Raw genomic sequence first — 52,771 nt, 5'->3', positions numbered from 1 at the left:
ATTTCCATATGTATGAAGGTTTAATTTGGGACTTTGTGTTCTATTCATAAATCTGCCTATTTATGTGCTAGTACCAGACTAATTATAAGAAAAGAAAAGAAAGAAAAGAAAAGAAAAGAAAAGAAAAGAAAAGAAAAGAAAAGAAAAGAAAAGAAAGAAAAAAGAAAAGAAAAGAAAAGAAAAGAAAGAAAAGAAAAGAAAGAAACAGTCTGGTACATTTTTGTGAGTAGTTCTTTCACAACTTTATTTTTTTAGTTATGGACATTGGTCTAAGCTTTTTATCTCTACTGGAGTCAATTTTTTTTTGGAGTCAGTTTTGATAGACTGTATTTTAGAAAATTATCCATTTCATCCAGCTTTTCAAATGTATTTGCATAGTGAGGCTCAAAATATTAGCTTATGATTTAAAAAATATTTTATGTTTTAATGGTTATTATCCTTTTGGTACTTATTATTTTTATGATTTTTTAAAATTTTTATTTTATTTTTTTATTTTTTTTTTTATGATAGTCACACAGAAAGAGAGAGAGAGAGGCAGAGACATAGGCAGAGGGAGAAGCAGGCTCCATGCACTGGGAGCCCAATGTGGGATTCGATCCCGGGTCTCCAGGACCGCGCCTGGGGCCAAAGGCAGGCGCTAAGCCGCTGCACCACCCAGGGATCCCTATTTTTATGATTTTAAAATTTTTTTCAGAGAACCAGAACTTTGATTTATTAATTTTGCAATGTTTTTGTTCTTAACTCATTAATTTTGGCTTTTAGATTTATTAGTTCCTTCCTTATCCTTTCTTTTGGTTACTGTTTTTATTTTTCTAGCTTTTTGAGCTGTGAATTTAACTCATTTATTTTCATTCTTAATTTTAATTGCTGTAAATGTTTATGAATTTTATGAACTATGAATTTTCCTCAGATCACAAAAGTGGATCCCATAGATTCTAATATGTAGTGTTTCTGTCTCATTATTTTTTTGCAAACTAAGTAATTTTAGGGAAAACTATTAATATTTTTCTTTTCCTCCAAAAGGTATTTAATGGAAAGTTTCTTTTCTTTTTCCAAACATATGGTATTATATTAGTTTCAGGTACGCAATATAATTGTGTGCATAACTTAGTGCTCATCAAGATAAATGTACTCTTTTTTTTTTTTTGATAAATGTACTCTTAATGTCCTCCTTTATCTACTTCATTCTTCTCGCCACCCACCTTCCCTCTAGCCACCACCAGTTTGTCTTCTGTATTTAAGAGTTTTTTGTTTGTATCCTTTTTCTTTGACCATTTGTTTCTTAAATTCCACAATGAGTGAAATCATATGGTATTTGTCTTTCAGGAGTTATTTCACTTGGCATTATACTCTCTAGCTCCATCCATGGTGTTGCAAATGGCAACACCACCATTCTTATGGCTGAGGATATATATAACACATCATCTTCATCCATTCATCTATGAATGGACACTTGGGTTGCTTACATATCTTGGCTATTGTACATAATTCTTCAGTAAACATAGGGGTGCATATCTTTTCAAATTAGTGTTTTCATTTTCTTTGGGTAAATATCCAGTAGTGAAATTATTGGATTATATGGTAATTCTATTTTTAATTTTTTGAGGAAACTCCGTACTGTTTTCACAGTGGCAGTACCAGTTTGTATTCCTACCAACAGTGCACAAAAGTTTCTTTTTCTCCACCTCTTCACCAATATTTCTTATTTCTTGTGTTTCTGATTTTAGCTACTCTCACAGATGTAAGATATCTCACTGTGATTTTGATTTGCATTTCCCTGATGATAAGTGATGCTGAGCACCTTTTCATGTGGCTGTTGGCCATCTGTATGTCTTCTTTGGGGAAGTGTTTATTCATGTTCTCTTCTCCTTTATCAGATTTAACATTTGCAAGTATCTTCTCCCATTTTGTTTTCTTATGGTTACTTTGCTGTGCAAAAGCTTTTTATTTTGTGTAGTTCCAATAGTTTAATTTTGCTTTTGTTTCCTTTGCCCAACGAGACATAATTAGAAAAATGTTTCTATGGCCAATATCAAAGAAATGATTGCCTGTGTTTTCTTCTGAACATTTTATGGCTTCAGGTCTTGCATCTAGGTATTTAATTCATTTTTAGTGTATTTTTGTGTATGGTATAAGAAAGTAGTCCAGTTTCATTCTTTTGCATGTAGCTATTCAGTTTTCCCAGCACCATTTGTTGAAGAGACCATCTTTTCCCTATCGTATAGCCTTGCCCCATTTGTCATAGATATATTGACCATGATGTGGGTTTATTTCTGGGCTCTCTGTTCTGTTTTATTGATTGTTCTATTGACCTGTTGTGCCAGTACCATGATGTTTTGGTCATTACAGCTTTGTAGTACATCTTGAGATCTGGGATTGTGATACATTCAGGATTGTTCTTCTTTCTCAAGATTGCTTTGGCAGTCTGGGGTCTTTTGTGGTTCTATACAAATTTTATTATTTTTTGTTCTAGTTCTGTTAAAAATTGTTGCATTAAATCTGTAGATTGCTTTAGGTAGTATGGACATTTAAACAATATTGGTTCTTCCAATTAGCGAGCATGGTCTATCTTTCCATTTGTTTGTGTCCATCTTCATTTTCCTTCGTCAGTGTTTTATGATTTTCAGAGCACAGGTCTTTCACTTCCTTGGTTAAGTTTATTCCTAAGTATTTTATTATTTTTGGTACAATTGTAAATGGGTTTGTTTCTTAATTTCTTTTTCTGCTATGATTAACAGAAGGCTTCTTAACCTTAAGGTGGAATTGCCTTTTTGGTTTTGGTTTTGGCATTAATGTCTAGTTTTATTACATTGTGATTATCTTAAGTCTCTTTTTAAATAGTACGCATCTGTTTTTCCACTGATTTATTGAAGAAACTAGATCATTTATCTCATGTTGTTACATATCTTGGATTTGGCTGCTTGCTTCCTCATATTGTCATTTAACCTTTTTTTTTTTTTTATATTCTATGTTTTCTGTAAATTGCTAGTTACACCCCAGGCTTGATTAGATTTAGGTGTAATGTTTTATGCAGTAATACTCATGGGGATGCTACATACTTCCCATTGTGATAGATCATGAAACATGTAATGTTGTTCCACTTCAGTGATACAGATAATTATTCACTGGGTTTAGGTGAGTAAGCCTGATCCTCCATTGTAAACTTGACTGTCAGCCTTTCGTGTAATAGATTTAGTATCCACTGATGTTGTATCCTTGACCTATTATTTTGTTAGATGTAGCAAAACAATGATTTTCCTTTTCACTCCTTTTGCTATTTTTGGTTGTTGTGTTTTTGTTTATTTTTTAATAGCTTTATTAAGGTATAATTGGTGGGGGATCCCTGGGTAGCGCAGCGGTTTGGCGCCTGCCTTTGGCCCAGGGCGCGATCCTGGAGACCCCGGATCGAATCCCACATCAGGCTCCCCGTGCATGGAGCCTGCTTCTCCCTCTGCCTGTGTCTCTGCCTCTCTCTCTCTCTCTGTGACTATCATAAATAAATAAAAACTTAAAAAAAAAAAAGGTATAATTGGTGGATAATAAAATATGTATATTTTAAGCATACAGTTTAATTAGTTTGACATATTTATACACTTACACTATTATATAATGGATTATTAAATATTATATATTAATAACTAAATTTTTCTATAAAGAAGAATTTTTCATCATCAATTATTAGCTTACCCTAAAATTCAGTTAGTTCATATAGGGAAAGTCAAGCTAACTGTTGATTCTTTCACTTAATTTATCAGTTAACAGTTATAATAATTTGATGCTGTGGAAACTTCCTGTAGTAAAAATTTTTTTTCTAACACTTTCTTGGAAGAGGTGGATTGGAAGGGTATTATTATGAAGCATGCATTTTTATATATTTGAAATGTTTCAGTCAATTATAGTCACTGTCTTCTTATTGGTGCTTATGTTGTCCCATAACATGGGAGCCCCTTTGAATTGGCTCTTATATCTTTAAAATAGAATTTCAATAGTCTTTGATAGCTTCTTTGCTTTTTTTGGCACAAAAATGTTATAGATTCATCTTGTATATTTTCTGCTACAAACCTGGCATCAACCATTTTTCTAAGGATTCTTAGAAAGGATCAAGTTAGTGGGGATTGGTAATTAGAGCTATGAGCCTTTATGTTTTCATTCTTAATCCTTCTAAAATGATATATTGGTTCATTACTGACATACTTTAATGATATACATTATTGAATTAATGTCCCTTATATTGTTTAAGCTAATGGTGTTTAGGTTTGTTTTTTAAATATCAAGGCTAAGTAATAATCTATGGGTATTTAAAGTAACATTATTATATCTTGCCTGTTATCTTTACTCATGTAGTCAGATTTTTAAAAAAATATTTATTTATTTATTTATTTATTTATTTATTTATTTATTTATAGTCAACGGGGGTGGGGGCGGTGGAGGAGTAGAAGGAGAGGGAGAGAGAGAATCCCAAGCAGACTGCATGTTGAGTGTGGAACCTGACAAGGGGCTTGATTTCAAGACCTTGAGATCATGACCTGAGACAAAATCTAGAGTCAGATGCTTTACTGACTGAGTCACCTAGGGTGCCCCTGTAGTCAGATTTTACTTTCCACAAAAACTACTTAGAAAGGGAAGGGCACTGGTACCAACAAGTTGGGAGACCAGGGATCTCAGGCTCACTCTACGGGGGGTATGAACTTGAGTGAACCACCAGCTCTGTTTTAAATTTTAGACTCCTCTCTACTTAGGCAGGGGTAAAGACAATGACCTATCTTTGAGGACAGCTGATGGCTGTATATGCTATTGGTATGTAGTACCCGTGTACTGGACATTGACAATCAGTCTAGCCAGATAAATAAAGACAGACAAGAGAGGTGATAAGAGTGGCCAGATAAGTTAGAGATAGTTGTTCCTTTTTACCTTTCAGCCCAAGAAGAGGGAGAGGGGTAGGAGTGAAAGAATAGACCATAGCCATTTCTCATTGTGAGTCTCTCAAGCCAAAATTGGCCTGTTGATGGGATGAGGAGAAGGTGTCATCATCAAATTGGATCTTAAATTCAAATTTTACTAATACTAGGATATTTAATAAATAAAAGTATCTGGAAAGACATAGATTTTGCCCAAAATGTTGTTAAGGGATGGGAAAAAAAGATTCAGCAAAGACAGTGAGGGATGGGAGAAAAGTAAAACTATTTGAGTACGTAGCCCGTTGTGTTCAGAATGTGCAATAAACTAGGTGTATTTTGTAACCATAATGGGAAAGGTTACATTTTTTGTGCATCAATATAAGAAACCGAGATTCTGGAATAGAAAATTTAGGATTTTCTGTACTTTATTTTTTTTTTTTTTTAAAGATTTTATTTATTTATTCACGATAGTCACAGAGAGAGAGAGAGGCAGAGACACAGGCAGAGGGAGAAGCAGGCTCCATGCAGGGAGCCCGACGTGGGATTCGATCCCGGGTCTCCAGGATCGCGCCCTGGGCCAAAGGCAGGCGCCAAACCACTGCGCCACCCAGGGATCCCCGATTTTCTGTACTTTAAACTAGAGATTGATTGATAATCTCCCCTACCTACTCATTTCAGGCTTTTCCTGTAATTCAGTTATTATCCACTAGGTGGCAGAAGATATCTTGGTTATGTTATCCACAAGCTCAAATTCTAATTTTATTCTCAGCTTTCTTTTTTTTTTTTTTAATTTTTTATTGGTGTTCAATTTACTAACATACAGAATAACCCCCAGTGCCCGTCACCCATTCACTCCCACCCCCCGCCCTCCTCCCCTTCTACCACCCCTAGTTCGTTTCCCAGAGTTAGCAGTCTTTACGTTCTGTCTCCCTTTCTGATATTTCCCACACATTTCTTCTCCCTTCCCTTATATTCCCTTTCACTATTATTTATATTCCCCAAATGAATGAGAACATATAATGTTTGTCCTTCACCGACTGACTTACTTCACTTAGCATAATACCCTCCAGTTCCATCCACGTTGAAGCAAATGGTGGGTATTTGTCATTTCTAATAGCTATTCTCAGCTTTCATTGTAGATTTTAGCTGTATGTTTTTCAAATAAAACAACTTTATTAAGTATTTTAATAGAAGCTTTAAGTATGCTTTAATACAAATAGGAAATATTGATCAGGGATGCCTGGGGCGGGGGGGGGGTGGGGCTCAGCGGTTGAGCGTCTGCCTTCCACGGGCCGCATGATTCCGGGGTCTTGGGATTGAATCGCATGTCAAGCTCCCTGCATGGAGCCTGCTTCTCCCTCTACTTGTGTCTCTGCCTCTCTCTGTGTCTCTCATGAATAAATAAATAAAATCTTTTTTTAAAAAAAGGAAATGTTGATCAGTCAAAAAAAAAAGTCTAAAAGGCAAAGTACATAGAAGTCTTTTTCATTATATTGCTAACTAATTCTGTTCTTATCTCTAGACTGACTAGAATATTTTTTAATCCCCTCTGATGTCGTTTTAGAGTAATATGTCAATGGGAAATGGCTGGCACAGTTCTGAGACGTCAGTTAAATTGGATAACACAAATTTATTGCAGTTTCCCTCTGCTACTGGTTCTAGGATGTTGGGGTTTAGGGAATAATTTTTGTGTCTGTCTTTTTTTTTTTTTTTTTTTTTTTTTTACTTGTCCATAAGTTTCCATTTCTTATTTTCAGAGTTTCATTTTTATCCCTTCTATTGGCAAAACCAAGAAATGAAAATCTCTGACTTGCTGAGACCAAAAATCCCCATTCCACCAGGTTACTTTCTTCAATCAGAGAGCAGTAATTTTCCACTGATTCACAGAATGACATCACTTTTTTCCCATCAGCTTTCTAACTGGAAACTCATTTAAACTACTTCACATATAATAGTACTTATCTTGCCATATCCTAGCCACAACTCTGAGTTCATACAAATGATTTTAGAAAGTTCTGTACACAAAGGGCATTTTAAACCAAAATGTAAAATTTCTGAGCAATAGTTCAACAAACATGTATAAATGGTTCTAGAAAATAAATTCCATGTATAAATGGTTCTAGAAAATAAATTCCCTGCTTTTTATTACAAAGTTTCTAAACATTAAAAAAATAGTGCAATAAATACCCCTACACCAGTACTCAAATAATTAGTATTTTCCACATATTTAAATATATATATTTTTGGTGAAACACTTTAAAATTGCAGATACTGTGACTATTTATCCCTGAAGAGTAGAGGCATGTCCCCTAAAATGAGGACATTCTCTTACATAACTGTATTATTACTCCTAATAAAAAATTTTAAAAAGATTTAATTTATTTATTTGAGAGAGATCTAGAGAGGGAGACAGAGCACAGAGGAAGAGGGAGAAGCAGACTCCCCACCGAGCAGGGAGCCTGATGCGGGGCTCCATCCCAGGACCCTGGGATCATAACCAGAGCCAAAGGCAGATGCTTAACCTTCTGAACCACCCAGGTGCCCCACCCCTAAGAAAATTAATACTTCCTTAATTTTATCTTATAACCAGTCTATATTTACATTACCCCAACTTTCCTCGTTTAAATTTAACACATTACTTTTGGTTACTATTCAGAATATTATAATCTAGAAAGGTTAAAAAATTTTTAAAAATAATGGTACTTTTTTTTTCAAAGACTTTATTTATTTATTCATGAGAGACACAGAAAGAGAGAGGCAGAGACACAGGAAGAGGGAGAAGCAGGCTCCATGCAGGGAGCCCGATGTGGGACTCGATCCTGGGACTCCAGGATCACGCCCTGAGCCAAAGGCAGACACTTAACCACTGAGCCACCCAGGCATCCCATGGTACTGACTTTTTGAAGAGACCAGTATGGTTGTCTTATAGAATGTCCAATATTTTGGATTTGTCTGACTTCTCCTTATAGTGTCACTTGACTCTAAGAGTATATAGTCAAATTAATTTGATGACAATCAATTCCTTATTATCATGTGAAAGTTTCAGAAGTTGCAGTGGTTTGAAGCCACCAAATGTTTTTACTCCCTCTTTTATAGTTCTGGAAGACTTGCAACCAGAGAGTGCCAGAGCAGGAAAGCCCACCCCAACCGACACATTAGGAAGGGTATAATAGATTTCTATTGCTGCTGTTACAAGTTGCCACAAATATGGTGGCTTAAAAGGGTGCAGATTTGTTATAGTTCTGGAGATCAGAAGTCCAAAAGGGTCTTGGTTAAAATCAAGGTGTTGGCAGCAGGGCTGTATTCCTTTCTGAAGACTAAGGGAAACTTTGTTCCTCACTTTTTCCAGCTTCTCTAGGCGATGCCTTGGCTTATGGCCACTTCCTTAATCTTCAAAGTCAGCAGTGTAACATCTTTAGGTCTCTCTCTGACCCTAACCATGACTTTCCTGCTTCCCTCTTCCACTTAAAAAACTACTGTGATTACACTGGGCCCACCTGAACATAATCTAGGATATTCTTCCTATTTCAGCTAATCAGAATCTTAGTTCCATATAGCCTAATTCGTTCTTGCCATGTACATAACATTCAGAGGTTCCAGGGTGTAGGTTGAAACATTGTTTGGGACCACTCTGCTGCCTATGATAGGAGGTGACTCAACAAGGATTTATAAGTTACTCTCAAGAATCTTTTCAATACCCTGCAAACTTATATGTTTATTTTGCATTGGAATTCAGTAAAAGGTGGCCCTTTGATGAACTCTGGTATAACTGAAGTCAGATAGTTTCATTTGCTAGTTTTATTTTGATAAGGAAGTAAGTGTTTTCCTTGACTATAATTGAAGCATCTAAATGGCTCCAATCTTGTAATTCACTTCGACTCAACCTCTTAAATTCTAGGTTTCTTCTCCTGTCACTTCCAGTTATGGTGAACAAATCCATAAATGTAGGTGGGTCACACATACCTCCTTCTGGGTTATCTGTTCAAGTCAGAACTGATGCTATTGACATCCAGGCTCATGTTGTGTCAAGACTTAATACTTGACCAAGAGGTGAAGTTCTGGTGTGTGGTCTAGGGCCACTTAGCATCCACAGGGCCTTCTGGGTGCTGACCTCTTGTTATGATAATTTTTATAACTGCTAATACAATAGAAGTTTTGTTTCTGGCTCAAATATTTTTCTCAGACTTAAGAAAAACGAGACAAATTGATGCCTCATTAAATGCAATAAAATCTGTCCCACTAATGTTAATGGGGTTTTTCTGAAATGGCAAATAAAAATTGTTGGATATTATTGGTCAGGTAGGGAAATCTAGGGAAAGGAAAATGATAAGGTTTTTAGTTAGTAGAGTGCAATGTTTTAAGGTCGTGGATTTTGGGGGCAGGAAGGCAAAATAAGAAGGAAGAAACTAGAATCTTGGGTAGACAACAGTTTGTCGAGCTGAGAAAATATCTGGAGTTGAACCAGAGGCTTCAATTTAAGTTAAAATCTCTACTTTTGGGTGCCCTGATTATGAGGGCTACTCTGCAAGTTAATGATATTATAATGGGAAAATCCACAACCTCCACCTTGAGAAATATCTGGAAGAAGTTTGGGAGGGGTTTGTGCAGTAAACCAAGGAAGTGATTTTGAGGACATGGTCTTGGATTCCAAATAACAGTGATTATATAAACCTGTGAGCTCAAGAACATCTCGGGAACCTCAGCTATGTTGAAAGTCCCATGAAAGTGGTTGTGTCAGGGGGAGTAAACTAGTGTTTTTGTGTATCCACATTATGTTATTTGCCCTGCCCAGTGGCCATTGCTACTTGGGTGGGAACCTCAGGGCGATGGGAACTTGGAGCTTATTCTTCAGCGTGTTCTTAGACCCTGACTAAGCGGGCCTCCTGCATGAGCAAACAGAGAAAGTAGAGATACTGCAGAATGTGCATCACCCACATTAAGGAACCTGCTGGAAATAGGTCCCCAGCAATGGAGGGGGTCTCAAAGGAACACATGGAAATACTCATGAGCAAGAGTAATCTGTAAGCACCTGCTGGTACCAGTCAGTATGGGGACTTTCAGGCCCAGTTTCCTTTTTCTTTCCCTCTGTGCCCCGTGAGGAGTTTAGCCAGATGTGTAAGGAGGAGAGGGCATAGCACCTGTGTGAAAAATAGAGAAATGGCTGACCATAGCCCCTTTCCTGACTAATGGCTCCCCTCTTCGACAGGAGGCCTGAGCTGAGGGAAAGGGAGGGGGACTAAATTAAACCAAGAGTTTGTAACAAGAAACCAGACATTTGAATTACTGATTAGGAACTCGTTATCACTTAACAGTTACCAGAAAAATCGTACCTAAGTTTTTACTTAGGGAAAAGAGAACTAACCCCATGGAACAGATTTAGGTGGAAGGGAAACAAAAATAAAGTTCCTTTAGGATTATATCCCATGAGTTTGCTTTTTTATTTTTTATATTTTTTAATTTTTATTTATTTATGATAGTCACAGAGAGAGAGAGAGAGAGAGAGAGGCAGAGACACAGGCAGAGGGAGAAGCAGGCCCCATGCACCGGGAGCCTGACGTGGGATTCGATCCCGGGTCTCCAGGATCGCGCCCTGGGCCAAAGGCAGGCGCCAAACCGCTGCGCCACCCAGGGATCCCCGAGTTTGCTTTTTTTAATATGATTATTGCAGTTGTGAAAGTTTAGGACATAGATGTCTGGTGCCTTAGTAGGCTAGGGGAGAGGGGAAAGGTCAAAAGAGATTGGGGGACACTAATAATACTCTATTTGTTTTATATTTTGGTTAAAGTTTACTTACCACACCTGTATAACAAAGGAAGTGTGTTTTAAAATTATTCAAATTATTCTTTGAATGTTTTACCTTCCACCTTATTTTTTAAGTTTTTTTCTTTTCTTTTCTTTTCTTTTTAAAGATTTATTTATTTGTCTTTAGAGAGAGAGGACATAAGCAGGAGGTGCAGGAGAAAGAGAATCCCCAGCAGACTCCTTGAGGCTCCATCCCAGGCTCCACTCAGGGCTCAACCCCACAACCCTGAGATCATGACCTGAGCCAAAATCAAGAGTCTGATGCTTAACTGACCTAGCCAGGCAGGCGCCCCAACCTTCTACCTCATTTAAGGTCACGTAATATTGGCCAGGGTATAGGGAAATGGATTAACACTCTCCATATCTTATCCAAAATGATGGATTTAGCTCAAGAGCCCATAAGTGATTTCTTCTAACCTACTGTCCACTATAGTCTTGGCTTTATTAGCCCTTACATCGTAGCTAAAATACCACAGAGAAGGCTGTTTCTTTGTCTGTTCCTCCTTCCCTCTCTTCCACCCTCCCTTATTTCAACGATATTTTATAACATTGCAAAAGAAAGAAGCAAACAGACAATATTTTCCTTTCCTGTATTTTCTCTTCTTCCTTTTCAATGAAACTTCATTTGTATTATTCTGTGCAGTATTCTGTGTCCTGCTCTCCCCCTTAACGTTACTTCTAAACTTGATGACATGTCTTGATATAGTGCACACGCTTGTCATAGCTGTTGTTCATGGGCCCTCCTGCAATGGGATTATAGTATAATTTCCTTAACCATGGCCTGGATGTGGGGCATCTGGATTCTTTCCTGTTTGTACCACAGAACATCAGCAGTGTGTGAGTGCTCTCTTGGGTGCAGGCTTCGGGCATGTGGCTCAGGTGGGTTCTCACGTAGCTGGAACATGTTGCTGCTAATTCACTGTTTCCTGTTGGATTATTTCCTTGGGAATATATACATAAAAGAGAAATTACTGGCACAGAGGCTGAGAAGGATCTCTTAAAAGACTTTTAAACTTTTTGCCAAAGGACAATCCAGAAAATGAACCAGCCTGAAGTTAGTGTATCTAAGAGAGGACCTCAGAAGATCCAGGGGATTGGCCAACATCCAAGAAGGCCTTGCTGATATGCTTTAAGGAATTACTTTTTGAACTTTGTTGTAAAGGTCTGAATTTTATTTAAATATTTTTGCTTTTTACTAAAATTTTGGCTGCTTGGCAGACTTTCAGGTTCTCTTTGTTTGAGTGTTTGATGGACTGACTTCTTTTATGACAACTTGGGGCCAGTCAAATCACCGAAATTCTATTGTGTGATTTTTTTTTTTTTTTTTTTAGCTGATCAATTCTTTCTTATTTTCTTGGCTAATTTTTAAACATTTTCTATTATGGAAAATTTAAAAAACTTACAAAAATAGAAGGAGTAGAAATATGGAGCCCCATGTACTCATTATCTGCTTCACCAACCATTAACTTTCTGTTGCTCTTTCTTTTCTTATCTCCCTATATACTTATTTTCCCCCCACATTGTGATATTTTATTTTATTTATTTATTTTTAAAGATTTATTTATTTGCTTTGGAGAGACAGAGCACGCACGAGTATGGGGGGCGGGTGGGCAGAGGAGGACGGGAAGAGAGAGAGTTTTGAGCAGACTTTGTGCTGAGTGCCGAGCCCTGTGCAGGGGCTTGATCTAATGACCCCTGAGATCACAACCTGAGCCGAATCCAAGAGTCAGATGCTTAACGGACTGCACCACCCCGGCGCCCCAACACATTGTAACATTTTTTTTATTTTTTATTTTTTATTTTTTTAATTTTATTTATGATAGTCACAGAGAGAGAGAGAGAGAGAGGCAGAGACACAGGCAGAGGGAGAAGCAGGCTCCATGCACCGGGAGCCCGACGTGGGATTCGATCCCGGGTCTCCAGGATCGCGCCCTGGGCCAAAGGCAGGCGCTAAACCGCTGCGCCACCCAGGGATCCCACATTGTAACATTTTAAAGCAAATCCCAGACATCATATGATTTCACTCATAAATACTTCACTCTACATCACATCTTATTAGATGATCACAGTGCATATGGCAAAGCCAATAGAATAAAATGTTGACCGTCAGCGAATTTGGGTAGAAGGGATATATGTGGTCTTTGTATGACTTATTTTTACAAATTTTCTATAAGTTTGAAATTATTTCTTTTTTTTTTAAGATTTTATTTATTTATTTATGAGAATGCACAGAGAGGAGAGAGAGAGAGAGGCAGAGACACAGGCAGAGGGAGAAGCTGGCTCCATGCACCAGGAGCCCGACGTGGGATTTGATCCCGGGTCTCCAGGATCGCGCCCTGGGCCAAAGGCAGGCGCCAAACCGCTGCGCCACCCAGGGATCCCCTGAAATTATTTCTAAATAAAAACTAAAAAAACAAAAATGAAAACACCCCATCCAACCAAACAAAAAATATGACCATAAGACATGACCATTATCACATCTGATAATCCAAGAACAGTTTTTTTCTTGTTTTACTATAAACCATGCCCTTGGAAAGAAATTACGGGGAAAACTCAGATAAATATTAAACAGAAAATAAAATCACTCACGATTCTAACACTCAGACACAATCACTATTTAATGATCATGTATTTTTCTCCAGGCTATTGAACAGACACAGATACACACAAAATATGCCTGTCATTTAAAAAACCAAGTAGTACTAATGGGCTTATAATCAGGCACATAATTCCCATCATCCCATCCCCTCCAGTTTCACTGCCTGAAGTCCCTGCTCCTGTGTGCTCTCTCTTATCTCTTGCAGGCTCTAATGGCAGCTCTGTTTTCAGGATGGTACTTTCTTATCTATTACAGCTGTTAAGATGAAAGGGAATTCTACTTTTCTTACCTTTTGTTAGGAGAATGTGTTTTTCATTCTGTGTTTGATCTTTAAAATGTTTTGATTGTGGGCATTGTGTACTGCAGATTGGCTTGTCCATCATCCACTGTGACCTCTTTTTTTTTTTAAGATTTTATTTATTTATTAATGAGAGACACAGAGAGAGAGAGAGACAGAGAGAGAGAGAGAGAGAGAGAGAGAGAGGCAGAGACACAGGCAGAGGGAGAAGCAGGCTCCCTGTAGGAGACTCCATCTGGGGAATCCAGGATCACGCCCTGGGCCGAAGGCAGGCGCCAAACCTCTGAGCCACCCAGGGATCCCTATTCGGTGATTCCTCCCCACCCCCCACCCCAGACCTCTTTCTACCACGTCTCCCTATACCGTAGAGGCTGAACAGCAAAAGCCACATTACCACACTCCCTTGCAGCTTGGGGTTGCACGCAGCCAGTGGGAGGCCTGGAAGGTTGGTGTGAATGGGGCCTAGCACAGTGGCAGAAGGGTTTGGTTCCTCCAGTTACAGTGAAGGGTCCTGTGTTCAGTTCCCTGTGCCATGGGTATAAATGGAAGGCAGGGGAAGTAGTGAAGTTTCTGCCAGAAGAACCCCAGGGAGGGATTGGATATTTCTCCTAGCTGCCTTGTTCCTGATTATAGCATCCTGGCTTGGGTTATCATATATTTATATGCATCTCAACACCCTATAACAAATCTGTTGTTGTTTAAACCAGCTAGAATGAATTTTTTGGTCTTCAAATAGGAAACTGGATAGAATTATTGAATTCTATGATACTTCTTGAGATTCTAAAAGCAAAACCTCCAAACTTTTAGTCATCTGTGGTTTTAGTTATTTATTTTTTAAATTAATTTATTTATTCATAGGCAGGCACTAAACTGCTGAGCCACCTGGGCTGCCCTGATCTGTGGTTTTAATGATTTTCTATATCTTCCCCATACTCTCGAAGGAGGATACTTTTACATCCGTTATTTTATTTGCCAAATAACTAATTATGGCAGGTAATATGTACCTCTTTACATCAGAAACGGAGACAAATGAGTTTGGACACTAACTACCTCACCTAAGGACATATAGTTTATCTGTTATTCATGACTAACAGTAAAAAATAGACCCTAAGATTCCTGGAACCAATTATAGCTCTAGCAAAACTTTAAAGGAGTGGCAACTGACCTAACTGGGTGATTCCCAACTAATATAGTTTGCTTGTCTGTTTAAAACTTCACTCATGGCAATTCAAAATTCTTTTCTTAATTTTTCTGATATAATTTTGTGCTTAATGTACAAAATTTGGGAACTATAGATAATTCTAAGGAGGTAAAAATGATTAGTCCACCACCAAGCAGCAATGTCTATTATTGGAATTTTTCACTGGTCAGATAGAAATAAAACATTTAAAGAAAATTGGGAGGTTTTGAGCAATAACCACATCTTTGGGTTGATGTGAAGAAGAGCAACACATTCTTCCAAAAACATCGCCTGACACTTTAGTCAGGGATCAAGTCCTGTACTGACCCTGAGGGTTATTCTTGGGCTTTGATCTCTTACCTATTTCCATTACACCCACAAACATTTGCACTTCAAGTGTTGGGAACTCTGTCCTAGGGTTAATTGTTTTATGGTTTCTAGCCTCCTGCTCTAGCTAGTTATTCACATAGCTAGTGCCCCAATTTCAGAGGGAACAGCTGGTGATAATTTCTATGGCTTCCCCACCCACTTCCTCTAATCCAGCTTTTGGCATAAACAGGTAGGCCTACCTCTACTCCAAACTCCCCCCATTCTTGTGCAGGATTCAGGGAGGGGACAGATGTGGTGGTCATTCCAAGCAGAGGAGGTGGTCCTCCTTGTCGACTTGATGCCCGGGTCACAGTTGTCCTGCTAGTCCCTAAATACACCTTCATGCTGGTTCTGCACAGTCTCTTGCCCCCACTTGGCTTCTTCTAGTAGGTCTCTACTTCTTATATACTCGCTGAGCAGCTCCCCTCAAGGCTAAAACTCTTCTCCCTGTCTTTGAAACGCACCTTTGTTCCCATGACTCATCCTCCCCTATACTTGTTGTATCCCTGACCCCTACCTCACTCCTTGCATGATAGCAAAGTTCTCACTCAACTGCTAGAATTTCCCCATGATCCAGGACAGGAAAGCCAGGGTTTCCTGGACACCGATGATCTCATTACAACAACTTTCTTCCACCTACCCCAATTCCACCACCTTCAAGATACACCTTTGTCTCCAGTGGACGCCTGAAGTGACCATCCAGGCTCAGAGCAGGGGTTAATCAGCTCCCCTCCCTAACGTTCTGTTGCTCTGCTAGCCCAGATGTGTTCAAATGCAGGAGACAGCAGAGGAAAACTGGCTCCGTGCAAGGCTAGCCCACAGCTTTTATGACTTTAGCCGGGCCCGAAGGAGAAATTACGCTGCCGATAAGTGGACCTTTAAGGAGAAAAATGGAGGGAACCCTGATTTCCCCAGAATTGAAACTAATGCAGTTAGACAACCTTTAGTGATCACAGGGACTTTCAGAATGATAATGTTACATGCTTTTCGTTACCTGTAAAGTTCTAATGTAAATTCTTAAAATTTTCTGGCAAACTTTTTCATTTGGGTGAAAATCCTTCATAACTATATAATTCATTTTTATTTTCAAAAGAAAGATAAACAGTTTCCCATTGCCATTGGATTCTAAAAATCTTAAAAATAAAAACCTCCTGACTATCTTACACAAGAAAGAAAATAAACCCTCATTTGTTGAAGCTTGTGTTTTTTTTTTTTTTAGATTTCTGCTACTAACAGATAATAGATTGAGAGCAAATGGCTGTTATCTAAAACTGAAACCCAGAAAGACTAAGAACACAAAGTTTATACTTCCCCAAATAGATTTGAAGGAATAGAATATAGGTCAGAACTTTCTTTTGGGAGGAGAGAGACAGAGCTAGTTGGTGGCGAGAGCAGTAGAGTAAGAGCAGATGGATCTCTGAGAAAGGGGCTGGCCTGTCCCTGAGCTGAAAAAGCTCAGCAAAGGGAAGATAGTAAAAATGTATTAGTTTCCCATTTTTTCTGAAACAGTACCATAAACTCAGTGGCTTAAAACAACATAAATTTATTAGAGTTCTGGAGACCAATGCTCCAAAAAAGCTCTCAGTGGGCTAAAATCAAAGTTTTGATAGAGTTGGTTCCTTCTGGAAGTTGTGGGGAGAATTGGTTTTCTTGCCTCCTCTGGCTTCTAGAAGCTGCCTGTGTCTCTTGGCTCCTGGTTCCCTTCCATATGCAAAAGCAGCAATGATCTGTGGAGCCTTTCTCACATCACAATATTCTGACACTGATTCTCTGCCTTCTTCCTCTTCCACTTTCCAGGAGCTGGTGATTACCTTAGGCCCAAATGGATAGTTCAAAATAATCCTCCCTGTCAACATCAGCTAATTAATCCCTTAATCCCATCCGCAACCTTAATTCACTCTTGCCACATAATTTATCATCATAGGTTCTGGAGATTAGGATGCGGGCATCTTTGGGGGACTGTTACTCAGCCCTCAACAAATGTCTATGCAGATTGGGAGACTCGTGCTCTGTTTTCCCTCTGGCGCCTGTGAAACCTAGTCTCCGTGAACTCTCCATACCAGCATGGGGAGGCAGCAATGAGGTGGAGGCCAGGAGGGAGGGAGGGGCCTGTTCCAGCAATTTCCAGGCCCCAGTGTCCTCCACTCATGAGAAAGATGGCAGGCCTGGGAAGAGCCTAGCAGTTGGGACAAAGCAATGCAGCTGTGAAAATCACTGAAAATGCAGCACTGAAAATCACTGTGGATCCCATGATTGGAGACCATGTGGGGATGCGAAGCCTCAGAGGGTGCCAGTGTGGAGGCATAAAAGTTACTGAGGGCCGGATAAGGATGTTCTCAGAGACGAGAGTAGGGGTTGTTGATATTTGAGGAACGTCACCTCCGTTTTCACTAAAAGTCCTCATGGAAGAGGGGGAGGGAAGAAACCTCTGAGCTGACCCCCAGAAATCTGAATCAGTTCAGAAAACTCTGAAGTTACTGGGAAAACCCCAATTTAATGAAGATGAATTTTCTGTCACTAGGCTGAATGGGAATTTGAGATAGAAACTAGGTGGTTACAGAAAAATAAAGTTCGTGTATTACACCCCTGATTTTGTCTGAGAGTTGTGCCTGCAACATGTAGATGAGGGCAATGATGTTGAGCTCACCGTTCTGACAAGAATATTGGGAAATGCTACTTTATTTGTAAGCACTTGGCGAAATGGGGCTTAGTGTAATGTTGCATGTTTTCCTTGAGGAGCCTCCTCTGGATCAGCAACTGGGTGAGCTGCATGTTGAAGGACGAGCGAGCGTGTAACATGGTACACAGCAAAGTAACTGTCTTGCTACGTGGCTATTTTGACACATAAAAACCAAGCTGTCAAACTTTTCAACTTCCAATTCTTTTCTTTTTTTTTTTTTTTTTTTGTTTTAAGGTGAAGTAAAATGTTAAATATAATTCTTCATTCAGCTCTGAGCCTTGCTCAGAGGCATGACCAGGGCAAGAGCAGCAGGCAGGGCCCGCGGCTGGTACCCTTCTTGGCTTGAGGAGCGGAGGCCTTACCAGTGACTTCCTGTGTGAGGCCTCCTCTGTGTCTCGCAGTAACGTACCCAGCTAATTAGCAACCTTAGGTGTCCTTGAATGCCTCTTCCTCCAGATTAACAACAATCACGTCAACAAATTGCTTAAAAAAAAAAATCACGGAAGGGGAGGCAGCTCTTTGGAAGAAAGTGGTCAGAGGAAGAAGTCATCAAGAGCTGGAAAGTTGAGGCCTCACACAGATTTAATTGCTATATTTTGACTTTGCTTAAGAGCGGCATTTAGAGTGACACGAGAAATTATTGCCAGACTGGTGACATTCTTTCCTTGGTGCTGGAACCATAGAAGCAGAGCATGGGGACTCCGGGGGTCTGATTGACTTTTTGGCTTTGTCACCAAGAGCCAGCCTTACTGGGACTGACCTCTTGAACCGGGTCCCAGAGTTCTTGGGGTTATTATGAAGCAAGTTTTTGTCATCAGTGGGCTTATCGTTAAAATCTGAATGGCAAACACGGAAGCTTTGTTTTATATTCTAAGCAAGTGAAAAAAATGGCAATATCAGTAATAATATTAACTAATATTTATTGTTTTCTATGTGCTAGGCACCACGCTAAAGTACTCTACATACATCGTCTTGTTTAATTCACATAAGCGCTCTGAGGGGAAAGAGTGATTATTACCTCTTAGAGACAAACAAGCTGGGGCTTAGCAATCAATGCTAAGGTTCCCGGCCTGTGGTCACCCACCTTGTTAGAGACTGGCTGGAACCCGGGTCTCTCTGGCTCCAGAGCCTGAATGCTCAGAAGTACGCCATTCAACCACTTTAACCTCCATGGGCAGACTCCCACCGCTGGAGGGACTACAGGTGTGGCATTTGGTGAGGGCAGTGGGGCGATGCCAGGCTGGGGTCCTGTGAGAGCTCTCTTGGAATCATACTTTCCTACCCCAGCGATTGGTAGGGGCTAATGATTGGGAGCTTATTCTCCACAGGGTCAGGTGGGGATCTGGCTTCAGAAGAACCTGGGGGCAGGGACGGGGGGCAACTTCCGGATCCCTGGAACTCACCTGGGCTTGGCTCATGGAGGTGAGGGTGGTAGGGTGGGCAAGGGCGGGCAAGGAGCTCAATAATACTGCCTTATATTAACCAGACTGTGACATTTTTTTCCAGTTTATATTGTCCATGAACTATTATAACAGAAGCACTTTCTTAAAGATAAAACTACATATAGCAATATTAATTACAGATACAGCTCATTGGATTCATGCAGTCCCTTCCCAACAATTTGAGGTGATTCTTGTGATCCTGGAATCTAAACATGGCATAATTATTACATTCTTGACCAAATGCGTTGGTACAGGAGGGATGCTAACCTTCTAGATGTCACATGATAGCAGCAGCAAGTAGGAGACCAAGTATCTTGTGGTTTTCATAAATAGGAGGGGACATGTTCGCCTTACGGCTTCGAACATTTGAAGTTCTTCCCATTGTCAAGGTGCTGGGCAGCACTGCGGACGTTCTGTCTCTCAGACTCTTCAACCTAGTGGTGGCCAGTCTGATGCTTTGTCACTCGGCACACTTTGGTCTCTGGGCCAGGCTTTCGGCAATGTTCAGAGCAGTCATTTCGGTGTTACGAAAAGGAGGAGGGAATCGGTGGGTGGCACACAGCCTTGGTTTCACCTCTGGGCTATGGGCGGGATGGAACAGAGGAAGAGAACAGGGCAGGGACACGAATGGAAAATCTGGTTATGGTGATCTCATACTCTGATATATCCAACCGCAGAGTCACATGGCGGAGGAGGAGGCGGAGGAGGGGAGGGCGGAGGAGGAGGAGGAGGAGGAGGAGGACGGGAGGAGGAGGGGAGGAGGAGGAGGAGGAGGAGCGAGGGGAGGGAGGAGGAGGAGGGCGGAGGGAGGAGGGGAGGAGGAGGAAGGAGGAGGAGGGGAGGAGGGTAGGAGGAGGAGGGGACGGATGACGGAGGGGAGGGGTGAGGAGGGGAGTGGGAGGCTTGATCTTTAAAGTCTTGTGTTTTATTATCTTCTTGTTTTTTTTTCTTTCTTTTGTTCTTTCTTGTCTTTCTTCTTCTTTCTTTCTTCTCTTCTTCTTCTTCTTCTTCTTCTTCTTCTTCTTCTTCTTCTTCTTCTTTTCTTCTTCCTTCTCTTTTAAATTTTAAAGGGAACTTTAGTCAATTCATTGTTATTTAAAACAGTGCAACCAAGAGTGAGGTGTTTGGTGTGTCTAATTCCCCCCTTCCTCAGAAGAAGGGAGTCTGGGGCAATTCCTCATCCCTGTCAGAGAACATGACCCCAGGAAACCGCTCCGGATCCTCCCTGGACTGGCCACCTGCTTCCCTTTTACGAATGCAGTATGTTTTCCGTGACCGTGCTGCCTCCGCCGCTGATGACAAAGCTTTGTGAGCTGGACACCACCAGGGCTGGGGACAGCTCTTCGGGGTCTCGCATCTCCGGGCGGCGGTCCGCACCCCCGGGGCCCTGCAGGCCCGGCTCCTGGGCCGGCAGCTCCGCGTCTGTGTCTCCGCCCTGCGGCGGCAGTAACGCCTGGGGTCTGGCGGGGGGCTCGGGGCTCCGCTGGGCCTCCAGGGAGTGCTGCAGCGTGGAATTCCGGGGGGCCGCGGCGCTCTTCTGCGGCTCGTCAAAGCTCAGCGAGAAGGTGACGGTGCCACTGCCGAAGATGACCTTCTGCTTGCACCTGGGCTGCGGCTGCGGCGGCAAGGTCAAGGGCTGCGGCGGCTGCTGCTCCCGCTGGGTCAGGGCCAGGGGCTGCTGCTGCTTCTGCCTCTCGGGCTGCGGGAAGGGGTCTTCACTGTTGCTCTTGCTGCTGATGGAGGAGGAGGGCGTGGAGCCCGTGGAGCCCCCCAGGCTGCCGGACCGCTTGCGGGAGACGTTGCTGCGGCGCAGCGTGGCGCGGGCCGCGACCTTGAAAGCGTGAGCCGCGGTGCTGCAGCGCACCTCCTCGATGGTGTTGCGGGACGGCTTGAAGAGGATGATGTAGACCTTGTTGAAGAAGATGCAGGCCAGCAGGCCAAAGCTGGCGGCCAGGATGGCGATCACTTCCACGGCAGAGACAAACTTGCCGTAGGTGCTGGCGTAGGCTGGAATGAAGGAGATCCAGACGATGAAGAAGATGAGCATGCTGAAGGTGATGAACTTGGCCTCGTTGAAGTTCTCCGGCAGCTTCCGGGACTTGAAGGCAAAGAAGAAGCAGATGGCAGCCAGCAGGCAGGTGTAGCCAATCAGGAAGCCCAGGGCCATCAGGGAGCCCTCGTGGCATGTGATGAAGATGATCTCGTCCTCCAGCTCATGGTTGCGGTAGCTGGAGGGAGGCGCCGTGTAGAGCCAGATCACACAGATGACAATCTGCATGAAGGTGCAGAGGAAGACCAGCAGGAACTGCAGGTTGAGCCCCCACCACTTGCGGTGGAAGCTTGTGGGGATCTTGGCCTCAAACACCAGGAGGACACGGTTGGTTTTCACCAGGATGCATGATATGCAGAGCACGAAGCTGATGCCAAAGGCCGGCTGGCGCAGGCGGCAGGTCCAGTCCTGGGGCTCGCCAATGAAGAACAGGGAGCTGGAGAAGCAGCACAGCAAGGAGAAGAGGAGGAGGTACGAGAGCTCTCGGTTGGTGGCCTTGACGATGGGTGTGTTACGGAACTTGATGAAGACCCCCAGCACGAAAGCTGTCAGGAAAATGCCCAGCACAGCAAAGAGGGTGAGTGCAATCCCAAAGGGCTCTGTCCAGGACAGAAACTCAATCTCTTTGGCAATGCACGAAGTGTGGTTTTCATTGGACCAGAAGTCATCGGGGCACTTGTCACAGGCACTTGCATCTGTAAATTATTCCAGGGAACAGTTAGTCACTGTGAGGCACAGACTCTAATTTGTGTGTGTGAATATGGTGGCAACGGTATACAGGTTATTGGATGCAGCCACTTTAAACTGTCTTTGTTGATGAAATAATTTGTGATTTTTACATTAGAAACACATTGAATTCTGATTTATGTTTAATAATATATTTATTTAATTCCATGTATTTTTAATAGTTCTGTTATTTTTTTTCCTTTGCAAATGGTTGGGGTGGTGCTACATGTTTCCTTTGACACTACTTGCTGATGGTTTATAGCAGAGGATGATCAATCGTGCTGGACAGGTGGCTGCCTACACAGCAGGGTTCTAGCATAGCTCATCAACTTTCCATAGTGATTCACACTCAGCCTGACTCATTTTGGATGTAGGGATGGCCTTTGTGGACATGTCAGAGCAGACTTCCTCTTAGATCAAGGCGGACTATCCCACACAAATGACCTCTGCCTTCCTTACTTCCCCATCCATGGCTTTCCAGTGAGGGAGGCTGCTGACTCATTCGGTCAATGGACATGTATCGAGTCTCTGCTTTGTCCCAAAAAGCATGCAGTTTTGGGGAGTGAAAGGAGCATGGGCTTTTAGTCAGATATTTGGATGGCTAGCCTGGCTTGGCCATTTACTAGCTGTGTGACTTTGGTCAGCTCCTTAACCTCTCTGAGCCTCAGTTTCAATCATCTGTGTAATGGAAGCCAATAATCCCATTGTGGTGAGAATGAAGTGAGATACTAGCAATAGTAACAATTATAGTTAATATTTACAGAGTGCCTCCAATATGTCAGGTAAGGTTTTTATTTAACATTCATCTAGAACTTACCATGTGCTATACCAATATTAAGTCATTTAATTCCCCAAACTCTATAAAATAGGTTTATTATTCCCACTTTATAGGTGAAGAAACTGAGGCACAGGAAAAGCATAAGAAAGACAGTAATACGATGCTAGGCACCCAGCAGACCTATTAACTCTGCAGTCTAGCAGACAGAACTTGGTCTGTTCAGGGCTACTTGGTCTGTTCAGGAAAGGAATACAATATCGGAGAATGGTATCAAAATAAAAGAAAGATGTCTAAGCTTTTATAGTATTACAAGACATCTAATATTTCTTTTCTGTCTCCCTCAGTGCTCTGCCCAGTGTGACTCTCAGACATACCTGGTTAAATGAGAAATTGTGCAAGGTACCTTCTCAGCCTAGCCCTTCCAGGGACTTTGCTGACCCCAGAGCCCCTAAAGTGGACAAGCCTTGCGTGGTGTCCATGAGGGCATGTTCCCTTACCTGTTTCATCACTGTACTCCCCGTCGGGGCACTCCACACACTCAAAGCAGCAGGTAGGCTCCCCCTCAATGATTCCTTTCCTGGTCCCTGCCAGGCAGTCTCGGCTGCAGTTGGAAAATGGCATCTAGAGAACCGAGAGCAGAAAATGAGGGGCTGCAGCTACGGGATCAGTTTTACAGCAACTCTGACACCAAGTACAGGGCAGGAGTTTGTGCTCAAGGACCAGCACAACGGACTTTCAGGCCATTCCAGAGAGAGGCAGCTCCAGAGATCCTTGTTCCTGTTATCTATGAAAGGGAGAGATGTCACGAGCAAGTGCCCACACATGTGCATGCACACACACACACACACACACATACACATTCACAGGATTCTGGGAATATTCATTGTTGCAACCAAAATCTTCCTTAAATAATCCCCCATTCCGTTCCCTCCAAGTCCCAGAATGCGATGCCTATTTATCTGTTTACTTTCCAAGGGAAACAGAGATTTAAGACAAACTAAAAGATACAGGGACATGGACCTACACACAGAAGGACAATTACAAGGGGAGATGCTGAGATGAGGAGAAATATGTTTGAAAACGAGACTTTGAGCTTTGCAGTGAATTGCAATTCCTGCTTTAGGCTTTATAGGGTGACTTCTGAGATCCCTGCAGCCATTCAGCAAGGCAGGCAGGGCAGACATTGAGGGGTCAAAAGCAAATGGATCAGAAAGATAGGTCAGGCAATTACTACTCAAAAGAAATCTGCAATAGCTACATTAATTTCAGATAACAGATATTTTAATTAATTAATTAATTAATTTCCTCAGTGGACTTCAGGTGCTTGGAAGTTGATTAATCGTAATCCTTGTTTTTCCCCCATGATTATTTGTCTATGTTTCAATCACTTTTACTCACTGTTAGTGATTACCACCCAAAACAAAACCTGGACCAGAACAATAACTTATACCTAACTGTACGCTTTCCCCACCCCTTGCTTCCTCCCCGACCACGTATTCATGCCTGAGATGACCACTATTCTGTGTTTACCACAATGCAGATAACATTAATCTTTCAAGCAACAGATGAATCTAATTTTATCTGAATTCTATCAGAGGTTTAAAAGAAGAAGAAAAAAAAGGAACACCCTCCAACTCATTCTTATAAGGCCAGCATAACCCTGGTTCCAAAACCAGACAAGAGCAGTATGAAAAAGAAAAATAAAAGTACAGGCCCATCTCACTACTCTAAGTCGTCTTCAGAAGGAAGCCTGAGTTGAGGATCTGTGTACAAGTGGTTTTATAAAGAAAGTTCTCTCAAGGGAACCAAGAGGAGATCGGAGCAAGTCAGATCCAGAAGAGAAGATGGCAAGGGTGTGGTGTGATCTGGAGCAAAGACCCTCTGAGAATAGCTTTTGCTTGATCCCACAGGAGAACTCTGGCCTGTAATTTATTCCTCAGAGCTATCCTGACCTGAAGGAAAGGGAGCCAGGGCTTTCATACTTCCACATCCCTCATTGTTAAGGGTCATCTTAGGGAAATGCAGATTCCTAGGCTCTTCTGCTCTCTGCCCCTGTGGGCAAAGTGGGTTCCATTAGTCTGCTGGTAGTCTCCTGAAAAAGAGCCATGGGTTCTCGTTATTGGAAGCAAAACTGTGCAGAAGTCTTGGAGGTGTATACAAAGTATAAGGAATCTGAAAGGACCTGGAAAGAGTATAACTATTTTTTACTACTTGCAAAAAGATGAAAAAAATACTAAAACAATTAACAAACAAACTCAAAGGACATAAGAAACAATATATACCATGATCATGTTGGGTTTATGCCAGGAACAAGTTTAGCATTAGAAAATCTATTTTAAAAAATCTATAAAATGTCATCGACTGCATTAATACATTAATACAGAAAAATATGATCATCAGTGAAGAAAAAGCATTTGATGAAATTCAGTACAAACTCATGATTAAACACTTAACCGAAAAAGGAGTTAGGAAAAAATATCTTTAACTTGTAAAGGATAATATAAAACATTCGTAGGTAAACATCATTCTATATAAGAAAATATTAAAAGCATTTCCTTTAAAACAAGAATGCTCATTATCACCACTATTATCAAACATTGTGGAATTCATAGCTAGTAGAATGAGACAAAAAATAAGGGTATAAATATTGGAAAGAACTCAATAAAACTGTTGTTATTTGCAGATAATATGACTGTCCACATAGAAAACTAAAGAAACAGCAACCACATTCTTAGGAATAATTCGGGAGCTGTCCCAAGTTAAAATGCCACAGGCCTTTCTTACCCAAATTTCATTAGTTTTTCTCAAAAAGACATTTCACTTTTTGTTTGCTTTTGGTTGATTGCCACCAGATCCCTAAGTGGTTATTTTTTGACAGGTTTGTCCAATTGGCTGTTTCACCATTTCAGAAACTCTACTTCTGTCTCATTCCTTATGATTATGTCAGATAACATGGAAGGGCTCATACTCTTTCCAAACTGTCTCTTTAATAAGACTCTTCTCTTCTCTCCCCAGCTACCTGCTTGATTTGGAGCCATCTTAAAAAGTTAAATACATGGAAAACAATAAAATAATTTCTTTGCTATACCAGAAAAGAAACAACTGGTTTGGCAGGGAGTTTTTTTTTTTTTTTTTTAACTTGAATAGAAGATGATTAGCATTATCTTCTAATGAAAGAGGGATAGAAATGGCAGTATTGCACCTGTTGGTTTCTAAGTTTCTTGGGACCCCGGGGAGGGAAAGAAAGGAAAAGAAATAGTGAAGGACAGTACACACTAGCACTCCCAACCACAGAATACAATACTCTCACAGATTTCATATTTCTCAAGTTACCAAACCATTTGATCTTCTAGGAAATTGTCCTTTTGAATTATAGGTCTGCTCTGAGCTATTTGGATGACAGGGAACTACCTCTGTATGAATTGTCCAGGTCCTGCCTTGAATGATGTTTATGTTTGCTTAAATATTTTGTTCTGGTTGGGGGAAGTTTTAGTGCAGGAAATTGTTAGCCATTTAGCTAGAGTCAGATTTGCAAAGAATAAAACGTCTTTCAATATAGTAAGGATGGGGCTCACATTCTGAGGCTTCTCTTCTGTACCCTAAACACTGATGGATTTGCCAGAGAACCTTGGCAGTGCAGAGTTAGTGAGTTGAGGGAAGTGGACTCATCATTTCTCAAGTCCAGTGGTGAAGCCCAAGGCCCTCCCAAAGCTCAGCACAACTTCCTGCCCATGGTGGAGGTATCTGTTGTTCTGATGGACAGCACATACCTCCCTGGAGAACCCACTCCACAGGATTTTCTCCTCATTGATGAAGAGTCTTTCTCCTTTCTTGGCATAGACATTGTAATATCCGACTTCCTTAAACACTATGGAGCCATCCTCTGGAGAGAGGTGCCAGTTGATGATGGAATAGTTCCCCATCAGGTCACCACATTCATCGAAAGTCACTTGCTCCCCCATATTGTTGGTAAAGTTTAGGTGCCGTAGGTGCTTCAAGACCTAAAGAGGAACAGAGACTCTGAGTATAAGCCACAGGGCTGCCATGTATGGTTAAATATGTTGTGTACTGCACAAGGACAGTAAACTATCTTATTCTAATGGAGTGGAAGGAACATAACTTTTAGGAAGAGGTACCTTTTTCTAGCTTACACTAAGGTGCTTGCATGTGTTAGCAGTAGCCCTGGTAAGCCACGGGCTTTACTTAGTATTCAGATGGCAACTGGGGTAAGAAACACTTTCTTGAAGTCAGGAAAGTAAAATGGGTACATCTCACCATGGCCCCTGGACAAATCAAGTCTTCTGCAGGTATACCATCAACTGGTGGTGCCCCAAGAGGGGCAGGGTTTATAAGCTAGAGCCGTTTGTGGTGTTTTCTGAGATGGGTTTTGGGGAAGGATTGGAGGCATGAAGTGCTCTTATGATCTGCACCGTCTTTATGCTACTGCCTCTGTGGAAGTGTCTTGTTGCCAAAGATCACAGCGGAGGTGGGTGGAAGGAAGAAAGAAGCCTGTGGGTGGAGCCCTCACCATCACTATTGTAATAGTCTGGCCAGTCCCTTAATTTTTACAGGGTTTGTATGCCACATACCTCTTGTACAAAAAAGAAATGATAATAATGATTAAACCTTATTAGTCATTTTACTACATTTTAGGAACAAATGCTAAATACTTTATATTTATTATCTAATCCTCACAACAAATAGTACTATCATTCCTATTTTATTGATGGGGAAGATGAGGCATACATGTGGAAGTATCTTGTTTAGGGTCACACAGTTAGCAAGTGGTACACAGCCTGCGCTCTTAACGGCTATGCTCTGCTGCAGCATCATTAGGCTCCTGGCTTTGCTTCCTGTGTGCCCCCGATGTGGGTCAGGAGGAGGCCCTGGACGCTCAGCCAGGGACATGCCAGGGATCACTGAGCCACCAAGAGCGATTAAGACACGGTCCAGCCTATGAACGTAGGGATGCTTGTTTCCTACTTATAAGGATACTTATTTGCCAGTTATAAGCTAGGAAGTTCTTGAGCTATGACTGAAACATGAGCTTTTCCTACTGTATCATCCTGCGTCCAATATAAATAGTTTAGAGTGTCCATCGCAAGTATATGTCAGTAATATTTCCTCATTAAACATATTTTTGAAAAAGCATCATTCTTATTTGAAGAATAATTTTAAATGCACTGGGTGTTATGCTATATGTTGCCAAATTGAACTCCAATAAAAAATATACAAAACACACACACACAAATAAATAAAAGCATATATAGCAATAAAGCTAGAGAATTTAGCAGAAATTTACTTTCTTTTTATTCAGGTTTAGTTCCTATGCCAGGTATCAAGCTCCCTTTCTCCTTTTTTCTGTCTATAGGTTCTCTGAGTGAAACGCTCCAGGCAGCAGTGGGTGGATAGGGAAGGGAACAGGGACAATCATTTTATAATTAAATTTATAATTTAATTTTATAATTTTATAATAAATAATTTTATAATAAATAATTTAATTTTATAATTTTATAATAATTAATTTATAATTAAATGGTTATCTTCTACATTGGTCAGATTGGACAGAAAAGGGACTCGAAGATCACCATTGGCTATAATCCTCTTGCACTGCTATTGGCATGGGATGGAGATTTCTACCATAATCTTAATTTGAATGAAGAAGGAGATGATCAAAAAACCATTTTCTTAAAGTTTCTATTAAAGAACTAAAGTAAATACAAGGTGAGATTTGTATGTTGTTAGAATCAATCAACAAGTAAGTATTTATAGACTTTTCACTGTGTGTTCTGAATTAGGCTGCAGTAGTATAAGGCATAATATTATAGTCCTCATGGAGTTTAAAAATAAGTTAGAGAGATAAGGATTAAGACATAAATATTGAAAAAAAAAAAAATAAAAAAAAAAATAAAAAAAAAAAAAAAAAAAAAAAAGACATAAATATTGGATGAAATAGCGAGCTATGTGAGATAAAATATACTTAAAGGCTAATTTATGGGGTATCAGCTATAAATACAGCTAAATTTCGGAGAGATGGAAATTAAAAATGGCTGAAAATGTCAATGTAGGCTTGAAGGATGGTAGAAATTTGGATTGGCAAAGGACAGAAGTAAGGATGATGTTAAAAACAGTGGGAATAGCATGGACAAAGACCAAATTAGGAATAAACATGAAGTGTTATGGGGCTTTAAAGGAAACAGCTTTTAAAAATTTATGTATGTGCCAGAGAACAAGGGGAAATAAAGTAGGTAGGTAAAGAGGAGCAAAGGCAAAGAGGCTAGATTTCATATTAAAAGGCACCAGATTAGATAATAATGGCTTTGATGAGAATGTAGAGAAATCAGAATCCTTCGTATACTGTTGGTGGGGATGTAAAATGGTACAGACACTTTGGATAACAGTCTTATACTTTGTCAAAAAGTTAAACATAGAGTTACCACTTGACCCAGCAATTCTAGTCTTATGTGTTATCCCAAGAAAAAATATATGTCCACACAAAAACTTGAACATGAGTGTTCATTTAGCATTATTCATGATAATCAAAAAGTGGAAACAAGCTAAATGTCCATCAATTGGATTAATGGATAAATAAAATGTTATATCCATATAATGAATAGTATTCAGCCATAAAAAGGAATGAGCTACTAATACATGCTACAGCATGGAAGAAACTGAAAACGTGCTTGGTGGAAGAAATCAGTCACACAGAACGCATATTTTATGATTCCATTTATATGAAATGTTCAGGAATATCCAAATATATGGAGACAGAAAGTAGATTTGTGGTTATTTAGTAATGGGGGGATGTAGAGGTAGGGAGCTAAAGGGTTTGAAATTTCCTCTTGATGAGGTGATATGTTCTAAATTGATTTGGTTGTGGTTGCACAACTCTGCAAATATATTAAAAACCACTTTCATAGGTGAACTGTCTGGTATGTGAATTATAGCTCAATAAAGCTGTTATGAAAAGGAGGTATGGAAAGGGGCTTCAAATATCCAAATATGACTCCATTGGTGGAGCTGATATTTAGCAGCAGGTAGAGATCTTGACAGAAAGGTAACTTTGAACATACTTGGTGTTAAGAATTTACTAATGAGACATAGCAATTCTAGCCTCAAATGGGATAGGGAGATAAGGATAGGCAGAAGGTGAGAGCAGTACAAAGATCTTATCCAGAAAAGGGAGCACCCAGAATCTTTGTGGCTAGAAATTTTATACCCAGGATTTATTAGACAAATTTTCTCTAAAGAAGATTTATCCCTTTATTCTCAATGATTTGTAGAGAGCCTGAATTTTAATGGATACTCAAACTATGTCTGTTGAATGTTTGGTTAATATGTGGGGATTAAAGTAATATTGGCGCATTTGTCAGGTAATGTCAAACTGTGATGAGGTTTTCACCAGTCTGAGGATAAATAAGAAAAATAAGGTCAATATGGTTTCTGTATTAGATAAAAGAGCAAGTAGTTAGAAAAATCAAAAAAGATTTAAAAGACTTGAATGATACTTCATCAATATACTTGACCTAATTGATATTTATAGAAAACACTCAACCCGATAGCAGTAGAATACATTCCTTTCAAGGGCATGTAGAATATCTATGAAGATAACCACATTTTAAATCATAAACACATTTTCATAAATGTAAAAATATTAAAAATAAAAGCAAAGTATGTTTTTTGACTCCAGAAGATTTAAATTAAAAATGAATAACAGAAAGATATTTGGAAAATCTGCAGATACTTGGAAACCAGTAACACACTTCTAAATAACCTACAGATTAAAGAATTAATGAAAATGAAAGTTAGAATGTGTTTTGTATAAATGAAAATGAAAACATAGCATATAAAAATGTAGGGGATACAGTGAAAGCAATATTTAGAGGGAAATTTGTAATACTAAAATTACTAAACTGAAAGAGAAGAAAGGTCTCAAATCAATGACCCCACTTTACAAGTTAAGAAATTAGAATTTGAAAAAAAAAGAAATTAGAATTTGGAGAGCAAATTAAATTCAAATAAAGCAGGATAAAGGAAATAATAAAGATCAGAACAAAAATCAATGAAATAGACAACAGAAAAATAGAGAGAAAATCACTAAAACAACAGCTGGTTCTTTGGGAAGATCAATAAAATCAGTGGGTCTCTACCCAGATTGATTAGAAAAAAAGGAGAAGATACATATTTCCAAAAAAGGAATGAGAAAAGTGACATCACTAAAGATCTAGCAGACATTAAAAGGAGAGTCTGAGAATATTATAAATAATTTAGCAAACAATATTCTAAACAAATTTATGCCAATAAATTTGACAACTTAGACACAGTCTTTGAAAGACACAAAATGTGAAAGCTGTCTTCAGAGGTAACTGGAAATAGCCCTGTAAGTATTTTTTTTTTAAGAGAGAGAGCAAGTCTTCATGTCTATGTGGAGAGCTTGGTGGGGGGGTCAGAGAGAGAGAGAGAAAGAGAGAGAGAAAGTGAGCTCAAGCAGGCTCCACACTCAGTATGAGACTGGCACAGGGCTTGATCTCACGACCCTGAGATCATGACCTGAGCCAAAATCAAGAGTTGGTTGCTTAACTGTCGGAGCCACCCAGGAACCCCAGCCCTGTGAGTATTAAAGAAGCTGAATTTACAGTTAAGAATTTTTTCCACCAAGAAAACTGGCCCAAGCTGGCTTCACTGATAAATTCTGCCACATATTTAAGGAAGAAGGAATACCAATTCCACACAAACTCTTTTAGAACATTGAAAAGGAGACAATACTTGCAACTCATTCTTTGAAGCCAGTATTACTCAGATACCAAAACCAGACAAAGATACTACTAGAAAAGAAAACAATCGATATCGCTCATGAACACAGAAGCAAAATTTCTTAACCAAATGTTAGCTATCTGCAAAAAGGAAAATACACTGTGACCAAGTAGAGTTTATCGTAGGAATCCAAGGTTGGTTTAACATTCAACTAAATTAACATACCACCAAAGGGAAACCATATGATCATCTCAATAAATACAGAAAAAGTAGTTGATAACATCCAATCTCCATTCCTGATAAAAAGTCTCCATAATCTAGGAGTAAAAAGGAACTTTCTGAATCCTGCAAATGGCATCTGTGAAAAACCTACAGTTAAATGGTGAGAGACCGAATGTTTTTCCCCTAAGATTGGGATCAAGACAAGAATGTCCATTCTTGGAGCACCTGGGTGGCTCAGTTGGTTAAGTATCTGACTCTCGATTTCAGCTCAGGTCATGATCTTGGGTTGTGAGATTGAGTGCCAAATTGGGCTCCTGGCTCAGTGGGGAGTCTATTCGTCCCTCTCTCCCTCTCCCACTGCCCCTCCCCCCTTCTTTTGTGCTTTCTCTCAAATAAATAAAATCTTTAAAAATATTTAAAAAAAAAAAGTCCATTCTCACTGTGGCTATTCACTGTAGCTACAGAATGGAGGTTCTAGCCAGTAGGGCTGAATTCAGCTGATTCAGACTGAAGAAATAAAGTTCTAAGTTCTGTGCACAAAAACAAATAAACAAGCAAACAAACAAGAGAACTTTCAGATAAGATGAAAAGACTTAGGATTTACTTTTTGAAAAGCTTCTTTGAAGACCATAAAAATTAAGGGTTTTCTATAGTCAGTTGTAACTTAAACCTATCTTTAAAATCAAAATACTTAAAATTATACTACAGGATTAAGGGCCAACACAATATCTCCTTTATCTCCTTTGAGATAAAACTGTAACTTAAATTCCTATATTCTGAATTAAAAAGAAAAACATTCCAGATTTAAACAGGTAAACAAAAAATGGCACACAAGTGGACAGGGAAAGATTAGAATTTGCTTTAAAATGTGCTAAAAGATGTTACTTAAGAGCAGTAGGGAAGTCATATTAGACAAATTATAGTTTTCAGAGAATAAAATTGTTAACCTCTTCATAAAGGAAAAAAAGCCTTATTTTTTTTTCTGGGGGGAATAAGTCCTTTGTGGTCTTTTTAGAAAGCTGCAGCTAGTTATGTTTTGCACATCATGTTTTTGGTTACCGGCATACATTTATTTCTGAGTAAACATTCAAGACATGGAAAAAATGGATTATAAAACTTCTACCACACTTTCTGTGGAAAAAGAAAGTTGGAATCACCATAATGTAGTAATGTTGGTATAATAGCTAGGAGTGTTCTGAAGAAAAGGGTAATTTCCCCCAAACAACTGTTGCATATATGATTGACCACGGAATATGCCAGAAGATGAAGGGAGCAGCCAATACCTGAGATATGGGACTGACAGTCCCTTAGTAGAGAGAAAACCAGAATTATTCAATTGGTTGAAATAAATTAATTCAAAATAATTGCAGAAGGGACCAGCCTCTTTCCCTTTTTAAAAATAAATAAATGCCAAAATAGATTTTTTTTAAAAAAGTTTCCTTTCTCCTTTTAGGGATATCGATCAGTATAAATTAGGCTAAAAGACTGTTCCTGATAAGATTCTTAGGAAGCCTATGTCAATTAAAAATGAAAATAAAATTTAATGATTTCTGTATCTTCCTGTCTCAGTAATCCTATTTATATTCTTTTCTTTCATACTCTTAAAATTCTTAAAATACTGAAGTGGTATTTTCCCCCATCATTTATCACATTGGTAATGAAGAGGTAAGTTTCAGCCCAAATTTATGAAGTCAGAATTATTGTAGTTTTTTTTTTTTTTTTTTTTTTTTTTTTTGCATGAGCATTTTCTGCTTTTTTTCAGACCACTCACCTCCTCTTATCTGTGCCTATGTCTCTGTACTGTTTTGTTGTTATCCACTTAACCCCTGTCTTCCCTCAGGGAGCATTGTCTCATTCTCTTTCTTTATTTGTTCATTCAACAAGTACTTATTAAGCACCCAATGTGGGCCAAACAGGCACTTTTTTAGTGGCAAGAGATACAATTATATTCAAGATGGACAGAGAGATGTTTGGTATACTCGAATTTAGTCAGTCGTGTCTACTCTTACTTCTTTGCACACCATACTTTGTCTTTGTGTCTGTACACGAATCAGTTTCAGGACAGTTGGTTCCTCTGGTGATCACTCAGACTTAAGGCAACGGACCACTGTCTTCACTATGAAACCACTGGCTGACCCGACAGCCACTTAAGAGCTAGAAAGCATGTGCCCAGAGGGACAACGGATATGCAGCCTTTTTTTTTTTTTTTTTTTTTTTTTTAAACAGTAATCTTGGTATTATCAAGGCAACAGACTCCCTGGGGCAGATGTGGGCTTTCTTTCTTACTGGCTAGACATGTGACTTTGGCAAATCATTTTGGCTTCTTTGGGTCTTTGGGTCTTACTTTCCTTACCTACAAAAGAAAAATACTCAAGACTAATATTTTACTGAACACTTGTTATGGATAGGAAGTATCCTAAGCACTTTATACATTTTAATAATGTCATCTTTATAAAATGAACTTACACATTTCATGATCTCCATTTTTCAGGTGAGGAAAGTGAGACAGAGGCACATTAAGTTACCATCCAAGGTCATACAGCTATTTAGCAGCAATTGGGTTTTAGATCTAGTTAGTTTGACTGTAGGGCCCAAACTGTCAACCGTTATACTATATATTATCGATTCAGATGTAGGAGTCAGACTAGATAGTCTATCTATTACATTGTCTATTGTTAGTTGCAACAGGTTAGTGTAAAAATTAGGTTGAGAAGATGGGTTTATTTTTAGAATGGGATTGTGGAGACATGTCTAATGCTTGTGGCAACACAAAGGGTCTTAATTGGAAAAGTGGTTTATACTGAACAACATCTGTCTCCATGCATGGCCTAAACTTTCCCACTCCAGGGACTTTTCATTGTTTTACATTTTTAATCAACTATATTGAAGTATAGTTTACATAGGATAAAATATACCTATATTAAGAGTATATTTCTGAGTTTTGGCAAATATGCCTGTGTAACCACCACAACTATCAAAAGATTCCCGATGTCCCTTCTAAGTTAGTCCCCACCTCGACTTGGAGCCCTAGGCCACTCTGGATCTGTTTTCTTTCTATTTTTAGAGAAAAGATATCATATAAGTATAATAATAGAGGAGTATGACTTTTTTTTTTTTTTTTTTTTTTAGTCTGCTCAGCATGATGTTTTGGGGATTTACCTATGTTACTGGGTATTTGCCTTTGCATTTGACATTTTCTCCAAGGCATAAACCCTTTCCAAAAATCCTGCCCATCCTTCAAGGACAGATGATATCTTTTGTTTTTGTTCTTACTTCAAATCTTAACCTGCATAGTATTACAGGGTTTCATCCTTACAGCAGGTGTATAAATAAGATCATGAGTCCTGAATTTTCCTAGTCAAAATTTGTACCTTGTCCATTAATAATCATATCTCTAAGTTATAGATAGCTTTAATGTTTCTTTCGGCATGTTGACTTTCAAGTTTTGCATTTGAACACCTAATTTTCTACATTAATACCTTGCATAACAGGGAAGTTTGAGTTGGAAACTATTTCATCCATAAAAGCAATGATAGGGAATCTTTAAATTGATAATCATTGACCACCAAAGAACAACATACATTACAAAATAATTTAGGTATTTCCCCCAGAGAGAAAACTCTTCTTTTAAAAATATATTTTTTTAAATTTATTTATTCATGAAAGACACACAGAGAGAGAAAGAGGCAGAGACACAGGCAGAGGGAGAAGCAGGCTCCATGCAGGAAGCCCGACATGGGACCTGAGTCTGGGACTCCAGGATCACACCCTGGGCCGAAGGCAGGTGCCAAACCACTGAGCCACCCGGGGATCCCCGAGAAAACTCTTCTTTTGAAATTTTAAAAGAAGGGTCTAAAAGTGCCATTAAAAAATATAAAATTTTTACTTCAGATTACAATCCAGTAAAATATACTTCTAAATTGTTTTACTTGGGGAGAAATATGAGGAAAGTAAGAATAAGTGAAAGTGAAGAAGAGGGAAAACAGCTAATGGAAAGACTTAAACATAGAAGATGATATACGGACAAAGAAACTGACAGGCTCATAAAGTTTTCTTTTCATAAAGAAAACTCAACACTGAGAAAAACATAGTAAGAGAGTGACAAGTACTTACAAATGCACAACTGAGATGGTCACATACTATCTTTTATGTGGTAATATTTCCATCTTGTGGCCTTTTAGGGTACTTCCTCCAAAGGATTTTAAAGTCAAACTGTTGTTGCTCATTTTAAGGATAAGTGGGAACCACCTCTCAGCACATACTCTAATGGTTAATTGAAATAAACCAAAGACCAGAGACTAGAAACCACTCCCCCCCCCAACTGTTGTCTAGGATCTCCAGATCTTACACATGGCATCACAGCCCAGAGGGAAAATGGGATGGGATGTACAAAGCACCTCATCTACACAGGGGTGAATGAGGGATGGTTTACACACATAAGGAGACTATTGTTTCTTGCCCACTTCCTGTACTAAGAGTGTTGGGAAGATCCAGGACCAATTCCTTTCTTTAACCTCAGCAATATTTTCTTATCTACCTTCCATCTCTTTTGGTTTTCACCCTAATTCCCCCCCTCTCCAAATCCCAATAGTACTGGCAATTCCTGGAAAGATCAATTGCATTTGACTACAGTTATCACCATGGTTCTGTCGTGACGCATACCTATGTTTTGACTAGTGAGTGGTTGGTGTACTGTGGGGGAAAGTAGGAAGCATGCCTTATGCACAATCATCCTGAGAAAAGGAAGAAGGTGGTTCTGTACTTACTTGTTCACATGATGTTCCATACAAATCTGATTGTTGCATGTAACACAGGCTTATATAATCAGAGCCTAGTGTACCTGGGCCAGAGTGATTGGTCCAAGGATGGGTTGTTGGGTTGAACACTTCTCTGCAAGGACTCCAGTTGTCAGGTCAAATCAACTAGATTTCTATTCTTTCTTTCGTTTATTCTACACATACTCACATGTCAGATGTTCTGAACACAGTGCTGAACAGTACAGTGGAGAAATCAGAGTGAAGAGAGAGTTGAGGAGCAGTGGAGAAGGACTTGGGGTCTCCAGGGTGGTCAGAAGGGAATTGTGTGTTGCGTGCTCATAAAGTATCTGTTAGTGATACCTTTAAGGCATATGAATGGATTGACACATTTTAGGGCGAGCAAAAGTCAACAGAAGAAAAAAAACTTGTGATTGACCCAATTAAACCAGAAGCTTAATTAATAAAAATCTATTTCAGCCAACTGAAGAGTTATGGAAGCTTAAGTTGGGTATTAAATAGCAAAAATGAGGAAGAAAGAGTGGTCATAAAAATGTGTGTGGGAGTATGACTTGAAAAGAGCTCTAGGAGAAAGTGGGTTTTGAGAAAGTTAAAACTTCATGGCGGACAGTGGATACAGGTGACAAAAATGATGGCCCTTTCAGGTGTGGGATATGATCTAAACAAAAATGCTATGCCAAAACCTCACAGATGCTTTGTGGAGAGGTGCCAGGCAGGTTGGCTTATAAGAGAATTGAGAGAAGGTGGGGGTCAAATTCCAGGCTGAGATACTTGGATTAGATTATATATACTTTATGGGTGATAAGGTTCCATATAGGTCTTCATAATGAGAATGAATAATTGTCGGTCCAGTTCCTGAGAGAGACATGTCCAATATCTTAAATTCCAGAATGCCCACCAAACTGCCTGGGTTCCTGAGGCTTAAAGGAGACTTACAGCAAGTACATGGGGCATTTTGGCCAATGACCACATGTTATTCCTCCCTAGAGCTTCAACCCTATTTTCCTATCTGTCTCCTCTCCTGGATGAATTGTGCCAGACTGTGTGTGAGCCAGGAGGGCACACCTTAACCTATACTAGGGTCAGCTGAGGTGTCTGTGTGGTGGATGTTCGTTTCTGCTGCTTTGGTTCTTTCTTTTTTTCGCTTCTTTTGGTAATGGCATCCTGATTTCCCTTTAGGGATCCACTCCCTCTCTTACTCTTAGTCTATATAGTTTGAAAGGATTCCACTCCTAGCTTCAAGGATGGATATGTAATCCTGGACTGGTCAATCAATGTGATTTCTGGGACTTTGTTAAAAGATTCTGGGAGGTAAGAGCCCAACAGTAAAGATTTTATGAGCCTGAAGCTACTGTAGAGGCTAAAAACTGCAAACCCTCAGGGATAAGGAACAGAGATGGAGATGAAAGCATCTACTTGTATGGAATACTTCTATGACTTTCAGCATTATGAGCTACTAGTAACACTAGTTTCTTCTGTTTAAGCCAATTTGGTTTGGGTTTTCTACTATATGGAACTAAAAGTCCCAGTCTTAACTATAGCCTCCTTCTTGCAGCTTTTTCCCATATGCCAAGCTTTGGTCTTGACCCACTGGATCTTACCTCCTTGTTTGGAGAGGAGCTACTGAAGAACAAAATTGTCAAATTACACACTGGAAGCCTCTTTCCCCTTCAACCTCACCCTGGTCCTATAGGCTTTTCAAGAGCTGGCTGGAGTCTTCCTTTCGAGGGATGTGGAAGGGAAAGGAGGAAAGACAACAGTATTTACTGAAAGATTGTCCTTTTATTCCTCCTTTTAAAAACGCCATTCCTTATCATCATGGCTCCTGAAGTCTTTTTTGTTTTTAATTGTCATTAGAACTCCTCTTTTTTTATTTTTGCCAGGGTGTAGGAAGGGGGTGGTACATTGCAAGTAAGGAAACTTTAAGTATCTCATGGAGGTGAGAAACTTTAGTCAACAGTGACACCTGAGTGAGATTTTCCCCACACAAAGGGCTAAGAAGTACTTGTGGCACTGGCACATTTTGCCACCCTAGACAGTCACTCTCGATCCCATGGGAGTCTCTAAAATGACTAACAACATAGACTGTACATTCTTTGTTTCTTGCTATCCTTTCCCAAGGGTCTGTGGTAGCTGGCTTCTACATACACAGTTGTTGTAGTTATCATTTTTAATTGAAATGATTGCTTAGAGGCATACTGAAATACTGCCGTAACAATCATCTATTTAGAGCTTGAGAATTTATAAATTGCTCTCATGTATGTCATCACATTCCATCTTCAAAAGAATCTTGGGTTGAAAGTAGGCTAGATATTAGGTCCACTTTATAGATGAAGAGACTGACTTCAAGCAGTAGCTTGCCAAAGATGATATAGCTAGTAAATGCAAGAGCTGAAGCTGGAGGCTGGGTCATTCAACTCATATTCAGGAACGTCCCCATCCCCTCCCCCTAATGAACATGCACTCCTGATAGGTCAGTCTGGAACTGAGGAAAATAAAAAAGAGTGTAGAACAAGGTTTCGTTGAAAAAAATCAAGGTACTATGCAAGACATGAACAGTTATGTAGGATTTAAGTCAGGTCAGACTTTTATCTTCAGAAGTTCTATGAAATGAAAAGATTATGATGTCTCTTTTACATGTAATTCAATTCAAAAATACAAAACAAGACTACTATAAAATGAGTGTAGGAACTCCACCTTCATCTAATTATTTTCTATGATAAACACTTCAGTGTTTCTTTTTGAAATATCCAATATCAAATCTTTTTAAGAAGAATTTTTTTCCTGTGCCCTTGATTTGCTTGTGTCCTAAGATTAGTTGGCTTATTGGGTGAATAATGATATGGTAAAAGTAGTGGCTAAACACAAGAACTCTTGTTGTATGCCCCTCAGTGTATGGAATATAGTGGGTGCTCAACAAATATTTGTTATAAGGGAACAATATCTGTAATTTAAACATTGTAAAAATACTCCACACAGTATTAAATCTGTTCCAGGATATTTAAAAACCTTTTGGGGTCATACTCTAGGTATTCTAAACCACTGGATTAAAGAACAGTTGAGCCAAGGGTTTAAACAGATAATCAAATTAAATGACTATCAATTTATCAAATATCTGAGTCAGATGCTCAGATATTTGAAAAGGCAATCTGAATCCAAAGCTACATATAGCAACACCATTTAGCTATTGCCTTTTTGAGATAACCACTTTATCTGTCTTGCCCGGATCCACCCAACTCTGCCTTAATACACAGTGAACTGCCATCTAAGTGAAGGATGTACCTGCCAAGCCTCAACCTTCTTAATATCAGCACAGGAACCGTTGGTGAAGAGCCCTCTCCCAGGTAAGCATGTATATATATCTTGCAGGGCATGAGCAATGGAATAGACTGCTAAGTAGACGTTGTAGGATATCCGTAAGTGTGTATAATCCATATAAGGGGTCTCCACACTACTGATGTTCTCATCTCCTGTGCAAAGAGGTCGGAAGGCAGTGGAGCTGTTGCTTATCCTGCCACCACCTTCTTCGTGGCCTCTCAGGAAAGTGTCCATGGATAAAGGCCCTTTAGCACCTTCTTGGAGGTGGCAGTTAAATGTTTCTTCCCAAAACTCCTTGGCAAAACCGTTGTGGACAGACTTTCTGGGATGGACTTTCTGCAGGAATTCCCGGAAACCTGGGATCTGCCCAGCCTTCAAAGCGAATCCAATGGTACCTCCAACCACATGGAAGTACTCGGGCATGGCAATCAAGGAAGAGCTGGCCCAGGCCTCACTGGCCAGCCAAATCCTTCCTGTGATATTTCGCCGGACGATCTCCTTGATGAGGGGTTCAAGGTCTGGGCCACTGGAGAAAACAACAATGACTTTGGCTGTGGAATTCTGGATCACCTCTACCACTTGCTGAATCTCTTCCTCATCAGAGTACTGGGAGATGAGTTCACTGAAGTCGATGCAGATGTCCCTCTCCTCTGCTTCCTCTCGGAACTTCTCAATCCCTGGCCGGCCGTAGTCATCATCAGCTGCAATGGTGCCCACCCAGTTCCAGCGGAAATACTCAATAATGTCTGCCATGGCAGTGGCCTGGTGTTCATCATTGGGGATGGTACGGAGGAAGGACTTGAACTGATTCTTATTGCTGAGGAGTCTGCTGGAGGAGGCATAGCTGACCTGGAAAGAACACAGGATGAATGAGTGAGTGAGATTCCAGTGAGTGAGGCTGTGTGGACGTGGTTTTTTGAGCATTCATTAATTTAATTTATCAAAACATGCTGTTCACTGCAGATGGGATGAAAGGGTGAAGACAGCCAGAACCTGTTCCTCTCCAGTGTGAGCACTCAACATCTGTCAGTCTTTGAGGGAACGTTCTAGTTCTCAGTGGGTGATTCTTCACAGTACAACCTTCAGAAATGGGTCTGGCTGTAAAGTCAACCCAACAATAGTAGAATCTACTTGTTCTTTCAAGGAGAGCCTTCTACACTGTTCCATAGTTGTTCCCAACTTCCCCTGTGCTGCCTCATTGGTTATATCTATGGACACATCTTTTTCCCGTTAGGTTCACGTTCTAACCTAAATGTTTTAGCTTCCCCTATACTATGACGAACACTTTGTCCATGACTCACTTCTGGAAGGAATCAGGTTCCCTATGGGTTATAAACCAAAGGTTCTTCAGAGAAGCCTGAAGGGTCCTCTTTCCTATTTTTGCCTAGTTTCTCTCTTCCAGTTTCCATTTATTCCCTCTCTTGGTAATGAAACAGCGTTTAATAGTTCTTGTTTTCCAGTTTTCTAGACAGATTTTAAAGGAAACACAGTTGAAAAAATTGGGGGGGGGATGTATTTTTAATATTTCTCACCAGTTAAAACAATTAGTTTTCTATGTTCAGCGTTTTAAAATGAATTTTCCAATGTATTCCTTCTTATCAATGAATAGTTTCTACATCAAAAACATGAAAGACATTGGTGTATGAAAGATCAGGGCCAGGGCACCAGGGTGGCTCAGTCAGTTGAGTGCCTGATTCTGGATTTCGGTTCAGGTCATGATATCAGGGTTGTGAGATCAAGCCCTGCATTTGGCTCTGTGCTGAGCATGGTGCCTGCTTCACATTCTCTCTCTCCCCCTTCCTCTCCCTCTGCCCTTCCCTTTCTACCACCTCTAGGCCAACTTTGCTAAAGAGCATGATTTTTCTGATAAAAGCTTTGATTTTGAAAGTTACAATATGAAATTGACTTTTTTCTTTTATCAGAATAAGCCCCTTGCTGTTATGAGAGTTCATGAGGTGTAGGTAGTTGATTAAGTAATTTGTTGAAATGTTATTGTTTTAACAGAGCTCTATTTGCAGACCCAGACAACAGGCTTCTGAATCATATTTTTGCAAATGAAAAACCTACTTGGGCATTTTGTAAATTCATCCATTATTGCTTACTACTTCTTTGGAAAAATGGGCTGAAAGCATTTTTAAAGGATTAAAGTTACACACATATATATCTACTATGGATATGTTTCTCTTAAAATGCATTTATAATAGTTGTCCAGTTAAAAAAAAAACAACTAGAAACATGGGGATAAATACTACCTCATTATCTGTCCTCCCAACCAACAAACAAAGCAGAACAAAACAAAAAACCCTTAAAAATACACAAAACTTTTGTTATTGTAAGAGGGAAGAATTTTATGAATGATTCAGAAAACTTCTAACCACAACTGTCCTGCTGGGCTGCTTATTCTGTCCACTTGATGGCATGAGTGGCATAAGAAATACCCCTGGGCCTTGCCCCTACCCTGCACAGCAGTGGCTGCCAACTCTGCTGCATATTAGGATTACCTTGGGAGCTTTCAAAACTGCCACCCAGACTGCATCTCATATCAATGAAAACAGGATCTCCGTTTCACTCATATGGGGAATATAAAAAATAATGAAAGGGATTATAAGGGGAAGGAGGGGAACTGAGTGGGAAAAATTAGAGAGGAAGACAAACCATGAGAGACTCCTAACTCTGGGAAACAAACAAAGGGTTGTGGTAGGGGAGGTGGGAGGGGGTGGGGGGTTGGGGATGGGGTGACTGGGTGTCCGGCACCAAGGAGGGCACTAGATGAGATGAGCACTGGTGTTATACTATATGTTGGCAAATCGAACTTAAATAAAAACAAATGAAAAACCAAACAAAACACCAGGATCTCCGGGGTAAGAGACCCAAACATCAGTATTTTTAAAGCTCCCCGTGTGATTCCAACTTGCAGTCACAGCAGAGAACCACTGCTGTAGATACACTCAACAATGTTTTGACTGAGAATTATTATAGCCTTCACAACACTTTTATAATTCGAATTTAGCTTAACCTTGTCTTTCATCCAAACCACAAAGAATCAAAACCTTTACTTTTGGTTCTTTATTTACTTGGTGGCAATTATATCTTGTGCCTCTTGGCTACAACAACTTACTTTAACAGTGTATTTAAAAAAAATACTGTACAATATGCCAAATTCATAAGATGCATATTTGCATATTGCCCAACACATTTACTGATAGGGGCATTGTTAGATCATCTTGCATAAAAGTTATAGAGCCAGGGCTTCCCCATGGGAAATACCTTTAATTCCCTGAAGTAAAGATTCGGGAAATGATGACAAGACTTTTTTAGTTGCCACATGCATATAAAACGATAATGTCTACCACCAAGGAAATGGAGACTCCCAACATATAAATGTGAATTTCTCAAAGGTGCTCCTACAAATTTGAAATATTAGACACTGAAAAAGATAAATTCAATTGTGATTCATAATTTAAAAATTGATATAAAGGATGTTCAAAATTGAGCCGATTCTCCCCTCAATGGACATTTAGGTTGTTTCCAATTTTTCACTATTATAAAAATGATGTCATATATCTATGAATATTAACATGAAAAAAGCTTTACTTCATAGGGGAAAAATATGCAACTTTGAACAAATGTTCATCAAAACACTTGTTTCAGTGAACTGTTTACTAGTATTTGAGACATCTCCTCACCTGGGTTGAATTCCTGCAGGATGGACACTATTGATTCATATATGCTCTATAAATATTTGTTGAATGAAACAGAATTTTTTCCATTTCTAGAACATGCAAGACAATGATTAAGTTCCTGTTCTGTGAGAAAGTATACTCCGCTTCCCCCTGAGCTAAACTTTCAACCAGAAGATAGGCAGACTTTTAAGGGAATAGGACTAGGGACAGATATTTTGAGTTGAAAGGTGGGGTTTACATCATATGGTTTCATTCCTTTTAGTAAAGTCAGAAGGACGGCCATTTATTAAATAAAGGAAGGGAGTGGAAAGTAAATGACTGAACACTTTGATAAAAAAGACAAAGTTCTATATACAGTATACTTAAAAGAATTTTGGAAGAGTTGTGAAGGTTTAGTTGACATGGTTGATGCTGGAGTCTCAGAAATCCCAAATGGTCATGATACAGTGCCCTGACTAATTTAAAGGTCTTTTATGCTAATGTAAAGCCAGAGGTAGGAAAACAGCAAGCTGTAGGGACACTGGGCATGGCAGTCCTTATGTCCTGATTCCTGTTTACACTGCTGCCCCATCTGAGAAGACCTGTGTACCTGGGGGATGTAGAAGAGGCCCAGCAGGTTTGCCACAGCCGTGGAGATGCCCGAGCCAGTTGCTCCCACCACAGCGATAGTAGAGGGGATATGCTCTGAGCAGTTGCAGAACTCGTCAAGGTTCAGAGAATCAATTTTATTCTGTGCCACAAAACTCAGAGTGGCCTCCAAGGCTTTAGAAACGGTGTTGCAAGTGTCAAATATTCTGTATCCCAGTGTCATGTTTGGAAGAAGGGCTGGGCTGCTGTTTATTTCCTCGATGGCAAATATCATTGCTTGTAACCAACGAAACCCGCGGAAATTGTACCTGGAAGAAAGAAGAAATGGAAGGAAATGGGAAGCTTTCTCATCAATCGCTTGAGGATGGGGACTGAGCAAGGCTGGGTTTGAATCATGGCTCTGTTACTCTTTGGTTTCGTGGTGTGTTCTTTGAGACTCAGACAATGGGGACAATGGTCAAGCATTGTAACATGGGGACAATGCTTACCTCATATGGTGGCTGTGAACCTGAGATAATTATGCAAAATTCTCAGCCTGGTGCCTTACATAGAAGGAGCAATGATAGCACAAAGGTTGTTATTAGAATAGAATGAATAATTTGTATCTGTTTCATCCAGCAAAGAGTTTGAAGTTGCTGATATGAAGTATTAAAAATAATACAGAGATTTTAAAAAAAGGATTAGGGAAAATATAAAGAAGATTAGGATTTTTAATAGGTGGGAGCCTAGAAGTAACTTCAGATTTGCAGAGTCACAAATTTAGATTATGACATTACTAGAGGTCAAAGGGGAAAGGGAAATGATAGATCTCATCTTTGTAAACTAACGAACATTTGTAGGAAGGCTGTTTTTGGGGGTTATTTCGGGGTGGTGGAGTGATGGGTTTTATAAATGGGCTTTTGGTTTATTTATATAATCTGTTATAAAAAATGAGCGTGCATTGCTTTCCAAAGAACATTATTTTAAATAAATATCAAGCAGATTAAACAAAGAGAAGTAGGGTTAGTGACTTAGTTTTCACTCTCCCAGGATCTGGCTCAGAGCGAGGACTAGGTAAGTGTGTTGAATCAGTGTGTCAGTCCCCAAAGGGGGAAATGTAATAACTCCACAGGCTTTTTCTTTATGTGGTAGGTTACTTGAACTCAATGACAGGAGGTAAGAAATACAATTTGCTATACTCCACTCTATTGTGTAGGTTTTTAACTTTTAATGTGTTTTCTCTTAGTCATTTTCTTTATCCATCACTTTTTTGTTTAGCTATTTGTTTTAACCCTGAAAAGTTAAGAGAGGTTATAGAATATTTCTTTACATAAAATACTTATCTGATTTTACTATCTTTCTTTAACATAACTTAAAATTATAGTATTTCGGGGCTTCTTGCTTGATCTTAGGAATATACGTAGCACATGTGCAATTCTGTTCAGTAGGGCACCTGTCCACATGGGATGTGTGAGGGGATATAATTAGCCTAACTGAAATTCTGTACTTAGTTTTCTGTATTCATGAGAAAAATGTAAAAATGTTATCTAATTTTCCAAATTCGAACATGAACGGAAATCGTTTTGTTGGAGCAATTAGTTTTCATTTTCATTTTCCAGCAATCAAGAAGAGCAGAAAAAGTGCCGGATCCCTTCCGAATGTTGCAAGTCTCAGAGAGAAAGTGGTATTTTCTCTTAGAAGTTGGGTAAAGACTTGGGGTACAGTCATGGTCTCTGATATCTTTGTGAAAGGAGGTGATACATGGTCCATTCTACTCTGCAGAAGTCAGATCTTGTTTGATGGAATTGTGCCTAATTCTAGTTGCCATATTCTAGGAGAGTCGTGATAAATTAGGGAGCATTAGATGAAGGGCGATGAGAATGGTGAAGTGTCTGGAAATCATGTCATGAAGTAATTGTTCAGAAAACCAAGACTCAGGCCTGGAAAATAAGTGATTCAATGGGACATGTTAGCTGTCTTCCAATGGCTGAAGAGAGAGTTCAGTGAGAGACTTAGATTAATTCTGTGTTTTCTCCATTGGTGTTAGGTGTATTCTGTTTTGGGTAGGAGGATTTTGGCTTTTTAGAAGAAAGACCTCCAAAATATTGTGGGTTGCATTTTGAAGGTGCATGGGTTATGCCAACCACTGAGGTTTCTTTCGACCCTAAAATCCTTTTTTTGGAAAAAATGAGAGTGAGGCAGCCAACACTCAACACTCAACACTCAACACTCAGCCAACACTCATGCAAAGGGATAAAACTGAAGACAGGAATGCCTATTAGGAAATAGTTGCAGAAATCCAACACTCAGCCAACACTCAACACTCAGAGCACTTAAGGTAAATGGGAGATTTTACTACTCAGATTTGCAAGACCTAAAACAAATTTCCTTCTAGGTACTTAGTCTTTCATTAGGCAACACTGCTGCCAGGTGAACAATGATGATTCAGTTACCATGTGACCAGACACATACTCCCAATAGGCCATGGATTCTTCTACTCAGTATCTTTGACATTTTACTTTTTGAAAAATTTCTTTTAAAAAGGGGAGTAGAATAATTTCAGCATGACTACCAATCACCATTTTTGAAAAGAGAGAACCAACTTTTTTTTTTTTTTTTTTTTTTTTTGAGAGAGAACCAACTTTGAATAAATTACTTTGGGTTTGGTAGAGTTTTTCTACAACCACCAGAAGACAAGAGACCCTATGACTTGGGTCCTTTCCTTACCTGATACATTCCACAGACTCCGGCCTTGACTTTAGATCTTGATCTTTGGCTGCTACTCCAAAATGAATAGGAAAGAGCCCCCCAAGGATAATGTCCCCTTTCTTCTGGGCTCGTTGGTCAGGCCCATAGGCAGAAGTGCACCAGGTGATTGCCAAGAGGATCAAAGAGCAGCTGTGAAATGCCATAGTGATGCCTTCTCTCTTAGGGGGAGAGACAAGAGTGCTGGTGGTTTGGGGGTTGCTGGAACTTTCCCCCTTAGTGCAGTTCACTTCCTATAGTGGGGGCACATGTCTACAGAATGATTAATAACGGAATGGAAGCTGTGATGTTTGAATATCCATTTTTGCCTTTGCCATCGTAGACTAGTAAGGTGGGTGGTCCTTGAGTCTTTAGAAGCCACATTGTGGAAAGAGTGTCTGTGATGCTTTCTAAAAGAAAAGAGAGACAAAATGAATGAATTCAGCTAAGCCTAAGTCCCATCTTGTTATGATGACTGCATGCAACTGACATGGCTTAGAATTTCCATTTAGAGAGGCTGAGGAGTAGCAAGAGGGGAAGCCATGACTTAGAGTCTCATTTTTATAGCACTTCATGTAAGATACAGAAAACTTTACTTGCCCATATTGGAGAAGGACTGTGTTCAGTTGTGAGGCCACATTTTAAAGAGGTAAGCTAAGGCCTCTACTGATGCTGTTATTGGATTTTAATCCATTCATTCTTCTGTGTGAATAATGCACAGAATTTTCTTAGTAGAAGCAGTTCCTTGCATTATTATAATATAAATGACATTTTATTCAGCGCCTATGTTCTTACAGAAATACAGAATGAGTCATATTTAAGTTTAAATCTGGCTTTAAATCAATCAAAAATGTCAAAAAAGGCCACCTAATCTATATTCGTCCCTTTTTTGTACCTTCTTATCACAGATCTCTGGCTTCAGTTTATAATATGACACTCTATAAACCTTTGAGGAATAGTTCTTATAAAGGATGCAGATAAATCAAAGGTCAGATTATGTTTAAAAGTTTCAACAGCTGGATCTAAGGAAAAGTCCTTCTGCTTTAGCACAATTATCCTAGTGGGAAATCTTTGTTCTTCTCACTCTACACCCTCTCACCCATTCTCTGGGTCAAGGTCAAATGTTGGGTAACCATACAGCTTCTCCTAAGGTTCAGGGCCAGCACTGAACTGTCATCTGGCCATCTCCACCTGGATGTCCCACACGTGCTTCCAACTTGACAAGCTCTAAACTCACCTTCCTGCCAAACTTGTTGCTACTTCCTTGTTTTTTAATGTCAGCAAATGAAGTACCATTTACAAAGACACAAAATAAGGAGTTATCCTAGACTCCTCTCTCTTCCTATCATTGCCTTTCATATTCAAACAATCACCAAGTCCGGTAGACTCTGCTTCCTAAATTTCTAGAATCCATCTTCTCCTTTCCTTTTCTGAGGCCATCTTAAGTCTGCCAGCATTTCATATCTGGATTTCTGCAACTATTGCCTAATAGGCATTCCTGTCTTCAGTTTTATCCCTTTGCAGTCTATCTTTGCAAATCTTAGGATGCCATGAAACACCTGGTTTGGAGCACAGGCTCTGATGTTAAACCTGGCTTTGAATCATAGTCTCACTGTTTTCTAACATATGACTTAGGTAAAGTCATTTTTCTGTGATCTCAATAAAATAATGCATGGAGAGATCTTAACATAGTGTAACTAGTAAACTCCCAGAAAATGCTAGCCACAATCCAACTTTACTCTTGGTGGTCTTCTCTTTGAACTTCACACTCCAGTTATACCAAAATTCCACCAGTTCCTCAAGTACACCAGGCCTTTGTAAAATCCCAGGCCACACACATGCTTTTCTCCCTCCTTGGTCCCTCTGGCCCAAACTTTGCTTGAAACACATCTACTTATCTTTCAGTTTTTAGATGCTCATGACTGTGGGTATAGCTTGGCAAACTGGGGCTTCTGTGTGAATGGAGAAAAGAACTCCTATGGGCCAGACACAGCCCTGCACTAAGGCATCCAGCTTGGGAGTGAGGCACAGTTTGGATTTCCACCCATACTAATCCCTCATTGTGCAGTGAGTAACTTGCAGGACTCTTCAAGGAGGCCTTCCCTGGACCCTCAGACTAGGCAGGTCCACCTATTATAATCTTTTACATCTTGGATCTTGGAGTTCTCCTGTTGGGAGATTTTTCATATTTTATTATGATTATATGCATAAATGTCTGATTCCAGAGCCCAAACCCTTAATCATTGTTACATGCTGTTTCTTGCCCTGTAGGAACCCCACCTTCTCCAACAATCATTCTAGCAGAGGATACTGGGACCCACGTGGAAGGAGTACCCCCACAGACACTCAACATTCATGGAATTGTCTCTAATAATGTCTGACCATTCATGACCTCAGGTCTGAACATCCATGATCCATCCAGAACTACCCTGGAGTAGTTCTCTGACTCTAGTTCTGCATTTAGATTTTTGGCTTCATTTCTTGGATCTTGGTCATGCATTCATTCACACATTTAATAAGTACATGTATTAAGGACTGGAAATATAAAGGTAACAAACATATGCATGTTCCCTGCATATTATTGAACCAGGCATTTAGCATTTGTTGTGTCAGGTCCTTTATACATCCAGTGTTTTTTTAAATTTCACAACTGCAGTACCAACTCCACTTTCCAGGTGGGGGAATAGATTCTCCATATATTCAGCTTACTCAAGTGAGAAATTCTGGCACTTGAATTAAGAATGCCTCAAGAACTCAGAATTTTAAGAAGTCCCGAGTAGGGTACTGAATTAGGAGAGGGAACATTATGACTGGTTAAGGTAGGTCACTAAGACCTGTTAAATTTTTCCTGTCAAAGATTAACTACTTGGAGAAGTTTATTAACTTCATTAGTCCATTCAAGAGAAAATTCATGGCAAGAAGTAATAGATCAAGGAGAGATTTCAGGTCAATTTGCAGCAGTTAACTCCACCAGTTTAATGCAGTCTCCAAACCACCCTTTTTAGCCCAATTACGAGGGCCTAATTTGCTTTAAAGCTGAATCATTCTCGATCCTCTCTCTCTCTTTCCTCCAATATCCAATCACTTTGTCCTGCTGAATCTACCATCTCTCTCCACCCTGCCTTCTCCTTTTGATTGCTGTTGCCACCGCCTTACCCAGACTCCCACTGCCTCCCTGTTTCCTTATTGCAAAAGCTTTCTTTTCCTTCTACCTCACTCATGCTGTCATTGATAAGGACAATCAGGGCAGTACCAAGTGTGATCATAGCACAGTGGATTAACAATTGGAGTTCATCAATGTGACCTCAGCTTGCAGTAATGAGAATACAAAAGTTCTTGAATAATCACTAACACTTCAGTTGCAGTATCTGCAGTAGAGACATCTGATCGTATCCCTCATGTCTGTATTCCTTGTATGCCACACTAAAATCATTTTTAGCTGGGCATGTGGTTATCCAAAATGAAAGCCTCCACCCCAACTTCCTTTATAATCATGTGTGGTCAATGGGATGTAAGCTGAAGTGCCTGTGACAGCCTCCAAGAAACTGCTTAAGAGTTAGTGTTTATCCTTTGTCCCTTCATCCCTCTACCTTCATTCTGCTGCATGGAGGTATATGTGGCAGGTGGAGCCCATCTTGAACCCTGCACCATATCTTAGGGAATGATGGTACCATGACCTGATGATTTCATGGAGCAGAACCTCCGTATCAGACTGTTTCTGGGCTCTTACACGAAAGATAAAAAAGCTTCTAGCAGTATAAGTCATTATTATATTTCGTCTTACTGTAGCTATATCAAGTATCTATCCAAAAGTCACAAGTAAACTCATTTGTTTTCCTTACTATAAGTTCATTTCATTTAAATCATATATAATCATGTTTGTCCTCCTGCAAAAAAGTATTGTAAACACAAGCTAAAGCTAGTATTTGTTCTTTATCTCAATGGCAGATATATTTGGAAGAAGAAATGACCCGTGTACCAGCTGGTTTTATGTTTAGAAAGCCCTTGAAATCATGAGGAGTGTTTTAGTACTAACAGATGACCGATCACTGAGTTCCTTCCTAATCCAAGAGATGTGGGATGGCAGGTCAGGGCAGACTGGTCTATGGCTCCATAGGTTAATTAATTTGCAAATTCATCTGCAATCATTTGTTCATCCAAAAACATTCATTGAGCTCCCCATATGTGTTAGACACTAGGGAGTGCAAGGTACCCAGGAGAGAAAGTTGAGATTGCTGCCTCCAAGATGCTCATGGTTTAAAAGGAGACAGAGATATGTATTCTAAGTAGAATGATGCAAGTGCTAGAAGGAGGCATGAAGTAGGTGTTGAGAGAGTACAGGAGGAAATACTGCCAGGAGAATTAATTCAAAGTGGGGACCACATGATGTGATGAGCACTGGGTGTTATACTATATGCTGGCAAAATGAATTTAAATAAAAGAAAAACAAGCAATATATTTGTACCTAAAACAGGAAGGAAAAAAATAATTATGTCTGTATAAAAACCCCCCAACAAAGTGGGGACCAGAAGCTTCCTGAGGGTATGGCTTGTCTCTTCTCATCACTGTAGCTTGGCACCCAGCACAATGCCTAGAACTTAGTATGTGCTCCACAAGTATCTGCTGAATGAATGAATGAAGCATGACCAGTAAAAACCAGGGGCTTTTTTGGGCAACTGTAGGAGAAAACAGAAAAGGGGTCATCCCACAAGACCAAAGGTTCCTGAGGGGAGGGTCTTCATCCTGATTAAAGTTGCATTCCCAGCACTGAACATGGAACCTGGTACTGAAAGGCGCTCAATATCTGCTGAACTTGCATTTGTCCCAAATGTTCCAGAGTCGAGGGTGAATTACCAGAGGATAGAAGGGCGAGATTAGAAGGCAACATTGCCACATTTCAATTTCCATCAAAGTAAAAACCACCCTGGCTCTTGCCCCTTGGCTTTAACATTTCCAGAAATTGTGTAACTCTAGAGAAGAATGATTTTACCTACATTTCAACTAGAGAAAACTGAAGCATAGATCTTCTGAACATAGGACCACTCAGTTAAAAAACAAAAACAAAGACCCAACAAAAACCAAAAACCAAAAACCAAAACACTCAGTAAATATGAGGCATGGCAAGCTCAAAAACTGCAATTTCTTGATCCGTAGGCTGCAGAAATAAAAATTCTAGGTTGCCTAGAAAAAAGGCGGTTATGAAACCAAAATTGATTTCCAGTAGAAATCATCTATCTACATAGAGTGAGTACATTGATTTGTCTGTGATTTATTATACTATAATCTTTGTCCTCTTTTGTCATACTGATCATAAAGACAACTAACAATAAGGCCTGAAGCCACCGTGGCAGAAAGGTGAAATGTGTATATTTTAATGAGGGTGACTAGGGAAAAACCTGAGAAAGTTCAACCAATAATCACAAAATCCGTGTACCTGGCTCTGGTTACAGCTTTCTTTACCTCTTGCTGAGGACACATCCACAATATGGGTTTTTATGCACACCTGGTGTGCATTTGCTCAAGAATTAAGGACATCTTATCTGCCATCATTAATGTGACCATTCCCAGTTCTGTGTCAGACTTCATTCCTTCTGTGTTAAAGCAAGGGACATCTTGCTTAAAAATGAGGGCTCTCTTTCAGCACTGGGGGAACACAAACTCCAGAGTCACACTCGGCTGCCTCCCTCCAGCCCTGCCTGCTGTTCCCCCCGCCAGCTGCACAGTTTTTACCCTCCATCTCCCTGACAACAGGTGTGACTTTTGGAGAGTCCATGCCTCATTTAGCCCTGGTAATGGCTTAATTGAGTCGGAAAAATGCAAGGACAGGAGCGTGATAAAAACCAGCTGAGCTGGGTTCCTGTTAGGCATTGGAAAAAGCTATCAAG

The 52,771-nt window shown here is 39.9% G+C and overlaps 1 protein-coding gene across 1 annotated transcript; it reads right to left on the bottom strand.

The window, feature by feature from the left end:
• Positions 1-20,517: 20,517 nt before the first annotated feature.
• CASR (calcium sensing receptor) lies at positions 20,518-47,053 on the bottom strand. Its single transcript, NM_001081509.2, is given in 6 exon segments — positions 20,518-22,013; positions 23,320-23,443; positions 26,593-26,823; positions 39,856-40,740; positions 44,164-44,470; positions 46,869-47,053. Coding segments are annotated over 6 exon segments (3,228 nt in total).
• Between the last annotated feature and the right edge of the window lie 5,718 nt (positions 47,054-52,771).

Source organism: Canis lupus, chromosome 33, assembly GCF_011100685.1.
Source record: "Canis lupus familiaris isolate Mischka breed German Shepherd chromosome 33, alternate assembly UU_Cfam_GSD_1.0, whole genome shotgun sequence".
NCBI classification, from domain to species: Eukaryota; Metazoa; Chordata; class Mammalia; order Carnivora; family Canidae; genus Canis; species Canis lupus.
This window is presented reverse-complemented; position numbering and strand designations above follow the sequence as displayed.